At 39.2% G+C, this 71,939-nt stretch overlaps 3 protein-coding genes across 3 annotated transcripts; 2 read left to right on the top strand and 1 right to left on the bottom strand.

Annotated features, from left to right (window-relative positions):
• Positions 1 to 12,727: 12,727 nt before the first annotated feature.
• LOC134856342 (poly(A) RNA polymerase gld-2 homolog B-like) lies at positions 12,728 to 21,917 on the top strand. Its single transcript, XM_063872698.1, has 11 exons — positions 12,728 to 12,988; positions 13,634 to 13,758; positions 14,152 to 14,266; positions 14,611 to 14,754; positions 16,061 to 16,145; positions 16,439 to 16,515; positions 16,818 to 16,964; positions 17,235 to 17,332; positions 18,540 to 18,705; positions 21,143 to 21,222; positions 21,709 to 21,917. Exons 1-11 carry the CDS (start codon positions 12,922 to 12,924, stop codon positions 21,880 to 21,882), a joined length of 1,278 nt encoding a protein of 425 aa, XP_063728768.1. The 5' UTR covers positions 12,728 to 12,921; the 3' UTR covers positions 21,883 to 21,917.
• An 8,279-nt stretch (positions 21,918 to 30,196) lies between these two features.
• On the bottom strand, positions 30,197 to 43,027 carry LOC134842556 (kinesin-like protein KIF18A). Its single transcript, XM_063858954.1, has 12 exons — positions 42,886 to 43,027; positions 42,396 to 42,523; positions 42,013 to 42,158; positions 37,347 to 37,586; positions 36,907 to 37,092; positions 36,459 to 36,662; positions 34,798 to 34,988; positions 34,071 to 34,466; positions 33,005 to 33,245; positions 32,168 to 32,586; positions 31,745 to 31,963; positions 30,197 to 31,576 (listed from the first exon to the last, which is right to left on the bottom strand). Exons 1-12 carry the CDS (start codon positions 43,009 to 43,011, stop codon positions 30,470 to 30,472), a joined length of 3,603 nt encoding a protein of 1,200 aa, XP_063715024.1. The 5' UTR covers positions 43,012 to 43,027; the 3' UTR covers positions 30,197 to 30,469.
• A 770-nt stretch (positions 43,028 to 43,797) lies between these two features.
• Positions 43,798 to 49,974, top strand: LOC134856717 (uncharacterized). Its single transcript, XM_063872991.1, has 5 exons — positions 43,798 to 44,337; positions 44,424 to 44,832; positions 47,439 to 47,526; positions 47,594 to 47,691; positions 49,151 to 49,974. Exons 1-5 carry the CDS (start codon positions 43,924 to 43,926, stop codon positions 49,972 to 49,974), a joined length of 1,833 nt encoding a protein of 610 aa, XP_063729061.1. The 5' UTR covers positions 43,798 to 43,923.
• The last annotated feature ends 21,965 nt before the right edge of the window (positions 49,975 to 71,939 follow it).

The raw sequence follows: 71,939 nt of genomic DNA on the forward strand, positions 1-71,939 counted from the left end.
TACCGCTGACGGCGTCATTTCCGCCAATGACTAAACAGAATATCTCTTACTGATTTTTCGCAGGTGATTAATTTTTTCGTGGAAGATTCAACCACCAGGGATTGACAAGATGTTGGATTTGTGAAACACTAGTCTCTTCGCTTGTGAGTCAGCAATCAGCAGGTGTTTTTGTGATGACGTTTTGAAGATGTGCGTTTTCATTACACACAAGGTCTTGTATCTAAAACTCTCCCAGTGGACATACTCTAGACAAGACGGAGGCCATCTTACGTAAAATACGCCTTATAATAAGCCTAATTAATGTGATTTATAGTGCATCATATTTACATAGTATGTCAGTTCCTTCATCTAATGACCAAAAAAAATATATTTTTCCCTCGATCATAACAAATAGAAAAAAATTATATTTTTCATCAGTTTTCACTAAATAAACAAGCGGCTCAGAATGACCCGACAATATTCTCAAAATGTATATCAAAATTTTTTATATCAATAACTTGTTTTCTACGTGGTGTGATGGACAGAGTCTGACAAAAAACTGGGAAGCAAATATATTTGATAGCCATACTGAAACACGCAAAATGAAACACACTTTTTTTTTAAAAAAAATGAGAAATACGAAAAAAAAAATTAAAAACTTTTAAAGTAATTTTCTGAAGATGATTCCAAAAAGGATCATTGTTTTTAGATCAATAAATTTGTAAGTTTTTAAATCATTATTGTAAGTTTTTAGGCATTTAATTTTTTGTATTAACAAAGGTGTTCTTTTAACATTTTAAAATTCTGATCGCTCGAAACAGAACGAAAAATCAAAAATTTCCAACCGGTTTCTCGCGTCACTAAGGAAACCAGGCAAACTTTTTCCACATGTATCGAATCACGACAGAAAGAGCTTTGGCAAGACATGTTACTCATCCCAGCCCGATCATTTTTTGTGGTACCTAATTTTGCATGGAAAACTAGAGAAAAAACGAACACAGATCCGAATGCCAAGTTCCTCCCAATTTTCAATGATCGGAACAGAAAAGAGTGTATGCACATTGCCAAAGCAAAAAAAAGTGAATAAAAAAGTTCTAAAACTTTTAACAAGGATAGGAGGTTACTGCGCAAGCAGCACAGAGTGTTTCAAACGTCTTAAAAACATCAATTTTTTTTGTTCAAATTAGAGTTTTTAAGCCAATCTGAACAAAAAATAAAGAAATTGGGCAAACTTGACAGCCATAATCATATTGGCTGATTGGCAAACAGTTTTTGAAGAAAAATAAAGTTGTTGGAAAAAAGCAAGTTTTAAAAACCTAAATTTGCGCTCAATTTTCTCCACTGGTGTAGTTTTTGGTTACTGTATTCAAAGTAAACTTTGATTTACTGCATTTTAAAGTAACAGACAACAATTTTTCTTCAGTTATAAGTAAGAAGGCTACCAGTTTGGTTTGCTATCGCTGAATTTGTGAGTTAAAACTAATTTTTCGGAAAAATTTTCACCCATCTCATCGGTGCGTGGTTATTAGCCTAATTGTTGTGATAAATTTATTAAATAGCCTAATTGTTGTGATAAACTTATTAAATAGATTTCTTTGTTCAAATTTACCGCTTGTGTGTTTTCTAATCATATGCGCGCTGGGCTTTCCTCTTCTGGTTATCTTACCAAATCTCGCTGTCCCAGCCGTAGGCGAGTGAAGTTTCCCTGGCGTAACTAGACGCAAGAAGGAGTGAGCTGGTGAATCGACCTCCAAATCGACGTCAGGTTGCACCACTCCTTTCTTTTTTTTTCTCTCTTTTTTTTTCATTTTTTTTCATCGCCTTTGCCTCAGCAATTTTAAACCCTAAGTGAAAGTATTCATAAATCACCCCAAAGAGCTTCCTTTATCGCCCCAGTTGTCTGTGTTTCAGGTTGATGCCGCGATTCCAGGCAAGACGCATCCCTGAGTTCTCACAGAAACTAGTTATCGGGACTTCAAGGACCAAATATATCAAACCAGCTCTAGTAAAATCAACAATTCACTCCTACCGCGGCGCAACGCTTCATGATCTGTTTGAAACAGTTTTACAATACAGGCCAAAGCGCCTAAATACAGTAACAATAGTTGCTGGATACAATGACTACAGGTTGCATCCACAAGAATTAGAACAGCAGTGGAAAAACTTGATTAACCTCGTCACTAACAAGTTTCAGCCCAAGACACTGATCATCCCCAAAACAATTCAGATTAGTAATAATTCCGAAGTAAACCGCAAAATTTATATTCATAATCATGTGCTGTTTAATTTGATAAATAGATTTGTACACCCCCACACACTTATTGTTTCGCCTAACCTCAACCTAAATCTAACCCCTCAAATGTTCTGCCGTGATGGCATCCATTTCTCGTTCTACGGTAATGATTTCTTTACAAATTTTCTTGCAAATTTAATATTTAAATTCTCTCGCTAACTTGACACCGCCGTCCTTCCTTAAATGGCTACTCAAACACACTGCCTTATTTGTAAAAGCAGCCTGCGAGGCGGAGGTGTTTGGTGCTTCACATGCCCAGGCTACATGCATGTAAAGTGCAGCATCCTAGCCCGCAGCAGTGATCACTATGACGATTTCAGTTGTCATCGCTGCACCTCCCAATTTCATTCAGCTAACGACAAGCATGAATGCAATCCCCCAACCCTAGCTACAACCACGCTCCCCCAAATGCACCCTCACCCTTCCACTGCCCCACACTCACAAAACTCAGGAGAGTCTTCCACTATAGAACCCACAACAATACAATACCCATGGTCAAACCCCTGTCCAGAACTCATAGAAACCACCAGGAAAATATACACCGAAGTGGTCCACTGGAAACCGGTCTTTATGATCTTGTCAAAAAATAAAGTTGGTTATAACTTTATTGAAACCCTCAATAGAACTTTGAACAGCCTAATAGAAAACAACGAAAACATCTTCGCAATGCACGCAGCAATGATTTTTCCACACTTAATACTGTGCAAAACAAAGTCCGAAATTGATGGATCTTTATCCAAAACAATAGCAAGGCGACTTAAGCAATGGCAAGACGGAGACCTGGATGGACTATATAACGAAGGAAAGGCGCTGCAAATGCGCTTGTTGAAAGGAAGTAGAAAAAAAATGAAACTGAAGCACAACAGTTCAACAAACTAATGAACACTGGAAAAATATCAAGCGCAATTGCAAAACTAACAGACACATCTAAAGGCGTTCTTTTGCTAGACGAGATTGTCAAAGGTAAGACAGTTGAACAGATTCTCATAGAGAAACACCCACCATCTGAACCAATTAATGAGAACTATATTACACCAGTCTCAAACGAAACAATTCCTTTCCATCCATCGATATTTGATCAGATAAACGTTGAACATATCAAGAAGGCAGCCATGAGAACGCACGGATCGCATGGATCATCTGGCCTCGATGCGAAAGAATGGAGATATATTCTAACACACTTCGGGCAACAATCAGTTGAAAATTCAAAAACAATTGCTAAAATTGCCAAAAAATTGGCCACAGAAGAACTAAATCCAGAACTAATGGAACCATATAAAGCATGCAGATTAATACCCTTAGATAAGAATCCAAGGGTAAGACCCATCGGCATAGGAGAAGTTATGCGTAGGATAATAGGGCGAACAATAGCTAAATGCCTAAAAAACGAACTCATGTCGCTCGGTTCAAACTACCAACTCTGCCTAGGACAAAAATGTGGCATTGAATATGCAATCCACACGCTAAGAGATCAATACAGCAAAACTTCCGCCGATGCTGTTTTACTGATAGATGCCGAAAACGCTTTCAACTCGCTGAACCGAAAGCTGGCATTAAAAAATATCGAAAATACCTGCCCTTCCCTTTTAACAGCGATTAAGAACTCCTACTCCAATCCATCTAAACTTTTCGTTAACAAAAAAAAACAATCTACTCTCAAGAAGGGACAACCCAGGGGGATCCACTAGCAATGGCCATGTATGGTCTAGCCATAATACCCCTCATAGAACTTTTAACAGTTGACGATGTAACCCAGAAATGGTACGCAGACGACGGAAACGCAGTCGGTAAATTAAGCAATCTACGAACCGTCCTCGATAAAATTGTATCACTGGGTAAATTTTTCGGCTACCACGTGAAAGCATCCAAATGCCAACTCACTGTGAAAGATGAAAAACTCGGTGAAGCTCAGAAAATCTTCGCAAATATAGGAATCACTATAAAGGCAGGAGCCCGAGTGCTTGGTTCAGTAATAGGAACAGAATCTGAATGTAAAAAGTTCCTCGAATTTCATCAGAATGAGCAAATCAAAATTTTGAAAAAACTAACGAAAATTGCTAAAACCTCCCCTCAAAAGGTTTATGCTTGCTAAACTAAAGGAGTTCAAGAAAAGCTTTCATTTCTTGCCAGGACAACGCCTAACACTATGGAAAACATAGAAATATGTGAAAATATTATCAAAGAACAATTATTACCTAACCTAGTCGGTAAAGACACTTTAAACCCCCAGTTCCGTGAGATATCTTCCTTACCCCTTAAAATAGGCGGACTTAACATCAAGCTGCCATCCGATCATGAAAGCTACCTAGAATGGTCTAAGGAAACATCACTGGTACTGGAATCTCAAGATCCTATTACAGCAGTAACACAGCAAGAAAAAAGATGTACGAAAATCAAAAAATTGAAAACTGATAGAACAAATCGAAAAAAGACAAACCTCATTAACTCCTTAAATGAAACAGATAAATACGCAATCGACCTGGCCTCTGAAAAGGGAGCCTCTAACTGGCTCAATGCTCTACCACTGAGCAGATACAACTTCAACCTGAATAAATCAGAGTTCAGAGATGGTATTTACTTAAGATACGGATGGGAACCAACCAAAACCCCACTCACATGTGCATGTGGTGCTGATTTTAACTCGACACATGCGCTTCATTGTGCAAAGGGTGGTTACACACACATAAGACACAATGAAATCAGAGACACATTTGCCAACCTCATGAACGAGGTTTGCCATGACGTCGAGATTGAGCCGAAACTTCAGCCGTTGCAAGGCGAAAGCTTTGTCAACAATTCAACTACAACTGAAGATGAGGCACGACTTGACATTAAGGCAAACGGACTCTGGGGTTCACGATTCAGCCGCGCTTTCTTTGATGTGAAAATTTTCAACCCCCATGCCAAAACATCGCGAAAACGGCAGAAGGATGCATACAAATACCACGAAACGCTGAAGAACTCCAAATATCAGCAAAGAATTTTAAACGTAGAGCAGAGTAGGTTCTGCCCGCTAATTTTTGGATGCACCGGTGGCGCTGCTCCAACAGCCACGCGGACGATGCAGCGATTGGCCGAAAAATTAAGTGAAAAAAGACAAGAAAGCTATCCAGAATCTATAAACTACATAAGAACTAAAATAAGCTTCGCGCTCCTGAGGAGCTCTATACTTTGTATAAGGGGGTGCAGATCGCTACGCAAAGTTCAATTTATCGACAACTCCATAAGCGCTATTGTAGAGGAAGGACGGCTAAGATAAATTAACATTATGACGATGCATTTAATGCTGATTTATGACTTCATTGCTGATATATATGCATTTTTATACCGCTGGTATGGCCCTATCCAGCTTGTGCACTTACCGTAACTAAACGGAAGGGCCCCTTATGTAATTTAGTTTTTTTTTTATCATATTGGCTGATTGGCAAACAGTTTTTGAAGAAAAATAAAGTTGTTGGAAAAAAGCAAGTTTTAAAAACCTAAATTTGCGCTCAATTTTCTCCACTGGTGTAGTTTTTGGTTACTGTATTCAAAGTAAACTTTGATTTACTGCATTTTAAAGTAAAAGAACAATTTTTCTTCAGTTATAAGTAAGAAGGCTACCAGTTTGGCTTGCTATCGCTGAATTTGTGAGTTAAAACTAATTTTTCGGAAAAATTTTCACCCATCTCATCGGTGCGTGGTTTTTTCTCAGCCATATCTCAGTGCGAGTCCACCTCAGCGTATTGCTCTGCAAACGAATATTACTTTTTTTAAAAAAAATAAGTTAGGTCGTTCTGCGAGGAGTAAAATTAAGAGCAGTCAAGTCCCCTAGTTAGGATTTCTGTAACAAAAAAAATCTTACTAACCGAGTTTGAATAAACATAGTGGGATCGACTGATGGTTCCGCGATTACGTTTTAAGAAAGGTAATAAGATACTAAGGAAAATTAATACGGAAACTAAGAAGGGTTATCTATCATAGGATAAAGCATTAGCGTGATGATTAACATGTGGACTGATACGTGGGAATAACAGACAAAAGGAACGGTTCCTTTGAGGGAAATTCAAGGTTAATGGAAAAAAATGCAAGTGTTAAAAAAGCGGTTAATTATAATAATTTGATTTTATGATAGGTTAAAATTTTGAGATGGGGTTCTTTTAATTCAGTAGTATAACGGCAACCTAAACATTGCAATTAGCTTTATTCGCGAGAATAATAGACTTGAAGGAAAGACTCTAGGATCGGTGATCCTAATACACTTTCGACAAAATAAGAACTGAACGTAGATTGTAAAACTTTGGGACTTGCATGCAGTTTGCTAAAACTAATAGTATGCTGAGCGTAAGATTGATGAATCGTTAAGTTAAGTTGTACAAAGAAACGAGGGTTTCAGCTCAGAATAGTTCAAGTTTCGAAGATATCGTCCCTCCTATGCCAGAAAAAAAAATTTCACAAAATCGGCGAAGCATCCCAAATCAGAACTGAAAGTAGCAAATGTTATGAAATCCAGAGGAGCGGTACCAGAGATGATTTGATACGGGCATACGAAAAACGGAACCCCTCAGACCCTTGGGGGGCAAGTGATAACCTTCCCCGGAAGTGTAAATGGCCCTATCAGAACTCGGCAGCTGGCGTTAGTTTTGGGCTTAATTTTTAGTATGTTGTAGACCTAGTTAGTATGTTCTAGACCTACTTCCGGCTTTATGCCCTGAATAAAAAATCCCACCCTATTTTCCGGACACCGTTTCTCGGCCTCCAATGAACGTAGTGAGCTTAAACTTGGAGGGGATGACAGGTATTGGCAAGATACATCTTGTGATGGAGTTTGCAACTTTTTGCTGGCAACGGTCAGATCGGAAGCTATAAGCACTTGAAAAAAAATCAAATTAGACCAAAAATAAGCAATTTACGCAAAATAATAATGGTGTCAATAGGTTTTTTCCGGAAAAAGTGATAATGGACCTTTGAAAAAGTTTGGAAAATCTTGAGATATATATGAAACTTGCTAGTTAGGACTCACATGAGATTTTGTATCCAAGTATGGATTTTGGACTCCTGGGTGACCTTAAGTTGATCTTTGGGCGTTTTAACACCAAAATTCTAAGAAAAACTCCGATATTAACACCGGAAAGTGAGGTCTTCCCCAGCCCCAACCCCTGGAGAAATGAACCGGTCACCCTGCTAAACTTTGAGAGAAAACTTGAATATTGTGGCCCGAGCTAGAGGCTGATGGAGATATAGCTTTAATATTGCAACCTTGGAGTAATATAATAAATTCAAAATAGAAATGGTAAGTTTTGGATTCAGTTTAGCTCGACAAATAATCTATTTATAGCAATTCAACTAGACAAAAAAAATCCCAGAAGAAAATGATAGTTATAGGACTGTGGCATAAGAATTGAGTCTCCTAATTAGTATTAACGGACGGAGATTTTTTTGGCTCCCCTGAGGTGAGTTTTTTGTTAATTTGAACCCTATGACACAAACTACTTACCCCTGATAGCTAGAATATTGACATTGCAGAAGAGTACAGATAGAAATTTTAGATGCTTGGATTGATTTTGCCACCCATGAAAAGGGTCCTTCCCCTACCTTTGGGAGGTCGGAGCCTTAACGGGATAATTAAAATAAAGACCTTGGGATGGTCACTGAGTAAACATAGCATGGTTTGGAGGTTGAGTTGAACTCGAGGGCTGAAGTTCACGCAGGTCAAGAAGTAGTTGATTAAAATGGTATAAAATTTGTTTGCTTGTTCGAATTGTGACACCTACCGCATACCGAGTATCTAACAAGCGTGAAAACTTTGATAAAAGAAACCGAGCTTGGCACGTGGCAGTGTTGACAGGGGGAGGGATGTAGTCATAAATGTTGTGCCCACGGGTGATTTAAGCCGATGCCAGTACTGACAGGGAATGGTGCGACTTAGCTAATATTATGTAAAAAAGATAAGGAACTGAAGGATACCCGAGAACCTTCGAGATTCAGAGCAATTGATACCGAGAAAGAGTATAGTTGGTTCTCAGTTTAAGTGAGAGAGAACAGTTATTGCCACTGAATCGAATAGTTGGTTCTCGGAGTAGGAGAACAATTTTAGCAGAAACAGAAGATAGTTGTGATTCTTGAAGCTAACGAGATTTGTTAAAAAGCCTCAAAGGAAGAGTGATCCGTTGAGACACTAATAGTTTCAGCAGGTCTAACTGACAATTTGCGTAGAATTATTATGTGTTGACAAAAACGGTTTCTCTATAAAGAGAGATTGGTTTAGTCGAATTAGTGGATGTTAACTTCCAATCAATCATTTGTGCTGATAAATCGCGGACATTTTTCCGTTTGATTTGATTATTAGATTATGTTCTGGCCTTCTCTCAGAGCCTTCTGTCTGTAGTTGGACGTAAATTCATCTGAACTAAATTACAATTGAAAACTCTTGCGACTGTATCCAATAGACGAGACAGCCTGAAGAGCAGTACACAAGAAGTGGCAAGCAACATAATACAATACAGAATATCTACCACCAGCTTAACCCTCTCGGTATTGTAGATAGTACTCGGTCACCCCGCTGAAATCACTACCCATGGGACCATTTTGCGTTGTCGTTAAGAGAGAGAGAGAGAGAAGGAACCTAGAGAAGCAATCCCCTAAATCTACAGCCAAACACGCAGCAAAAACTTAGATATACATATCAGAACCACATCCTAATTTACAACTTAGTTCAGAAATTCAAAGAAATGGATATTGGCGCTTCGGGCATTTTTTCAAAGCGGTAAATGGTGACCTTAACGTCCAAGCCTTATTGAATGGCTGAACGCTTCAGCGGATTTAGGGAAGAGGCGGGGGGGGGGGGGGGGGGACACCCTTTTCAGGGATTCGACCCCCTGCCTGCCTAAAGGGTCTCCCCTTTGTACTATTTTGATATATCCATTTTTGGCTGACGGACCCTAAAATTTTCTAAAGGTGTCTTCGGCGCCGATATAAACTAAGTTTGAGCGGGGAGAATTTTTCCAAAATTTGCCTTAAAAACACTTTTTTGGACTGTTGTTTCAAAGTTTCGCCTGCGGCACAGAAAATTTCGCCAAAACAGGGTATTTTTAGAGCTTCAGGAGAGCTCGGATGATCAATTTGGTTGACGTAAAATTTGGTTGACCTGGCTGGTCGCGAATTTTTTTTGGCACGAGAAATTTTACAGGAATTAATCGGTCTGTACTTTTATGTCTGTTCTGAATAATTAAGAGCAGTTGACTTTATCATGAAAGCATATCTTTCTTCTGAAGGCATTCAAATTTTACAACATATTACTCTCTTTTTGCTACATGATTTAAAACTTAAAAACATAACAGATATATACTGCATGCGCTGCTACACAAATTATTCGTGACTGTGATGATAGTTTTTTGTTCAAAATTTTGCTCTGTCAAATATATTGCTCTTCAAATTTAACTGTCTGAAACTGACATTTGGTCAAATTGTCCAAGATCGAGGGCAAAGGCAAAAAAGATGGTAAGAAGAATTCAGATGGGAAGAAAAAAGCAGGAAAAGGTGAATTAAATGCAAGATCTTGTTTTCTCGTGTTCATTTTTACTCTCGTTACGCCCGTCATTCCCCATTTAATCGTTGCTTTTAGTTTTCAAGCTTTCGCTCAAATCCAAAGATTTTGACTTTTCTCTCGGATTTTTTAAATCTCGTCTGATGAAAAATATTAGGTCAAAAAAAGTGTATAGAGGCTGTATAGTTCTAATTGAGAAGTGTAGATGAAATGATTTTAAAAGAATTTAGGACTCTCTACTCTTATGCCCAACGATGAAGTAGGTGGGCTGCCTACCAAATTTCACACAAATTTCACTTTAGTCTAAAACTTTGTAAAACTTGATAGGGGACACAAAAAAACCATAAAATTGACATTATAGTTGATAAAAGGGAAGGTTCAAGTTCGAAGGGAGAAAAAGAAAGGCATACAAGAAGAGATTGAAGTTCTCTTGAATAAACTTCACCTTCAGCTCTCGATCAGAACAAAATTTTTACTTTTTGTTCTCCTTATTTTTTAGTAGCCCAGTAAAAATTCCCAGAGAAAAAATTAAATTGTGAAAAAATTTGGTATCTGATTTTATCTCAGAAATAATGCAGTGATGTAAACAAATAATTAAGACTTGTCAACGCGTTCTCTTTGGTACCGGCAACAGTTGGGTGATTGTAATATTTCATGTAAAAATATTGCTAAAGGGGAAAAGAAAGGCAAGAAATGTAAGGGGAAGAAGGGGAAGAAGGGGGCACGTGCTGTCAACTGGCGGGTGAAGGCTATGTACACGGATCAGTTTCTCACTTCAAACAGGTGAGAAAAAAAAACGGACTTTTTTTATACAGTAGCTAGTTTTTAATGAAAAACGAGGAGCAGAAAAGTCAAGCACCGAAAGTGTTCTGACTGCCGGGCAGTTTTGAAGCATTCACAGACAAAGTACTTGAAGCAAATCACTTAATTGACTCAGGGATTCGACCCCATGCCGACCCAAAGGGTCCCCCTTTGTACTATTTTGAGATGTCCAATTTTGGCTGACTGACTCTTATTTTTTTCTAAAGGCGCCTTTGGTGCCAATAGATACCAATCTTGAGCGAGGAGCGCGTGCCGAAAATCAGAACTCAGAAAATCAATTTGGTCGATCTAAAAAAAGGGTCGACAAAAAATTCGATTTTTTTTTTAAAAACCCGCCCCCCCCCCATCGAGAAAATCCTAGATCCGCCCGCCTCTGGGTAGAATGGCATTGGGTAAATTGGCATTGGGAAGATTGTTATGGTACCAAGCAACCAACTTATGTTTTTATGGTTCAGCCGCCTTTAAGGTTTCGAATAATTTCACAGCTCGCATACTTTTCTTCCCTTAATGAATGGTTTAAATTATATAGATCGAAAATCAGTCTTATGTTTTGTTGGATTGTGTGTTAGACGACGAAAGAGTTGATGGACCTGGTCATGACCTACAATCAGAGTAGTCCCATGACGGACATGAAACAGAGAGTGGCAGCTGCAATCAAGAGGGAGTTCAAGGATCACTTCGAAAGTAATGACTACACTCATATGTGAAGGCATCTCTCTGTGAACAGCATGACAGAGGAAACTTTTATCCTGAGCGAAGTTTCGAGTATCGTGAGAAGAATTTGAATCAAAATGTTTGACCATTCAACCCTTCAACTGATCAAAAACATTAAATTTGCACAGAAACATTGCGTAAAAATAAATTTGTGTAAATTTATGATTCAAGCACATGAGCAGAATTTGAATCAAAATGTTTGACCATTCAACCCTTCAACTGATCAAAAACATTAAATTTGCACAAAAACATTGCGTAAAAATAAATTTGTGTAAAAGTTCTAAAATTGTCATTAAATTCCCGAGAAAACCTTTCATTAATTTTCATAAAATTTTTGTTTGAAGTAGCAGAATTTTGGTTATTAGCCCACAGATTTTTGAAGTGGTAAAAGTGGCGAAACTGGTAAAAGAAAAAGGCTCGGTACTTTTTTCATACTGTTTTTTTTGTTCTTACTGTTTTGTTTTTGTTCTTCTATCTTGAGTAGAACGCATGTTCTGCCTCAAATATACACATTGTATTGATATTCAAACGATATAGAGATGATTGTTGTTTTAGTTGGCTCCTCATCCTCCCAATTGGCCTTCGACTGGACAGATGTGGACCTTACCATCCTCACACACAACCAGACATTACTGGAAGCCAAAGACCGCACTTTAGCCGCACAAGTAGTCGCTAATAAAGGTTCGAAAAACTCTGGTTGATGGGCGATTTGATCGGCGCTATATAAGCTCAATTTATGTTGTTAAGTAGCACGCTTTTAGGTGAAAGTTATCGTATATGGAAGTTTTCCTTGATTTGGCCGGCTTTTACTTCCAAATTCGGTTACTATCCTATTTCACGAACATTGCCTCAGTTTTTATGATCAATTTCCTTCAATTTTACTAGAGTGCATTCTTTGCCACCCGTATTCAGCAGTTCCAACTATATGTATATGAGGTTCTTAATATTTATGAGAGGGTCACTTTTCAAAATTGAATTTTAAAAAAGTTACTTCCGAGAAAATTTTATTTGTCAGTTATCTAGTTGCGCCTCTCTACGAAACACTCAGAGATCATTCATATAAGTTTAACATCAGATTCGGCAACGGAATTCAACACCACCAGGTCCACTTTCCTAACCTTCCATGGAGTAATTTGTCCGTATGGCGCACAGACAATTAGGTCAAAGACAATTCAGCCAATTTGAAATTCAGACAATTCAGCCAAAAATATACAGTTAATTCAGCCAAAAATATACAGATAATTCAGCCTGAGACATTTCAGCCAGTTTTACAAAACACTAGATTCGAAATAAAAAATTTACAGGTTTTAATCGATCTGTAATTTTATGGCTGTTCTGAATAATTAAGAGCAGTTGACTTTATCATGAAAGCAATTCTTTCTTCTAAAGGCATTCATTTTTTACTAAATATTACTCTCTTTTTGCTACATGATTTAAAACTTAAAAACATAACAGATATATACTGCATGCGCTGCTACACAAAATATTCGTGACTGGCATGATAGTTTTTTGTTCAAAATTTTGCTCTGTTAAATAAATTGCCCTTCAAATTTAACTGTCTGAAACTGACATTTGGTCAAATTTGTCCATGATGGGGGGCAAAGGCAAAAAAGATGGGAAGAAGAATTCAGATGGGAAGAAAAAAGCAGGAAAAGGTGAGTTAAATGCAAGATCTTGTTTTCTAGCTTTCATTTTTACTCTTTTAACGCCCGTTATCCCCCATTTAATCGTTGCTTTTAGTTTTTAATCTTCCGCTCAAATCCAACAATACTGACTTTTCTCTCGGAAATTTTAAATCTCGTCTGATGAAAAATATTAGTTAGGTCAACGAAAATGTATAGAGGCTGTATAGTTCTAATCGAGAAGTGTAGATGAAATGAATTTAAAAGAATTTGAGACTCTCTAATAGTAGACCCAACGATGAAGTTGGAGGACTACTTACCAAATTTCGCACAAGTTTGACCTTCGTCTAAAATATGGTAAAACTTGATAGAGGACACAATTGAACCATGAAACTGACATTATAGGTTCAAGTACAAAGGCAGAAAAAGAATGGCATACAAGAAGAGAGTCTGAAATTCTTGAAGTTTTTATGAATAAGTTTCATCTTCAGCTCTCGATGAGAACAAAGTTTTTACTTTTTGTACTCTTTATTTTTCAGTAGCCGACCAAAAAATTAAATTGTTGAAAAAGTTTGGTGTCTGATTTTGTTCCAGAAATAATGCAGTGATGCAGTGATTAAGACATGTGAACGTGTTCTCTTTGGCACCGGCAACAGTTGCGTGATTGTAATATTTCAGGTAAGAAGGGTGCTAAAGGGGGAAAGAAAGGCAAGAAAGGGAAGGGGAAGAAGGGGATGAAGGGGGCACTTGCTGTCAACTGGCGGGTGAAGGCTATGTACGGATCAGACAGAGACTTCGACCAGGTGAGAAAAAGACGGACTTTATATTATTATAGCTAGTTTTTAATGAAAAACGAGGAGCAGAAAAGTCAAGCACTGAAAGTGTTCCGACTCCCGGGCAGTTTTGAAGAACTGAAAGACAAATTACTTGAACTAAATCACTCACCAGACAAATCACATGGGCATACGAATGAATTTTTACAGAACATAGGGTAAATTGGCACAGGTTAGATTGGAATATAGGGTAGATTAGTAAAATTTATAATGGCATTGGATGAATTAGCATTGGGTAGATTGTCATGGAACCAAGCAAGGAACGTATGTTCTTATGGATAAGCCGCCTTTTCCTCCCTTAATGAATGGTTCAAATTATATGGATCGAAAAGCAGTCTTATGTTTTGTTGGTTTGCGTGTTAGATGACGAACGAGTTGAAAGACCTGGTCATGACCTACAGACAGAGTAGTCCCATGACGGCCATGAAACAGGGAGTGGCAGCTGCAATCAAGAGGGAGTTCACGGATCACTTCGAAAGTATGACTACACTCATATGTGAAAGCATCTCTCTGTGAACAACATAACAGAGGAAACTAATTTCATGACCGACGTTTCGAGCTGCAGAAATTGAATCAAAGTTTTTGACAATTCAACCCTTCAAGCGATCAAAAACATTAAATTTGCACAAAATTATTGCGCTGAAATGAAGTTTGGCTATGAACCCGTTTTGATTTCTATGGGTCCTAATTAAAGTGGTAAAACTGGTAAAAAAAATACTGTTTTTTCTGTTCTAACTGTTTTGCTTTTTGTTCTTCTATCTTGAGTAGAATGCATATTCTGCTACAAAATATACACATTGTATTGACATTCAAATATTGTAGAGGTAGATGTTGTACTGGTTGGCTCCTCGTCCTCCCAACTGGCCTTCGACTGGACAGATGTGGACCTCACAATCCTCACACACAACCAGACATCCCTGGAAGCCAAAGATCTCACTTTAGCCGCACAAGTACTCGCTAATCAAGGTTCGAAAGCTTCTGATTGATGGGCGATTTGATCGACGCGATATAAGCTCAACTTATGTTGTTAAGTAGCATACTTTTAGATGAACATTATCGTAGATGTGCATTCTTTTAGATGTGCATTCTTTTCCACCCGTATTCTGCAGTTCCAACTATATGTGAGGTTCTTAGTATTTAAGAGAGGGTCAACTTTCCAAAATTGACTTTTAAAAAAGTTACATTCGAGAAAACTTTCTTTGTCAATTAACACAATTGCGCCTCTCTGCAAAATTTCAGCGATCATTCATATACGTTTAACATCAGATTCGGCAATGTAATAAAACACCATCAAGTCCATTTTTCTAACACCCCCCATGGCGTAATTTGTCCGCATGCCAATTTTTTACCAATCAAAAAATGCGAACAAAAATTTGACTTAAAAGTTCGCAGGAGGGGGAGGAAATGAAAAAGAGCCCATCATTATTTTAACACACTAGTCTGTATGACAAAATTTTTCTTTTTCGGAAATCAGTATGGTTCATATAAAGCGGGCAGACTGACCAATTTTTGGTTGAAATCAGCACGTTGGAGCACTTTTATTCAAAACGGCAGGTTTAGTCATGAAAAGCAACATACTTATATTTTTTGAAATACGTTATCCTTATTACTTCTAAAGGGCAAAAGATACCCCCTAGCTATAATTGCTATTCGCAGAGGATCTTTGAAAGGCTATCCAGCCTGTCTAAGCATAGTCTGTTTCTGTTATTTCCCCACATTACAGACTGATTTTTTTTGTAGCTGAGCAAAGCTCTTTTTTGGCGACTCACGGCCATTTTTTTGCGTCTAGAACTTTCAGGCGGTACCATTATTGCAGCCGTCATCGGTTTGGCTATGGTAGACCTGAAGCTAGAGGTCAAGTGAGAGCTCGTCCTCGCACACTATCATTGTCATGGCAGGGGATCGATTATCTGACGATATCGAAGTGAACGCCTTACCGCTATGCTAAGTGCCGTTTTTGGGCACTTTTTGGAAAATTTTGTCAAAAAATGCGTTTTTTTTCGGCGCGCGCTCCCCCCTCAAAACTAGTTATATTGGCGCACAAGGCGCCTTTAGAAAAATTTTGCGGTTGGTCACTCAAAAATGGATGTCGAAAATTATACCGAAGGAGGGGGGGACTCTTTGGAAAAATTTGGCAACCAGAATTGAGAGGGAGGGAGGCAGTCGCCCCCGCCCCCTTTCCCTTGGCACGCTACTAGGGGTATCAATTGGATTTTTGAAGTAATAAGGATAAAAGTATACAATTTAAATTGAGAGTTGTGGTTTTTTACAGGTTGCATATCGCAGATAATGGCGGAAGAGACAGACATCAGCGAGGAGCATGTGACCATAGGGTTCCACTACAGGACATACCTGTGGTAAGACACACGCAAACACATACGAAGGTCGTTGAAAGACGTTTCAGATCTTTAACTGATCAATTTTCCGCCCCAAAGTAAGCAAAAGAACTGGATCTCAATCAGTGGAACAGCAGTGGCTCTCAAGGGCCAAATGACTCGTTTAAGACGGCGGTTTTTTTCTTCTTAGATAAATGCTCTTTGAAAACTGAATTGATCACAAAACTATTTGAAGCTACAGTTTGAGTCAAGCCAAACAAAACCATTTCAAAAATTGCGATTTGATAGGAGCAAAATATCCACATGTGTTACAGTGGCTTCCGGGTGCACCTGTCAATCAATGACGTGTCTTCAGTGTTCCATTCACACCTTATTCACTGCTACCACCAAAGTAAGTTTGTTGATTTTTGTTTAAATTTTAAAGAAGATACCATTTTAAGTCAACTAATCGACGTCTAGCGGGGTTGATTGTTTTAGTAAGAATCATTTTGCTTTGAAGAAAAAAACCGGCGTAAAAGTATTGGGAATATTGAGTTGGGAATATTGAAAAAATAACACCGGCGCAAGAATGTTTTTTTTTCTAACAGATGAACTCAACAGATGTTATTTTATACACTTCATGGCTGCCCAATTGGGTCTGACTAAACCAAAACTCATAAAAGACTAAAAATGAGAAGCATTCTGTGTTTGCAGTTGATAATCGACTGCTGTTCATTTTGCTGCCAATCAAGCAATGGGCATACAACGAGGGCCTTCTGGATCCCCAGGAGGGTAAACTGTCCGGGTACCTCATCACTCTCATGACTATCTTCTACCTTCAGGCCGGACACATCACACCAGGTGCACATTTTTTCTCTCTTTCTGAATCATTAGATTTGATCATATTAATTGTGAGAGAAATAGGCACCTTAAAGTACGGTCATATACAATTTGCTAGATTTGTATTGTTGCGGTTAAATGCAATTTTTGTTCAGTCAAACATTTTGGAAAACCATTTCAATTGAAAAAAAATCAAATGTCAAATCAATATTCTAAGCAATCACTGGTAGAAAAAGAACGATTTCAAGTTCTTCCTTGCTATTTTGGTAAGTCAATCAAGTTTAAACTTAGTTCTCCCGAGTCTACAAAAATCGGCGGCCAAATTGTTCCAGAAAGACTTGAAAAACATCAAGACGTGGAAAGAACTTCAGACCCATAAGCGGCTAAAGGTAAACAAAAATTTTTGAAATAAAAGGTTTTAGGTTCACCCTTTCAAACCTGCACCACTATACCCCACACACCCCTCGCCTACGCCCAAATTCGGTTAGGGGGAGAATGTTTAAATGGTTCTATACTGTGATTTTGGACCTTATTGACTTACCGAGTATTCTACACGCATCTCTAAGAAAACCAAAAAAGCTGAACTCAGACTTAACTTCATAACAGAGATCAATACTGCAAAAGTGGGGTGAAAAACTACTTATTCCAGTGGATGGGGCTTGGTTGCTACTGTGATCTGAATTTTTATTTTTATAACGACAATAGGCGATACGTTGAAGTGTTACTGTAAATTGTAAATTCGACTTTCAGGAATTTTTAATCGGAATATGCTCGTTCCCAAGGGCGGATCTAGGTTTTTCTCGAGGGGGAGGGCGGATTAAAAATTTTCGAAAATTTTGACGAACTTTTTTTAGGTCGACCAAATTGATTTTCCGAGCTCTTCTAAAGCCTTAACAAGACGCTGTTTTGGTCAAATTTTCTGCGCCACAGGCAAATTTTTGAAAAAAGGTCAAATATGCCGTTTTTGAGCACTTTTTGGAAAATTTTGAAAAAAATGCGTTTTTTTGGCGCGCGCTCCCTCTCAAAGTTATTATATATTGGTGCCGAAGGCGTCTTTAGAAAAATGTTAGGGTCGGTTGGCCAAAACTGGACTTCTTAAAAAGTACCAAAGGGTCGGCAGGGGGTCGAATCCATGAGAAAGAGGCGCCCCCCTTAAATCTGCCCCTGCTCGTACCCTATAGCGAGCTCGAAGAACGTCGTTTTTTGGTCTGTTTTTTTTTGAAAATTTCGTCGCCTCGCAGACTGCTTTCTCGAAACAGTGTTTTGCGAGAGCTGGGGAAGTCAGTTTGATCAATATAAATTGAAACCCCCGCGTCCTCTCTCTCTCTCTCTCTCTCTCTCGAAAAAAATAATAATAATCCTCAATCCGCGCCTGTTCGTATCTAAGATTTTCGAGGAGGTGTGATATTAAAAAGTGGACTTTATTATCTATCCGCCTAAAGTTTTATTTATCTTTTGCAAGCAAACTTTTTGAAGAAGTTTCTAGCGAACATAGTTCACCAAATGGGACTGAATCATGTAGTATTGTGCCTTTTTTGAAAAACTTTAACAATGATTAGTAATAAATTTTGAAAAAGATGGTTTCTATCGTACAAGGTGAAGAGTCAGAACGACAGTGGCATTGGGAAGTTGCTGGTTGGGTTCTTCGTCTACTATCAGCCGTTCGACTTCCAGGCGCTCGAGATTGACGTGGTAACGGGGCAAGTGCGTCCCAGAGTGCTCCAGGACGCCAACTACAAACACATCCGAATCGCAATCAGAGGTCAGTTTGAAAAGAGAAATAATTTTTAAGGGCAATTCTGATTCGAATTCTAAGCCAGGTTGTCTTTTCTTGTGTCCTGTTTTCCTGCGAGTTCTTTTTAACGATCCTATTTGTAACGAACTACTCTTATTCGAGAGGGAAGAGTTATTAAGTAAAGCCCGCCCCACTAAAATGAAAGAATCGTATACGGGAATCAAAATTGAAAGCTAGCAATATTCGTATTATTGCGAAGAAAAATATTATTTTAGAGTAAGAGGAGAAACTACCTAGATTTTGTGCGATTTCCGCACAGCCCTGGGTGGTTTCTGATTTCTGACAACTCATAGTGGCGATTTCCGCATCTTTCAAAATAACACAGTTTTTTCGTAGTTAGAAAACATTAATTAGAAAAAAGCCAAATCTTCATAGATTGATTAAATTTTCAACTAGTTAAGAAACCACGCGAGAACTATATGGTACGCAGAACATATGGTTAACAGAGACATGGAGGAAACAGATTCTAAAACTTTTTCACTATTTTTACAAAACATCAGATCACTGCCCCGAAACTTTGAAGAATTTGAATTGGAAGTAGAGCAGTTGGCCCAACGTCCACATATCATATGTTTAACTGAAACCTGGCTATAAAATAACTTTGACACAGATATTTTCCAAATTCAAGGATACGAACCTCTCTATAGTTGCGCTGGAATTACGAGGAGGAGGTATTGGCATTATGTTAACACTGGGTCAGACCATAGGATAATAAAACAAAAAAAAAGATAACAATATCCATATCTTGTCAGTTCTCATAAAAACCCATATAAATCAGCAAATTGTAGTAACCTTTGTTTAGATTCCACCAAATTCTCTAAACAACGATACCTTCGAAAGCCTGCAAAAATAATTGGGTGGGTTAACGCTAGGGACTGAAACTGAACACATAGTTAGCGGTAAATTCAACGTGAACTTTGTGGTGATTTCAACGTAAACTCTAATCTGTTAGTGAAATTGGAACATATGGGATTCAGAGTGCCTGCCTTAAATCTCTTGGAATCTTACCTTGACAATCGCTATCAGTACATCGAAACTAATTCTTTTAAGACCGAACTGAAACTGGTATCTTTTGGTGTACCTCACGGATCTATCCTTGGCGCACTTTTATTCATACTCTACATAAACGATCTCCAAATAGCAACAAAAAACACAGGGACACTTTTTTATGCTGATGACACTGTTCTGAAGTCCACAAACAACAAAGACTATATTGCTTTTGCACATCAATCGGCTTTGCTTGAAGTAAATGATTGGTCAGACAAGAACAAAATGACATTGAATGTCAACAAATCAAGACCATGAGATACTGTCGGAGCAAAGAAACTGAGAAAAGACCAGTCAAATATTTTTTAAATGACACGCAAATAAAAGATGTAGAATATCTTAAATATCTTGGAATTCATTTTGACTGTAAATTGAATTTTCATCAGCATTTTGATAACGTAAAAAAACAAAATTTTGCAATTCTGTGGAGTGTTTTTTCAATTCAGAAAGTTTCTAACTGAACGGCAATTAATATTTGCATTTAAAACTTATGTGCAATCAATCATCCAATATGCAGTTTTAGTTTATGCAAATACCGACAAAACCAAACTGTTAGAACTGGAAATGAATATCAGAAGGCTAATCAAAATAATTTTTATAAACACAGGATGGATTCAATCACTGAAATGATGCATGAAAAGAAAATATATACCGTAAGAGAATTTTTTGCGAAAGAAGTTCTGAAATTAACCCGAAAAATTATTCGAAAAGTATGCCAAGTTGATACCTTGAGATATTCCATTACTGCACAAGAGTTAAACATGATAGTTTCGAAGAGAAAAACAAATCGAAAATTAATTATAAATCGTAATAAACTCAACAGAGGGTCGATTACACCTAAAATTAGAAAAATGTTTAACATTGTCATATATTTTTTTTTTGGCTGAGTCAATTTTTTGAATGGGGCTTCTCGGTTTCAATGAAGTAGTTTTAATCATAATTTTTTGGAGAATTACATTCTAGGAAATACGGTTTTACTGGGCATGCTTTGAGACATTTTATTGATCCAAAAGTATAACTTGTTTCTGTTGGTTTCTAGCTCATGGTTAAAAAAGACTACCCGAGAAAACAAAAAAAATATATATTTTTTTTAATATAGAGAATGGTTTAAAGGTGCGTTTTTACGTTTAATAAATAATTAGCGGTAGAAGGACCATTGCATTGGATCGAGGAATTTAACTACTTTTTCTTATTCTCCGCTTAATGAAACACCTGAAAACGGGCCGTTTTGGCTTAATGGTGTTCTCCCAAATGATTTTAGTTCGTATTTATATTTTTTTATAAATAACTTTCTAATTAGATATCGTTTGGAAACAATTTGATATATTATTATGATTAAAATAATTTTATGTTTCAGACCCGTTTGAAGACAGAATAGCCAGTGCATTTGTGACCCAACTCTCTTTTGTGGATCACTTCAAAAACAAATTAGCACAGGTTCAGTTACATGTTTTGGTGTAATCTCGAATACAAAATTTTCTATGTTTTCTGATAAATCGAGACCAAACCTGTGTCGTGAAAAACAATAACACAACATACACGGATATATTGTTGTCTGATTTCTTTCTAACCAGCATCTTTATAAACAGAGTTGAAACTTTTAGGATCAGCAATCGGGTCGGGCCGGGCTCGGGCCTTACTTTTTAAGGAGTTCGCTCCTTTCACTCGTTAAAACATAAACGTCAGCCAAAGTCAGCCAAAAGTCAGCCAAAATGAACTGCTAGAATCGGCTGCGGCCAATGCAATTAAGAAATTTTGATTTTTTTTTCAAATTCACATTTGTATTTTAAATTACTTTTTGTTAGGAAATTCGTATTTCATTTAAAGTGGGCCGGGCCGGAGCATACCCGGCCTTGCAACTTTTGTTTCCCACGGGCCGTTATTTAAACTAATTTAATGAAGATTTATAGTTAAATTGTTCAGATGGAAGATAAATTGACAGATCCAGATCGCAAGGAAGATTTGGAAGAAGTGCTGCAGTTTGCGGGCAACACCAGAAGAGAAGAGGTCAGGGGTCAATTCCAACCTTCTGTGCCAAACACCAACGCCATGTTCTCCCCAAGAGCCAAACGAACTGTACGAGCTAAGAAAAAATGATAAAAAAAAGAATTGAACTGATTTCACTAGTTTAGCATCGCAAACTTATTTTTAATTGACAACACATATTCTCATATAATTGTCATGAGGTAGGTATTATTAGGACCCTAAGAAGGACCTTAAGAAGCAGACAGCCCAGCGAAAAAAGTGTCTCTTAATCAGGTTCTCAATTTCTCTTCAATAAATTGGTCTGAAATCAGATATATTCAGACCAGTTTTCCTAGACGGACGCTGAAACAGGTTTATGGAATTCAAATCACGATTCCAATAAAATTCAATTAGCGACAGTCGACCCAATATGGAATCTAGTTGTAGTAAAAATTACCGTAGGCCAAAACTCTACACCATGTGTGGTTTTTAATAACTCTTTTCTAAATGTCCGAATGATGTTCCATTATATCGCACTTATTTCTATCAAAGATACTCTATCTGCAAGACATTGATTGTAATTTTAAAGAAAATTTTTGCAAGAGGGAAGGACTTATCCTGGTATCGTTGGTGCAGTTATTAAGAGTAATGAATGTAGTGGGTTCTTTTCTATCCACTAGTGTACAAAATTAAGCGCAAATTCAGGAATTTTCTCTCTTAAATGCCTGATTTCAGTGTCCATATTGGACAACATTCACTTCAATTTTTAGCAATTTTTTTAGATAGACCAAGAGCAAATGATCAAACCTACCCTCTGTGAAACTATCAAAAATTGATTTTAATTTACCAATGTAATCCGGGTCTGAAATAGCCAGTTTTCCTCATCTGCGAAGTTAAGCATCGGAGCGAATTCTTTCTTGAATAAGATGAGTAAAAAATTGTTCATGCGACGTGAAACATTCTGTGCGAGAAAATTGAAATAAATCAATGTCAAAACTTTTCTAAACTCGGCTGTTTTTTACTTCACGCAAAGTGAAAAATTTCGTGCAGATGAGGAAAACTGGCTTTTTCAGACCCGGATTACATTGGTAAGTCTTTGAAAACAAATTTTGATAGTTTCATATACGGCAGGTTTGATCATTTGCTCTTGGTGTATGTAAAAATTTCGCAAAAAATTTAAGTGAATGTTATCAAAAATGGACATTGAAAAGAAGTATTTTAGAAAAAAATGAATTTGCACTTACACTTGTCCACAAGTTTAGGTCTTGGTGATTTGTTTTTGTTTATATTTCAAGAAAAAGTCGTAAAAATAGTTCACGCTCAATTGTGTTTTTCGTGTTTTGATTTGTGATTTTTTTTAAAGTTCAGTGCACTCCCATTGTTAAAACGAGGGCAAACTCTATTATCGAACAGCAAAAGGGTTAAGGTCACAATAAGCGTAATCGACTTCCAATTTCGAAAATGTAAATTACATATCAGATTTCCCAGCGAAGTAAAAGTTTATCTATTGATCCAGTTTTCTAAAATTTGGTTAATTTTAACAAAAAAGTCTCCATCATAAAATTTTTTACAAATTCTAAGCGCTTTAAGGCCGTCTATCTTTTTCTTCGACTTTCAAAAATTGAGGGTTTTCGAAAAAAAAAAAACATTTTTTTTTTCAGTTTCCTTGCGTTCTTTATTCTATTCAAGCTGTCAATAGGCTATTCCCATAGCTTTTTTTGTCAAACTATCTATTCAGACTTTCCAAAACAAAAGTCTTTAGAAAATAATTGACCTACAATATGGAAGTTCCTGTCAGTGTTTCGGTGGCTGAATTTCAGTTTTAGGTTTTAGCCATCTATATAAAATCACATTAAAGTCTTCGAAGCTTTCAGCGTACCTTTTGAAGTTTTTTGTGACACATTTTTTGTAGTTTTAACTAGCCACCGTTTTTTTTCTATTTCATTTGCACATCGCGTAAAATTCTAATTATTATAGCTCAAAAATCAATCACTAGGATGCCGTGTCTCCTTATTATAGCTCAAAAGAATTGGCAAAAAAAACACTTCACGCAATTAGCACAATTGAATAATTTCAAAAAAAAACATGGAGATGATCGTGTTAGCACAACCGGTTAGAGCCCAAAATTCATCGTATTGCGACACTGAAAATGGAGCATAATTTTTCATAATGCTTGGTTCTGGTTGAATAAAGTCAAGAAATGCGAAGGACAACTGAAACTGAATTGTAAACATAATAGCTCATTCAACGTTTGGATAATTTTTGGGCCGCATAGCAAAAAAGATCTGGCCAACCTTCTTGTTAATTTTCTCAAATATTGAAACCAGGCGAAAAAGTCAGCGATTTTAGATAAAATGTTGACGAACAATGATTTTTGAAAAAGTTCATAATTTTTCTGCAAAGTTTCTATTATGATGACAAGGGTAGCAATGATGGATTGAATGAAGCTTCAAGTTCGTAGGTAAGAATGAGTGTGAAGGAGTAAAGGGTCTTTTAGTTATTCTGCCCCAAATTCAGATTTTTGAGATTTTGTAAATTTCATTGTATAAATGCACAGAACAACACACTGATAACACCATAACACTGGTTGGTTTGTTTAATACAAATGAAATCAATTTATTGTTTTTTCCACTTCTGACCAGATCGAATTTCAAGATGAGGTGAAGGTGATCATTTTCTAGAGCCATTTTCCGTGTTTTTTTATGATTTGAGTAGAAATTTGCAGCATACTTTAAATAAATCTGAAAATTTTACGAAACATTTTTCATTGTTGATTAATTCGGCTTATTATTAAGTCGACTTTGAAATGTGAGCAAAACATTTTGAGATGATACTAAATTTTGATTGGCTAATTCTAACCAATCAGATTGAAGCAAAGCAGAATAACTATTTACTCAGAATAAAAATTAGCAAAAATTGTTCGGATCATCGTGGCTAAAAAGTTGAAAACTGACTGAATAAAAAACATGCCGAGCTCAAATATTTCGCTTTTTTCGAAAGTCGAAACGAAAAACACTTTGGGGAACTGATTTTGCAAAAAGAGCTAGAATTTCATGCTTATGTTTAATTAAGCCTAATTGGCATTTTGAATAAACTTTTTTACAGAAAACCAATTGCTGATTGTTTCATTTTAGAAAAAACGTGCAGCTGAGGATAAGATAAGGAATGAAATTACACATAACCTTTTGTTCTACAAAACTTGAGAATTATAAACTGATAAAATTTAAGTCAAAATCTTTGAGTGGTGAAATAAACTTCACAAAAAAGTTGTAGCCGATGAGAAAAGAACCATATTTTGTGGATCAGTTAAAAATGTCCGGGAAAAAATTCTAGAGTTTCTTAAATTTTTCATTAGCTGACTGTTCATCATAAATAAAAAGGTAACACCTTGCTTTCAAGAATAGTTTGTCCATCCAAACTGATGTTAAAATTTGTAATTTGACAATTTTTGTCTAAATTTCCATTTTTGTTTTTCAAGAAAGGATCATTGAACTAAACAAAGTGAAGAAAATTTCAGTAGGAAGCCGATACAAAAAAAGTTGCAATTGGGGGACCAGCATATTATTGATAATCGTCCAATTTAATCTGAAAACCCAAAATATTTAGACTTGTTTTTCTCAACTCTTAGAGACTTTTAAAAAAAATTTAATCCCACTCACGTCTATTGTGGCTTGAATGCTATATGCTGTACCACGCTTGAGCAGCTACAAGCTTCCTTTGAAATAGTCGAAATGGTTGAAAAAAAACTACCCTAATACATAATTTCTTTCCACTCGTTGAGTCTGGTTGAAACCACAAATTTTTAAAAAATAAATCTAAAGGCCAAAAGAGTTTTACTCTCAACAAAAAAATCTAAATTGATCCAACACGCTGCGAGTCAAAGACAAAATTTTATGCATACATGGGCAATCTGAGATGCCTATGGTCATTGAACTAAATAAAACTTGGTTCTAGAGAAAATTCAACAAGATATCTGACGAAAACAATTATCGTTCAACGGAAGCAACAGTCAAAAAAACTCTACAAAAAATGCAATTATGCCGTGGGAGACAACCGAAAAAACTAAGTTTGATAATACTAGAGGGTGAGTAAAAAAATTAAAATATCTATCGAAAATCTTTCTGAAAAACTTAACTGATCAGACCAATTTCGCTTGACACTTTTTCTTGAGTGATTTCATTTTTACAAGCGGAGCCAAGACTGAAAGGGCTTTGACTTGATACGACGTTTGTTTTGTTTTGTTTTCAGCTTTCTTAGAGGTAGCCATGTGGCTGTAACAGATTGGCAATACATGCTTGTAAAATTTTTCGTTTTTTGAAATTCAGGCAATTTTGGATTTTCAACGTTAATTTATGTTTCAATCACTGAAGCCGTTATTCAACATCTGAATTTCCGTATCAAGAATCCAATGTGCTGTCGAGAAACGGATAAAGTATTTACACCTTGCAAATGAGAAAACTGTCCTCTAAAATTCTGATAATGGCCCTGAATACACTACCAAAACTTAGTAAATATGGTCAAGGCAGTTGGAAGCGTGAATAAACTCCAGAAAAACAAAAAACAAACACAACGTTTAAGGCCACTTTTTTGTTTAAATTAACCCACACTGAGAAAACTGGATCAATGCCTAAATTAGTCATTCCACTGGGAAATCTGTTCATTAAAATCCTTTTTCGAAACTAGAAGTTTATCACGGTTTTCGTGAGCATAACATTTGCTGTTCAATAGTTTCCTTTGTTGTTAGTTTGGAAAAACGAAACTGGCGAAAAACAATACCTATCACATTATACAAAAATACTCAGTAAGCTGCAGAAAGCCTTTCCTAATCAGTATAATAACTCTTATAAAAGCAGAACAAAAATAACCCTTGTCCATTTGTCTGCAAAGGTTAACATTAAAACGTTTATTGTTCAACAATTTGTAAGCGTTTTTCATAAATGCTTATAAACTGACTTCAAAGAAAGCAGTCAGAAATTGGGGCGAAAGCAGCTAAATTAAAAAATTTTGAGACGAAAGCAGCTAAATCAAAAAATTTTGAAAACGTCGAGAAAAGCTTGAATAAACTGTTTTATGTTTATGCTTGAATAAACTTGAACGCCTCTTCTAGCGGCAGTGATTGTTTTTCTTGTTACATTTTCCTCAAACTGAAGATCATTCGAGAAAAAATATGGAAATTTTATAAATGTATTTCTTCGCGAATTTTTAAAAATATTTTCTCTGAATAAGTCTGTCTTGCTTCTGTCCTATTTTCTTTCTGCTTCTTTAGAAAGTCAAAAATTTTATTTTTGAAAAATCGGAAAAAAAATTATTTACAAAAACGTCCATATATTTGCTCGAATGATCTTATGCTCGGAAAGTATGCCATGGAAACAAATCACTGCCATTATAACAGCCTTCCAATTTACTCACCGAGCGGTAAATAAATCAACAATACTTGGGTAGAAGCCAGTTGAGCCGAAAACAAATGATGTCACGGAAATTTTGAGCTGTGTTACTATAATCTTGAATTTCGTCATTTTCCGCTCTGTTCTGTGAAACACAAGAAAGCAGAACACTATTTTTAACATTTTAACTGACGTAAAATGAAATAACCAAGTCATTTTACGAAAAGTGGAACCATTTCAGCACTGAAAATGCAGATAATAAGCACATCATTACAAAAACTCAAAATTAGTTAACTTCCAGACTACAGAAGACTTTTAAAAAAATTTAAATTGCAGGTCACTAAGCCGATAAAACCTAAGCCGAGCCATTTGATGCCTATTACACTTTTTAGGTATCAGATTTACTAAATTACAGAAGCAAATAATAAACTGGTAACAGCGCAAGACATTTCGCAACTAAGCCGACAAAAAAAAGCAGACAAAATCGATAGTTTTTTGGAAGTTGAATCTTTACTTTTTGAAAAAACACGTCTTTGATCCTGTGAAATTTTGTTGGGTTTCTTACCTTTCTATGGAGTCTTAGTTTGTAAAAAAGTAGTCTGTTTAAAATAAACCATTTTGAAAATTGTTGTTTGTTTTTCTGAAATCATTTCTTTTTTCTCTTTGTTTGTTGATTCGGCTTTTCTTTTGCTTCAGCAATTTTTTTTAGGAACAAATTCGTTTTTTTAGCTCTTGCATTTTTCAGTTGATATGCAACTTTTTTCTAGGTTACTCAGAACTCGGTAGCATTGCTGGGAGGTTGTTTTGTACTTGTTGCTACAAAAAACTAAACTTTTTTGCTACCAGTTAGAGAAAGTTCCAATTCCATTTCCAACAACTGGCTATACAAATATCTATTTAAACAATAAGAGGCCAAACTATTCACTTGATAGGTGCACAATTTCGTGTCTGTATGTTTCTGGATTCCAGAGACAAGTCTTTAAACCTGTAAAAATTTAGTCGGAGCGGTCAAAGAGAAAGGAAGAACAAAAGGAGCAACAAAGGGAGCGTCCTTGTTGCGGAAGCCGATTGCAGTTCACAAAATACAGTTTGGCCTCGTAATGAAGCTTTTTCGAAAGTTTTTCAAATTTCTATGTTTACTTCTTTACAATTAATTACTTTTGCAGTTGTCCCTCAAACCAAAGAATTTTCAATTTCATCCCAATAAAACTCAGCAATTGCTTTTTGTGATGTATCGAATGTTTGCGAAGACGAAGATCCAATGTTTAATTTTGTGTGACTCTTGCGAATTCATTTGACTCGGTTATCACGGAATTTCAAAGAACTTCGATAAACTTCTGACTCTCTTGTGACATATTTGATAAAATTATATATTTGTTTAAATCATGACGAGCAACTTGTCTTTCTTCAGTATCAATTATTAATTGAAACTGTCAAAAAATCATTTTTCGGACTGGACGATTAGTTAACCGCAGTAAGAGTTATGTTTTGATTATTACATGTTATCTAGACAGTCGAAACTCTTTCGAAGCCGTAAATTTCAGTGTTGAGGAAATTTATTTCTCTTCAAAGAATTTCTTCACCTCAAAATTTACGTTTAGCTTTTTTTACATAGCTTTCTACATTCTAGTTGGATTATGTTTTCTATTTTTTTTCAGAGCGGCTGATAATGTCATAAATGGGGTTTTGATAGCTTAAAAATGCTGCATGTCTCGTCCATGAAAGGGAAACTCCCTAAAATATCATTAGACTTTCATACAAAACATTGCCAACAGACAGTTGGAAAAGAGTCAATAAACGCAAGAAAACAAAAAATCACTTGTTTGTTGAAAACTCTCGAACTTCATAGAAAAACTCAGATGGCCGTAAAGCTGTTTGAATTTCTAGAGCAATTTAATAAAGCCACTTTTTTGTTTAAATTAACCCACACTGAGAAAACTGGATCAATGCCTAAATTAGTCATTCCACTGGGATATCTGTTCATTAAAATCCTTTTTCGAAACTAGAAGTTTATCACGGTTTTCGTGAACATAACATTTGCTATTCAATGATTTCCTTTGTTGGTAGTTTGGAAAAACGAAACTGGCGAAAAACAATACCTATCACATTATACAAAAATACTCAGTAAGCTGCAGAAAGCCTTTCCAAATCAGTATAATAACTCTTATAAAAGCAGAACAAAAATAACCCTTGTCCATTTGTCTGCAAAGATTAACAACGAAACGCTTATTGTTCAACAATTAATAAGCGTTTCTCATAAATGCTTATAAACTGACTTCGAAAAAGCAGTCAGACATTGAAGCGAAAGCAACTAAATCAAAAAGTTTTGAGACGAAAGCAGCTAAATCAAAAATTTTGAAAACGTCGAGAAAAGCTAGACCTATCAAAGTTTTCATCTCTTTGTTTTGAATATAACTCAATAATAAACATGAAAATAAGACAATTGAAAGTTACACTTGCATCGAAGCAAAGCGGTAACAATGCCGAAAGTTTGTGAGCACACAACCAATGAGCCAAAAAAACTTTCAAAAATTATAAATTAAACCCTAAAAAGACTCACACGCATAAGAAACTTGTTTCGCTCATTGAGCGATGCAATATCATGCCACTAAACCGGTTAAGTATGAGCCGGAAAAAATTAAGCCGAGTAAACGAAAAAAATCAAAAAAAAACGAATTAAACCCGAACCGGAGTTGGTGAACTTGAAACCAACTAAAAAGAGAATTATTGAACAGAACGGTTAAATGAAATGAAAACATGCTCAACATATGGAAAAAAAATGCTCACTCAAATTATCCGTACATTTTCATGCATAAGCCAACACAGCTGAAGGCTGTTTTAATTTAGACTCCTACAATTGTTTAAAAACTTATTCGTTTTCAATATTTAAACTTTTCTAATATATCTAAAAACGATACAATAAAATTAATGAACTGCAAACCATACCAAAACCGAAAACCGCATTGCTAATACGTTTCAAATCCAGTTTCAGCGGGAAAATGTCATTTAATCGGTATAAATTGTAAAATTGCTGCTTGATTAACATAGGTACCTTTGAAAAGTTCCTAAAAAGATTGAATTCATTGCCTTTACACAAATGTTATTTTTATGAGAAAACTAAGAAGATCTAATGATGACGATTACAGTAGAACCTCACAAAGCCTTTATCAAACTAAAGACTGAATTAATTAGCACAAAAAACAATGTAGTCAAATTTAAATCAACAAAAACACTCGGTCAAAACTTAGACAATCATAAAAAGTCATTGGACAAACCTATAAACAATTTTTTAAGCGTCACTTTGAAATGTTTTACTTCAATTCAGTTTTTTACTTTTACTTGTTCTGTTCTTGATTATTTTGCATGAGAGTAGTTCTCCTATATCTGCTAATAGCATTCAAAACTGTTTCCTCCATGTTGTAGGAGCTGTAACTATTCACCGTGTTTCTTCTGAAACTGTCATGCGATTCATTACTTTGTTCTAAATTCTGCACAAATTTTGAGCCACTGTCGAAAACAGACTCATCGTGAATATTATCGTCTCGTAATCTGACAAAAGTGTCGTTTTTACCATCTGGAGTATTAAATGAAAAAGATGATTCCTCGTCTTCCTGTTTTTTCTTTTTTGACAATCTTTGAAACGTGTCTTCGATGTCCAAAAACTTCGAGTTTCGAACTTCATTGACTGTATTATCTGCTTCATTTTCAAAATTCAAGGAGGAGTTGCTTTGGTGACTGACACTACTTGCAAAACTAAACGGGTCTGTGTTTTCGTCCACTAATTTGTTGAACGTCTTCGTACCAAAAATAGTCAATTCTGGATTTGATATTACAGAGTTCCCACTTGCATTGCCCATACTTGATAACGAAAACTCATCGCCTTTGCCTATCAAATTAGAGATTGACTTCTTAGGAGGAATCGGTCTGAATGCTTCCTTCGTAGTGAGTCTTGACATCCGACTAGAATTTGAGGACCTGGTTGTCATCATAGAGCCTGAAGCTGCTACTGTACAACGTCGGTTAATTTCATTTTCGGCCTTTGACAGAGCCCTTTGCTCCTCGAAAATTTTCCCCAAATCTGGCTTCACAAACGTCTCACGTCTCACTATGGGTTTAAAATTAGTCGAGACTCTCCTTGATACCGGCGAGGGTGTCTTGGATCTCCGTCTGCTCCAGGAGCGAGACGTTTTACTCGTGTTAGCTACGGCCTCTTTAGACAGACTTGAGACTCTGCTAGGCATTATGGAACTGGAGATGCTTTTCTTGAACTGTTTGGGTCCCGAATTAACGGACAATGAGGAGCTTGAGTTGCTAGTTCGACTGCTGCTGCCTGATGCTGATCTCTGCTGAGTGTCTGTGGACAGCATTTTGGACACAGCAGAGACACCGTCAATGGTCTGCTTTCTTTTTCGGCCATTCAAATCAGTGATTGCAAATGTCGTCTGAAACAGTTTTCAGTCTAATTGTCAAAATTATTCATGATATAAACCAGCTACTTTAACTCAACATAACTTTTCTAATTGACACTTTTTGTTCCATCATACGGGTAATGGTAAGAATTAAACCCACTCTACACCTTGTTTATCAAGCCATTTCAATTGTATTTTGACCTTAACTGTAGCTGGAGTTGCGGAAGAGGAGACACTTTGCTTATTTTTAGCTCTTGAAAAGAACCCGCCACTGGATTTGCTCCCCGAATCGCTGCTTGGCCCCACTCCTGTCGTCTTCTTTTTACCGCTACTTGCCCCTCCACTCTGTAGGGTGCTGACGAGGAACTTGGGTTGTTTGGCTGCCACAGTCCTTGAGTTCTGAGACTTACTCCAGATCAACTTAACAAGAATAACCACAAGTTAAGTTATGAAAATAGAATTTCTGATAAGCTTTTTAGACACAATTTACCAGTTCTATTTTTCTATTTAAGTTCCAACACACCAAAGTTAACAGAGGATATAAAATGAAAGAAGAAGAAACAGAAAATACCAACGTCAATTCAAAAACCAATGTGTTGCCAATTAAAAAGAAAGTTATTTTACTTGTTTGACTTTGCTGCTTCTTGGCGTGACTGACTTCCTCTTTTTGGTCAAAGTCGCCGGCGGCGGCGCAGTCAATGTCTTGTCACCCTTGCTAGCCGGTATGGGAACCACTTTCGGTTTGGGCCTGTTATTCTGTTGCCATACAATCTTCTCCCCCGTGAATGGTGTCTTGCCGCCCATATTCTTTGTAATGCCAGGTGTCTTTGGACTGATGGGTTTCATAATGGTGAAGTCAAGCAGCTGTTCAAAGTTGTCTCCGTTTATCTCATTTGCTGAGTTCGCTACGACTTCTGCCTTGGTGTTGAAGCAAGATGCCATTAGTGGTGTAACTTCTACATTGTCCATCACTGACCTCTGTAGGTTGGTGAAATTATGTAGCCATTGCTGAGTAGAAGGCAGAGAATCAGCTGCCTCAACTTCTGAAAAAAAAATTAAAAACTCAATTTCAGAGTGCGCGAAAGAACGGAAAGACTCATCCTATCCCTTTACCCATTACCAGATGACGCGGTAATACTATAACGAGACCAACTTGAATTAATTTGAAATACTTCAAAATTTTTAGTCAACCGAAATCCACTGCTAAACAAGGATAGCTGGTTGCTGCACAAGTAGCACTAAGTGTTCCCATCGGTTAGTATGCAAAAACAAAAAAAAATAAAGAAAAAAACATCGATCGAATATTTTCTTTAAAAAAAGTTTTTCACGTTTTATGAGCTTATTATAATTCAAAACGTATTACTGCCTTAAAATCAAAAACAAAGCATTCCTAAATATCCAGGTTTCTAATATTGAGGGCTAAAACATGTATGAATAAAAGCCTTTGTGCCATCAACTAACCAAAAAGAATGCTTCTTAGAAACTGAGCAATGGGTAAAAGTTTGTGGCTCTGCTGTGAGATGTGGTCCTGCTGTTTCTCTGAGAGACTTTTGAGGTGTTGGTTCTGGTGCAGGAGGTCGTTGATCTTGATCATCTGTTCCAGCACAAGTAACTCCTTCCGCAGATACTCCGCCTCTTCACTCAGTTCCCAAGTGGCCACCTCTCCCCACACACAACTGTACTCTTCTTCCACTTTTGCCATCTAAAAGAGCGATTAGTTGATCAAAAAACCATCGCAAGAAAGAGCAAATATCAAATTCGACTAACAAGCATGTTTGGAAAACTCTTAATTTGATTCTGCACTCTCTTGGTAGTATTCAGAGTGAACAAAAAAGTTTTAGCTACGCACTATTAGAGGTTTTGATGGTAGTTGGCAAAAAATAAACAAGAAGCAATTTCGAAAAAAGATTCACAAAAACACTCAATCGTTGTTAAGCTGAAGGATGCTCCACACTACGCCTTGAAAAAAATGTCTTCGGCTATGGTGAAATAAACACAGAGTGGAAACTGCACTTCGTATACACAAGCTTTCATCTCAGATTTGCCAGGGTAGATTTAGAGAAAAGTCATGAAGTTAACAAAAAACGAGCAAGTTTTCCCAAATTGTGAGTGAAGTTGTGCAGAAAAATTCACATAATCTATTCTTTCGATTAAACTTTTAAACCTCAGATGGCAGAGTAGTTTTTGAGTAAAGGAGAAAGTTTCCAAACAACAGTCAACATTTGGATATTTTCTCGGACAAAAAACTTTTTCTACCAAAATAAGGGCGTACCAGTTTATACAATGGAGATCCTCTTTTGATTGAAACCCTCATCTATGGGTCTAATAAGCGTCTCAAAAAATGATCAAACATTTTTATAATACCTGTTTTTATCAAACAGGAAACAGCCACCAATTTAGGAATAAAATGCTATGAAGAAAAAGTTAACCAGACAAACACTTATTCTGTTATCAAACACTTATTCTGTACATTTTTTCGATAGCTATAGCAATTTGAGACGCTTTAAAACAGTCAGAAGGCCAGTACCTTCTGTGTGAGATTGCTTTTCTTCGCAGTCAACAGTAGCATCTTCTCTTTGATCACTTCGTCTTCATTCTGTAGACTGATCAGTCGTCTCTCTTGTTCGTCGTCCTCTGACGAGAACACAGACACCAATTTCTTCATCTGGTCCACAAAATGAAGAGACATTTTGTGCTGCTTCTCTTCACTTTCTATCTGCAACATACTTTTCCTCAGCTGTGCTCTCTGCGTGTGGGTAGATTTGATCTTGCTCAGGATCTCCTTGACTGACAGTCTGGCTTCTATGTTTGTTATGCTTCTGGATCCCCGTCTGCTACTCACCGCACCACCACTCACTGTAGACAGCCTCTTTTTGGGTTCCCCACTTGAATCATTTTGTTCACTCGCATCCAGTACACTGGCCTAAAAAGTGGGAAAGACCTTGTTCGTAATAAATACTCTTAACACACATCATGCTTGACAAGAAAACTGGAAAAACATCACAAAAAAGTTTTTTTTTCATATCTAGACAAAACTTTTCGAACAACCTTTATACGAAACTCCGTATTTTTTGTCTGACCCTTAAAATAATTCGACTACCTTTCAAGCTTCGAGCGCTAAAATCAAGCAGATTTTCTTGACTGGCTTACAAGGCTTGGTCGTGTTTAAACCTATATGAAATTGCGTGACTCTAAGCTAAAATCGCCGTTAAGGTTCAAAACCGCGGGGTGAAGAGCTAAAATACGCAACATACCTTCTCCTCTGCACTCTTCAGTTCCTCTCTGAGGGTGTTAATCTGTGAGTTGAGTCTCTCGTTCTCCTTCTTTAATGTCTCGATGATATTCTGGTACTTGCCCACGTGTTCTGTGATGTTCACCGTCTCCTTCTTCAACTGCGACTTAATACTCTTTGCCCGCAATGCATACTTTAGGGTATTGAACGTATCTAGAATACATTGATGCAACTTAAAATATCTCGACAAGATTAAACTATCCAGGCCACCCCCAGATGTTTTTTTTCCGACTTATTCAATTTATTCAGTTTTTTGTGCGTGTCATGGGGAGAGGAACAAAAATGGCTTCAAAGAACTTGCACAAAGAACAAAATGCAAAGAAAAAATGCACAACAAAAATGCAAAATGCACAACTAATTTGAGACTTTTCTCGGAGCTTGAAACACTGAGCCTAATGTACTCGTTCTTTTGACTCGCTCTTAAGCAAAAGTTTCAAAACCGTTTTTTTTCACTGAGAAAAAGTTTTGCAATTTTTCAAACCTCGATCTAATCTCAATTGAAAGGTTTTTAAAGTATATCACTCAAATCATTGCTATGAATATTTGAGGCATCTGGCTTTCCGTGAAATTGTAAGAAGAAAATTAAAATCACATGACGACGAAGTTCCTTACCAAGAGCAAAAGTCAAAATTCTTAGTTAAATATTTTGAACTCGTTCGTAGGACTAAATTTTTCTGGAATATGTGCATGATAATGACAACTATTAGATTCGTTGGGACATCGAAGTTGCATCTCTTAGCTTTCAAGCAAGAAAATGAACGAAAATGTTTTCATGTTTGTTCTATTTTTTTACCACTATTTAAGATTCACGCTTGAAGTTTTGACATATGATGGATGAAACTCTTTTTCTGGACAATAGCCGGATAAAAACCGAAAGAAAATGTTTCGAAGGCACCGTTTGGCCACTTAACTTGAGGGCGACAGAGAATTCTTCTTAGTGCCGAAAATTCCCCGTAAACAGCAAGTGGTCTGAAATTTTGGACCTGAAAATATTCGTTGGAAAGCTAAGGATCTCGACTAGGCCCTCTTGCAGGTTATGTTTCACATAAAAAGAGTTTTAAATTTTGAATTTTGCTAGTCGGCAATGCACTAAATCGGAGTTACTTTTTGTTTCGTAGCTGAGTAGTTTTTTGTATTCCTTTTCAAGTCAGGAAAAACGAATATGAGGGCCTAGCTGTGATCCTTAGATTTACAACGAATACTTTAAGGTCCAAAATTTCAAACAGCTTGTGCTGTTTACGGATAGTTTTTGGTACTAAGAACATTTCTCAGTCGCCCTCTAATAAGGGGCCAAACGGCGCCTTCAAAACATTTTCTTACAGCTTTTATCCGGCTATTCTCCAGAAAAAGAGTTTCATCCATCATATGTCAAATTTTCAACCGTGAATCTTTGTTAGCGGCACAGAAAACGGTACAAACGTGAAAAAATTTTCATTCATTCTTTCTCTTGAAAACTAAACGTAGCAATTTCTAACCCCTGACTGTAGAAGTATTGCTTAAAATGTGTTTAGCGCCGAATGCGTTTGTTAATATCAACAAAAATGGATCATATAAAAACAATAAGCAATGATTTTTTTATTGTTGCTATGATTGTTTTTGAAACTGTAGAGTTCTGGCTCTAACCTTCGAAGGTGAGTCTAGAGGGAGATACAGCTGCTATCATGCACGTCTTGCAATTGGTGCCCAGACAGTCTTTGAGGATACGGGTGAGCTGACTGTTCCTCCAGGGGATGTGCATATTCTTCTTGTTCTCCGCCAAAGCGTTGATGCAGTTGCCCAGTGCCAGCAAACTCCGGTTTATATTTGCTCCCTCACGCATGCGGTTTGCTTAAACAGATACCTCTATTTCAAATCAATACCCTTAAATTATCAGTGAGTCCCAGACCCTCACACGATGATTTTAATAAATGAATGCATCACTTTTGTCACTTGTGTTTATCGTATATATGTTTTATGTCTTCAATTGAATGTATCTTTAGACGACTAGAACTAATCCAGCGTGCTTGAATTTCCATCGCTTATTCAGCAAACCCCGACAACTAAATTGATACTTTGAGTTTTCTCTGCCTACCTCTGTTGGTGGTCGCAGCTGCCCTTTCCGAACCCGCCAGATCAATCAGGGACAGTTTGGAGAGGGAGAAGCGCGTGGTGGTACCAGAGTTGACTGGTCTCTGTCGCAGGTACACCTGGAAAATTGCGTGACTTCTCGAGGACTGTGCATTCGCATCTGTGGGGTGCTGTGTCCTGTTCTGGTTGCCTAGGATATAAAAAAAATAAAATCACTTTCATGCCGCAAACATCAAAAGATTTATCTAATTTTTAAATATAGTCAAAAGTTCCAAGCCACTTTTGTGACTTTTTCGTTTAAGGACTTTGTGACTTCGTGCTAACTTGCCTTTACTTCAAACTTTATTATCTTTCATTCAAATACTGAGCTTGACCAAAGAGTTGAAAGGAAAAAATTTATTCCGCTAATCTTAATCTAGCGTGAGACTGATGGAATGCACTTACCTGTCAATAGCATGTCATACAGTTCCCTGACAGACTTGGGCGAGTGGTAGGTGAGTCCTGCTATGGTGACTGAGCCCTGCTCGTCTTCTCTGAGAGGCAGGGGTCTACCAGTGGCCGAGGCGAACAAGTCTCTGATGGTTTCATTGTATATCTCCATGTAGGACACTCCCAGCTCAAACACGGTTTCCTCTCTCTCCTCCATCAGACGGAATAGCTCAACCATCGTCTGGTATATTACACCTAGTAAAAGAGCGCAGTTTGTTCAAAGTTAACGGGAAACGACACGAGAACATGACTAATTATTCACAGAGAAAAAATTCCTGTTTGATTTATTAAACAGGTATTATGAAAACGTTTTTTTTTTCCAGATGAGATCTGGTTTTTTTTTTTGAGACGCTTTTTCGAAAAATTCGCTTTCCCAAAAAACTACCCGTCAGATTCTCATAAAAGTGGTACCAATGGATTCAGTAGCGTTTCACCTACCTGCCTGCATGAAATTTAGGGCAATTTTTACCCTACCCCACCCCCTACGGTCTTAGAAAAGCTTCACAACTCGGTACTTTTTTCACTTTTTGCCTATTTTTTCGGAAATTATCGATTTCCTCAAAAACTACCCATCCAGATTTGGAATTAAGGGTTTAATCGATAGACCAGGTTGTAGGAAACTCCCCCGCACAAGCGGCTGGTCCTTAACTTGCCTAGGGGAAGAGCTATAGACTTAGGAAAAGTCACTTTTTTGACTTTTTTTCAAATCTTTCCGATTTCCTCAAAAACTACCCGTCCAGATTTGGGATTAAGGGTTTAATCGATAGACCAGGTTGTAGGAACCCCCCCCTACACAAACGGCTCGTCCCTAATTTGTCTAGGGGAAGAGCTATACACTTAGGAATAGTCAATTTTTCGGTTTTTAGGCCATTTTTTCAAACTGTTTCGATTTCTTCAAAAACTACCCATCCAGATTTGGGATTAAGGGTTTAATCGATAGACCAGGTTGTAGGAAACTCCCCTGCCCAAGCGGCTGGTCCTTAATTTGTCTCGGGGAAGAGCTGTACACTCCGGAAAAGTTTTTTTTTTAAGTTTTTTGGCATTGGAACAAAGATTCAATATACTTATTGTGTGTATTTTTTAGACAATGGAATCCGCTATGCTTACGTTTTCTCGCTTTTGCTTGGTGCTATTGGCTTTGTGTTGAGTTTTTTTGTATGGTTCGAAGAAGTCCAACGAGAAGTTGCACGAGTTACGCTAGTTCTCTTTAATCAGGTCGGTTTGTTCCAGAACGTTTTTGTGATGTCAGTTATAGTCAACATATTATAGTCATATTTGCAATGCTTGGACAACATTTAATTAATTCGAAAATTAAAGAGTCGTTAGAAAAATGAAAAATACTTTATTTCATTAATGTTAGCTGGTTTGTGAAACACACATTTCACTTAATTCTAGTGAATAATTATTCACATTGTTGAAGCATTGTGCAAATTTTTTTTTTAAATATATTTAGCATGTAACCATGATTGATACGGTTTGCCTTGTCGCACTGTGAAAGGCCCGTTTAATTCACATTACGGTTGCCTTGTCCACTGTGAAAGGCTCGTTTAATTTCAGTACGGTTTGCCTTGTCGCTCTGTGAAAGGCCCGTTTAATTCATATTACGGTTGTCTTGTCGCAATGTGATAGGCTCGGTTTATTTGCATTACATAGTGGGTTTACAGCAAATCTAAATAGTCTTATTCCATATCTTGTCACACTTTCAGAAAAATGGCTCAGAAAGAAATTGACAACACTCAAAAAGTTGTTGACAATGTATTCTCGTCTATCCAGAGCAGGTTAGAAGAAGCTCTGTGTGAAGAAGACGACACAAACGTCAGGATTCGTGTGCAAGCTGTGCTGGAGTCGATCCCTGAAAAATGGATACTGTAAATGGACACTTTAGATGTACGAAAAGTGCCTTCAACGCCGTTACAAAACGGTTAAGATCAGTATCCCGACCACGACCAGCAGTATTGCCACCAGCAGGAGAAGCAACCCCAAGCAAAGTTTTGAGATCATCAACTCTTGGGCGTCAATTTAGTTTTGATTCTACTCCTAACAAAAAAAAGTTGATGCAAATTAAAGCAGAAGTAAGTGTTATGTGCTGTTATGAACAATTGCCATGGAGTGATAAATTTGGATTGAAAATGAATCAGTTAAATGTTATTCACGGCGTTTGTACCTAAAGTTTTTTTAGTCTGAAGAAGCTCATTCACTAGCACAGTTGTTCGAAGACGATCTTCTTGACAACGTGGTAGTAGAAAGTTGCGCTGCTGAGACGTTGCAAGAAAGTGTCGACAATTTATTTGCAGATCATACGGATAGCGAAGATTCCTAATATTGATCAAAAAATTATTTTGTATTTATTATTTTCTTTTGTTGTTGTATATATATGCATAATAAAGCTTTGTATAGCTGTGGAAGTTTTTCACTGTTGTATTGTTTGCGATTTCAGATTTATTCGATGCCAAAAACAAAGAATGCAAAGAAGTGTGTAGAGAAAGGTTGCAACTTGTTTGTTACAAAGGACTCACGATTTTGCAAGAATCACTCAGTGAGCTCCAATGCCTTATCTACCGCCCCTGACGCTCCGCCGTCTTTGTATTCAATTCCCCCCAGAAAGACATTGTTTCATCCTTTAACTGCGTGTTTTTGCAAAGAAGTCTGTGATGTGCTGGGAATACCATTTTGCAAATACCTTTACGAGCAGTCTCCTCGAAACGTACTCTTGAGTTTACCTGATGAACTGTTTCGTGTGCCACCTGACAGAAATTGCTTATTTTCATCATTGTGTGCGGCTGTTTCTGGAAGTTGTAGTAGTGCTCCCCAATTGAGATCGTTTTTGTGTGACGTTATGCCGTCTGTTCCTGGAATTGAAGATCATTTGATTTTACCTTCGGGACGAAACTTCAATTCTGTGCAAGAGTATTTACAGTTCACAAAAATGAGGCAATTGGGAGTGTTCGGTACATGCTTGGAAATAATGGTATTCTCTTTCATTTCCGCTGTTGCTGTTAATGTGTATTCATACGTCACGTCTTCATGGTTGCTGTTTTCACCTCCTCTTAATCAAACAAGAGTGGCCAACATCTATATCATTCATAAACATGATCATTATGAGCCGATCATCACAGTCACAAATAACAGTAATTCTTCAGGACCTTCTTTTGTTACACTAGGTTCAGTTTGTGATTCTGATGATGATTTACCTCTTGCCAAGTTACGGAAATTTCCGGAGGGAGAACTTCACAATCTCGTTAGTGAAGATGATGACCTCCCTTTGTCATCAATTATAGAACAGAAAACAACGGATTGCAATCTTTCAACATCAAATAGGGAAAAATGTTGCAGACGTGTTTTTGAGTTCGATTTCGCATCTACCATTTTTCGAGCTTCGAAATCGAAAGTGGAAACTGTGTTTCATGAAATGCAACCATTTTGTCCCATTACAACACCTTCATTATCACAACATGAAGTTAGAAAAGAAAGACGCAAGCAACGAAATCAGAGATATCGAGCGAAAAGTCACAACCAACTTAGAAATCTTCAGCAGACTAAAACTCGGTTGTTACTTTCTAAAAGCAACAGATTGCGAAATCTTTGTAATGTCACTACACGATTGCAAGATCCCATTATTCGAAGAAACAATCTATTGAGATCCAAAAATCGTGTTTTAGACCCAGCGAAGCGATTAGCAAATTTGCAAAGAACCAAGAAACGACTGCTGGAACCGAGAGCTCGTGCAACGAATTTGAATCGAGCAAGACAGCGACTCTTGGATCCAGAAAATTGTTAATAAGTACGGATAGATGTAAACAACGACTTTTGAATCCAGTAAGAAGAGCTTCAAATTTGCAGCGAGCAAAACAGCGAGTCTTGGAGCCAGCTGCGCGATCTGCAAATTTGCAACGAGCGAAACAGCGAGTCTTGGAGCCAGCTGCACGATCTGCAAATTTGCAACGCGCGAAACAGCGAGTCCTGGATCCAGCTGCACGATCTGCAAATTTGCAACGAGCGAAACAGCGAGTCCTGGATCCAGCTGCACGATCTGCAAATTTGCAACGAGCGAAACAGCGTCTCCTGGATCCAGCTGCACGATCTACAAATTTGCAACGAGCGAAACAGCGAGTCCTGGATCCAGCTGAATGCATAAGCTTCTCTTTCACTTTTTTTGCGTAGGAAGGGCGCTATCGACTTGAGAAACCTGAAATTTTAAAATAATCAAAATTAAAATAATCAAACAGGTCTCTCCAGCTTTCAGCTGGGCCCCTAGTAAAGTTACACTTTTCGCAAAATTCATTTCATTACATTTGAATTTTTTGAAGCAAGTTATATGTTGAAAAAATTCAGTTTTGCGCAAATTAATATCTCAATGCCTCCTCCCAAGCCATATTTTCTTATCTAAGTATCAATTTCGCAGCCGGTGATAGAACTATTCAAGGTTAACTATCAGGAAAGGGGCGTGCTTAGGGGAGAAGGGTAGGTCGGACCTCTTCACGCGCCTATTCCAAGAAAGTCAAGCAACGCCTTCTAAGTCTGTATGAAAATCCATTTTAGTCCACATGTTTTTTTTAAATTTCAGATCTTACCACTTAATTGGCTACAACTTTTTTTCGCCCAGTAAATGCCATCTACTGACCTGGTTGATCCACTGATCCGAGCATGGTGTGTGTCTTGCCTGCGCCTGTGGCACCATAAGCGAACACTGACCCATTGTACCCTTCTACAACTGACTTCACTACATCCAAGGAGCTAGCCTCGAACAGCTCTTGCTGGGTGCTGAACCTAAAAACAGCAGCCTCTATGTCAAACCTCTTTCTAAGCTTACCAGGCAGATTTTGTTTTGGTATGGGAAAAAGTTATTAGAAAATCTTTGAGATCTGAAAAAATAGGTGTGACATAATTTCGATTGGCCACGTTAAAATAGCTATCGCTACTTGGGTCACCGTGAGAGTGCTTTATCGCTATCAAAATTCCAGACAGAATGTAGGTTGAAAATATCTATTTTACAGGAACACTCACTGGTTGAGAACTGAGTCGAACACACACTTGAAGTCTTTGGCCTTCTTCTTGGTCATGTCTCTGAATTTGACTTTCTGTCCGTGAAAGAAGGTTGGTGCATTCTCCACCTTCGGGTCAAACACCAGTACCTAACAACGTACATCATGTATTAAAATCCTTATCTTCCAAATTTCGGTCAAAAACCACGTTTTGATCAATGTTTAGTTATTAATGACTTCCATTCATCAAAAGAACTTACATTTGTATCAAAAACAACTTAAGTCATAGATATTTTCCCGTCAAAAGTTATGAGGTGCCAAGTGCTTCCATTTGACGTAATTTTCTGCCTTACAAATGCAGGGAACACATAAACACAGCTCATTATTGTCTGATTTATGGAAAAGGTATCAAAACACAGAAAAAAAACTTATTTCAGAACTGTTCTTCAAAGTAGTTTAAGGTTATGAAGGCGATAAATTAAAGCATAATGAGGTTCGAGGCTGTGTCTGACCTGTTCGTCCAACACACTGATGAGCGGGACGTCATTTGAGTCGGCGGATGTCTTGCACTCTCGCGAGTTCTCCGGGCGCACACGCACTATCACGCGCATGCTCTCACTCTTTCCTCCCCCCGGCATAGTGCTACCTCACAATTACTCTGAAAATGATCGAATGAAACGTAAAGAACCTCAACACTAAAAACGAATTTATGATACTGATGGAAACATGTACATACATCATGGCGAAAAAAAAAATTCAATATAGCCTTTATGGATCTTGGTTTCTTCAAATTGTAATTAGAAATAAATATTTAGCCCTACAACTTGCACAGATCTAACATTTTTGCAAAAGGGTTTTTCAAAAACATTTTGTCGAACAAATTCATTTTCCGAGGTGCCTCAAAACGTACTCAGTAAATGCTTCTACAAATTTCTTAACCTTTTCGCATTTTTCCGCTGCAGGCAATTTATTGAATAACTAGGCTGAAACGGTTCATCCCAGGCGCATTTAAAATATTTTAAGGGTTGATCGGGCAAAGAGGATGACATAAAAAAGTAACAAAGGGCGGACCTTTGGAGCGCTGACAGGTTCGATCGTTCTAACCAGTTCTGGAGGAACCATGGGGAGGAAGGGGTGCTCAACTGTTTGTGATTGGCTATGACTGCCCGCAACGAACATAACCAATAGTTGATCATATAGGATCATTGTAGGTTGTAGCGAAACTTGTTTTTCAAGCACTACTGCGCTGTGTCAGCAAACAAATTTAAGAAAGTCGTGAAAGTGCTATCAAGAAAGTAAACATGTTATTTGAGCTATTCATCATTAATCAAAACTAATTTTGGTCTGATGTGACCATATGTCAATTGACAAAAACTAAAACAGGTCACGAATATGCGCATTTCATAATCCGTAGCGCGATCTTAGTTGACAGAGCAAACGTCTTCAAAACAAAATGGACAAATAACACCGAGTAAAGCACTACTACTGTCACAGTAGCTCACTTGTTTATTTTCTTAATTCGGTTAGATCGGTAGAGATCTGATCGCAAAATGAGTGAAGATACCACAGAAATGGGAAGTAATTTTGAGCATATGGAGGATGAGCCAGTTAACTTTCCGCAAACTAGTTCAGATTTTCTGAGAAGTCTAGCCGATGAAACTTCCAACGTGGATCCATGTGCGATTATCATTGGATCTCAGATTAACTCAAACTCCGGGTTGCCTTCGCCTTCTCAGTTTAATATGTACCTTATTAACTCCATCCTTGGACCAGACAACGAACTTTTATCTGTTTCTGACAGAGACGAGTTTGTAAAAAATGTATCGTCGGCTCAGTCTAAGCTGCTCAATAGTGCGTGGAAATTGTTAGGCGATGAAGTTCTGGATTCATTGGATGTTTACCTAAAGGGTCACTGCAACAATATTCACAATTTTCTAGCAAAGGCGGTACAAAATGGTCACACGGTAAGCTTTACTTTATTTTGTTTTAAACATATAACGTTCTTGGTGCTATAATTATAAATATATATTATTATTATATATTTCTTCAGGTTATTTCAACTCAATTCGACAACCTGATTGAACGAGCGCACAAGAGCCTTTTCGGAAAGAAACCTCTAGTTCTACACAAAATTGAACAGTTTAGAGCCCACGCACAATCTGAAACATCGCCTACATTGCCCCAAGGTTGCATCATTAGACTTCATGGATGCATAGACGAGGAAACTCTATTCCCCCACGCCAGATATGACAGCATCAAAAGGTACTTGTCTAGCATCGAAACTGGTATTCATTCTCAGAAGAAATCACTAATGCAGCACATTTTACAAAACGAGGACTTGGTTGTGATTGGCTATGACGGGTCCCAAGATGAGTTTACGTTGGGTCCCCTATTACAGCACACCAAGACAGAAAAATTAGTGCATTGGATGTTCCACGAGGTTGATTGTCTCAATTCAGGTAAGAGCCTGGCTCATTTTCGCTTCGAAGAAAGCAGCTAACGGTTACCCTCGTGTTAAGAGAGAAGTGGGTTAGGCACATCTCTCTTAACACGAGGGTCATGCGTTCGAATCCCGCTTCGGTCACGGCTGGAGGGGTCCCAGTGTCATCCGCCTCCTCAAGGTGGGACCGGCTGCGGCAAAATGGATGACATCTCCCCCTCCCCCACGGTTGGTCCTGCACTGAGCAGGCCGGGGGCAAATGAAAAAAAAAAAAAAAAAAAACGGCGCGAAGCAGAGATTCTCACTACCTGTTATGCATGAAAAATGAAACAAAAACAAATACAAGCAATAGGATTTGAGCTCCACAAGAAAATGCAAAAAAAAACCAACGACAGCCGGTTGCTTTGCTAGTAGCACAGAGTGTTCCGACCATATTCATTAAAAAAACTAGAAAAAAGTTTTTTCATTTTTTCTTCGAATTCGTAACGTTTTTAGAGCACGGCGTGATTCCAAACCTATACAAACGCACAGAAAGTTAGTGAGTTAGGCAAGATCGACAACATTTTTCTTCAAAAAATGAATACCAAACAAAATGGAAAAAATAAAAAACAATTAATGCAAATAAGCGCTGAATGAAACATCCAAAACTAGCTATTTTTAAAGTAAAATCAAGTTTTGTGAGCCTAGAAGTCTAAGAAGTAGAAAACAAACGTTACTCGATTGCGTTACTCGCTCAAAAATATAAATCTCAAAAATTTCAAACCAAATTTTCTCGACACGGAGACAATTTTTTTTGCAAGGCTTCAAAATTATATATCACTCGAGACTCGGCCCATTCCGATAATTTTTGTGGTACCTCCGTGGAAAACAAAAAACTACGATACACCTGAATACGAAGTTCCTCCCCATTTTCAATGGTCGGAACCAAAAAACGACAACTTTGTTGAAAATGTTTAAATCAGATAATTGATCTAGCGTGCAGCCCTATATACAGAGAATTGACATATACGGTAAAAATCGGCTTCAAAAAATGGAAAAAAAGTCGACAAAAATTAACTCAAAAGCGAAAACCTTTCAAAAAAGTTAAGGCATCCCATTAAGGGATCCATGGTGCTAAAAATGGATCGTTGAGCAAGAAACACCAGGAGGCAAGTGCACTACACGCAATCATGATTTTGCATGCTGAAATCTTAAGACGTCAGTGAAATCTGAGTGAATTGTCTGTGAACAGTCGAAAGAGGCGAAACTGAGCTTCGCACCTGTTGCTATACAAAAATGAATGATCATGATTAAAATCAAAAGACAAGTCAAAACTTAAAAAAAACTTCAAAAAATCGTTTTATATAAATTGCAAAAACCGAAAAGATCCTGAAAAATACCGGCACAATAAAAAACTGCTAGAAAAAAGCCAGCCTTCAAAAACAAAAAATTCCTTTTTGCCTAAAAAAGTCGACAAAAATAAGTAGACAGACCATATTCTAAAATAGCCGAAAATTTCAAGTTTACATAAAACAGGTCCAACAGGCATCGAACTCCAGGGCTTTGACGTCTGAAGTATGACTTTTACCACTGCGTCGAATGCATTTGAATTTGTATTACAGAGGCATAATTAAAACATAAAACGAAATAGTTGATGCCAAATAAACTTTAACTGAAAAAAAAAAACACATCAGATTTTGTGAATTTACAGGATTAAATCAAAAACACTGTCAATTACAATGAAAACCACAAAACATAAGCAGAAAAAAAATAGAATGACAAATTTTTCTTGCACGGACTTTTTCCATTAAAAAACAGGACCTGGCCAGATTCAAACCTAGGACGTTGCAAGAGAAAATAGAACTAAATTGCTATAACTTTGAAGAGCTGCCACCGAAAAACTTAAGAAATCAATAGCCAACTAAGAAAATGAGCTGGCTAAATTAACATTACGTACACAAAGCATTAGAAATAGAATCAGCGCCGACTTCAATCGACCATTTGTGACAAATAAAAAAACAATAACAAAGCTGATGAAAACAAAGCTCGCAAACATTTTTTCAAATTACTTTTTGAAAGTTTTCTGGGTTCGCTGAAGTTCTTGTGCTAAAAGAGCAAACCCAATTTCCACTAAAAATGAATTTTAACACCATTTTTACGTACAACTGGAGCTCTGCATTTGGAAAAAAAATTAACGACAAAACTTTAAAACATGCGACACAAATACGTGCCCAGTCGCTAAGTTCAGTAGGGTTTAACTCAAAACGCAAAACAATTCTTTCATCTGCCCCAATTTAAAACATACCTAAATTCCATACGACTATATTATTATAGTCGGACTCAAATTAGCGTTTTGCCTAGAAAAATATACAACATATTTGCCTCAATATAATTTTGAATTTGAATTTAGATACAGTTTAGAGAACATTAATGAACTAATAAACTGCATCAGGGTTACTGTTTGGGCAGTACAGCCCAACTGGCAGTAACCCGAGGGAACCCTAGGTAAATAAGTGAAGGCAAAAACAGAGTTATTAGAGTTGCACCATAAAACATAACAACGCTAAGATAAACATGCTCATTTTCAGCTGAGAAGTTTCCATAAGAACTGTAACTCTGATTTAAAAAAAATAAATTTGCTTTCAGAAAACACAGATCGGAGGTTTCTTGAGCACAGGCAGAGGCTTCTGTTTGAGTCTGTGCGAAAAGGAATCAAGATAACTGAAGTTAACAGGTAAGATTATTACATTTTTTTTAAAGACAGTTTTCTTTGAAAAATCAATTATTCCAATAAATTTCAGAGGAAGAGAAACATTCTTCATGCAAAATTTCCTTTTGGCCCAAGAAAATTCAATTCAGTGGAAATCCGATTTACATCAAATGATTGCCCAATTTGAAAGTGAGTTCCATAAATGACCTCAAAATATTTTGGTCTGATTCCTACATTTTAACAAGCTATTTTTTGTTGCTCAGACCACTGAAGTAATGAGGGCCCTTCGTCTTCGGGTGTTTCAGTTTTTTTGAAAACCAGGTACCACAAATGAATGTCAGATGGTAACAGGTGGTGGCTCATACTGAATTCCTTTCAATTTTGATTGGATCGTAATGTTGAGAAAATGTTAAAGCAAACAACATTTAATTAATTTAAACACAGGTACAAAGCTGAGCTTCGCACCAATTGCGATACAAAAAGGAATGACTATGACTCAAATCGAACAAAAAATGAAAAAACTTGAATAGTTTTTGTCAATGAAATTATAAAACTGCAACAAAAACCCAAAATATCCCGAGCAAAGTTGCCTGCACCAACTTTACACGGAGATTTCGGAAAACTGGAAAAAATGGATTTTCAAACAAGTCTTTTGTGCGGAACTAAGCCGACAAAAATACACAGACAGACAATAATCTAAATTAGCAGAAAATTTTCAGTTTGCAAAAAAACAGGTCTCGACTGGAATCAAACTCCTGTGCTTTGCAGTGTCAAATATGGTTTTTACAGAAACATCAACTTGGAAGAACGCTAAACTTTTTAAAAAAACGTCTGGCTACGGGAGCTAAGCCGACAAAAAAAGACGAACGATAGTCCGAAAAAAAAACAATACAAAAAATTTTGCAAAAAAAGGTTCCGGCCCGATTTGACCCATAAGCATTTGCCTTCTCGAGCACTTGTATTACCACTACACTAGATGCGTCGGCTGGTTGATCAAATTTGCCCTTATAATTACCAAGCGGTAACAAAGCCGAAAATACCTGAGCAGAATCCCTTCGTGCCGATAAAAAAATTCTATGCCAAAAAATTTAGGTCCTTTTCCCTCGAAACACACACACACAAAATTTTTCGGTCCTCAAACGACGCATTAGGAGCACACTAAGTCGATATCAGCTAAGCCGAGACCTATTAAGCCGGAAAATTACCAAATCGCGTTGGTAAAACTACAACCAAGCAAAACAGCGATTTTGATTAAGCCAGATATTTAAAATGCTAACACGCTCAAAACATTTCTGTTGCAATAGAACAGCCTAGTAGATGAATGAGCCAAGGAGATGAGTCCTATGAACAAAGTTATTTACGAGAAAAAAAACAGTCTTTCTCGCAAGGGTAAAACTTATCGCAAGGGTAAAAAACTCATAACTGTAAAAAAAAAAACGCAAAATTTTTACCGAAAAAACTAGCCTATGATTTTGCTAAGATAAATGTAGTCAACTGAAACCTAATTTTTCTAAGCTTAGTTTTTGTCTTTCTCCGCACAAGAGCAAAATAAAAAAATTGAGAAATTTTTTTTTTGAAAAATGACTGTGGTCTTCACCTTCTGTGCTACCAGCACAGGAGCCTGCATTATTGGTTGCACTTATTCCAGACCAGACAAACTATATCAAGTATTTCTACCATGCTGGCCAGACAGTATCGCGTAGTGTTCCTGAATGGAAGAAAATCTTATTCGCATTCCATGTCAGCCTGCTTGCTGAAAATATTCCAAGATGCAAAGAGATTATATCAGAAACAATACATTTTGAAAATCACGAAATAAGTGAATGTAAAGCTCGTGCCTTTCTACACCTGGGCAAACTCTGCATAAAAGATGGCCCAAATTCCTCGACAGAGCTTCTAGAAACTGCTAAGGACAGTTTCGAGAAATCAAGATCATTGTTCATTTCACTTAATATTGTCTGCGGCAAAAACGAATGCGCCGTTGAAATCATCAAAGTAAAAATATGTCAAAGAAATTTCAAAACAGCGCTCGACGATCTGGACGAGCTCGAAAAGTTGCTCGAAAAATCGGACAATTACGATGGCATCAAGCGCCATTTGATTCAAGTGTTTATCGAGAAAGGTCTAATCTACAGCATGACAAGTGACCCAAAACTTCTAAAGAAGAACAAATCACAATCGCTGTTGAAAAGTGCGTTATATTATTCCAGACGACTGGAAGACCAACTGATGATTTCATTCAGTTTACAGGCAACCGCTGCATCAATTCTCGCTTCATGCAAAACTATGGATTCATTAAATCAGAGCAAAACGTTACTGGAAGAAGCGATTGCTAACTCGCAGTTCGGTGGCAGCGCAACCATGCGGATGAATCAGTACAAATTATTGGCACATACGCTTTCAGAACTAGCAATGTTAACAGAGGATCAGGCTATGATGGTAATTATAATTACACTCCTTACATCGATATAGGACTAATTTGTCTCGAAAAATACATATTTAAGGGCAAACAAAATTAAATGACAAGCTTTTTTGCGGTGTCAAAATATAATAATTTCTCTCGCTAAACTTTAATCTTAACACTTACCATGGAAAAAATAATAGGTTTAGATCGAAATTTCTGACCCGCCCCGTGAAACTCAATCATCTTTTGCTAGATAACCCCTTGTATACGGGAGCAAATTTAATCTTCATTTTTTATAACTGGTACTTTTTTTATAATTAAGAATAACCTGTACGATGACGCAAACCGAATGTACGACGAGACAGAGAAAATAATTTTGTTGAACCCCAACTCCAGTCATCAATATGTTATCGCTGACATGAGGCTCGGTTTAATTCGCATACAACTCAAAAGCGGGAGACTTCAAGATGCCCAGCAAACATTACACTATTTACTAAATACCGAACGATTTCAAAATTCAGAGCAAATACAACTTATTCAGCTGAAAGCTCTTAATTTATTTCTCAGCCAGTTTGAGGAAGACGACACTGCTATCAACACATATTTGATCGAAATTCTACGAGTTGCAAATTCATTCAATATAGCACATTTTAATGCACGGAATATTCACAAATGTATGATTATTGAAGTGGAAAAATCAATTCAATCCAATTGCTCGGGAAGCTGCAAAAACATTCAAAAAATATTAACTGAATTAGTCGAAAAAATTAAATCTTGTAAATAATCATAATCAAAGCTTGTTTTTACAATTTCAATATCTCTAGTTAAGCACCAATAGCGTAATTGAGGGTACTACTAGGTGACGAGAAAAAAAAACAACTATCAACGCTTGAACGTTTTCGTCAAGTAAGACATCATCAGAACAACTGAAAGAAAAAACAAACATCGTTAACAATTAAAAACCACATAAAATCAGAGAATAAAAAAGCACCATTTGAGTTAACATAAAACGTTAAAACAACAAATAGATAAGAAGCGCAGCGTTAGCTATAAAAAGGACTACTGGGTGAAGTCCCATTTGTACCAAAAAGAAAAATTAGTCCCAGTTGTACTAAAATTATTCTATTCCAGTCCTGATGATTGGTCAAACTGAGCCAAAAAAATATAGAACTAATTTTCGACAGTTCAAACTGTGCCAATCGAGCAGGATGGTTGGTGTTTGGGTTTGATTAGTATGAGCGATACGTCCGAAATGACAATCGACGAAACAAAACGTGAAGGTTAAAAGACTCGCGATAAAAAAACACGCTGAGACACATTTTATCGCGGCAACTAAAAAGTGCGAACTGAACACTTTCTCGTTGCTCCTCGAAAAGACAGGCAGAAACGAGACATGAAAAAGCTACAATAGTGCTACACTTATTTTCAACGCATAATTAGTAGCCTATCCGGTAGTATTTTAATACTATTAAAAGCTTTTATGCTTGAACCTTGTTGCCTCTTGAACCTGGTCGCGCTCTTCAAAAGTGACTGCTGTCTCTTCAATCGTTACTATTCCGGGTATTATTTTCACTACTAACCGACATTTGTTGAATAAGTCTGTTCAACGAGTTTATCAGATTTTCTGTCTCATCCCTCTGTAATAGCTGCTATTCGCGGAGCTTGTTCTTCTCCAATTCAAATGATCGCTTCCAGTTGAAATGCCCGCTCTAAGACATACGCAATGTTCATGTCTTTAACCCCAATTAGCTTGCGGAGCTCACGTCTAACTTGACTGTAGTGGATTCTTCCGATGAAACCTCGCAGCACAAAGATCCCGTGAGTCTTCAGCGCCACCTGCTGCAAACTCCCCAGAAAATCTCAACTTTTCGCTTGCTTGCTGCACGCGACTTGCTAGACGTCCCGGAAGACTATTGGTTTTTTATTATAACGCATTCGAAAAAATTAAACAATCTCGACAACTATTTCTAGTAGCCTCTGTAAGAGTAAGGAGAATTTTGATCGCAGATTTCTGCAATCTTAACGCGAAATTATGCGGCTGAACTCCAGTTTCTTTTCCATAGTAACTTTCCAATATTTTAGGTCGGCCAATAGCTCAAAGTGGGTTATAAAGCTTTGGAAGTCGTTCGAACAGGTAAATGCCTTCGGTAAACACATCTCGAAGACTGAACTTGCCGCTGCCACACTTAACGCCCACCCTAAATAACTATCATAAATATCATTCCTCTAGTTTGAAATTTTCTAATTCCTATTTACTGATTTCAGCTTGAAATAACGTTTTCAGTCCCTCCAACTACACTTTGTCTTATGTTAGTTCAATCAGATTTCGGCTTTTCAGATAGTTTTTTTAACTTTCCGTTGATATCGGTCCAATAAATTCTTGTTTTTTAAAGTAACTTGGAACTTTGCAACCCAAAACAGAAAAATTCCCAAACCGTTCAATTTGATGTCAAATTTCCTGTTTTTTTTTCACTGAACTGTGATTTAAACGTATTTTCACGTTTAATTTGGTGTTTTAAAATGATTTTTGCGGATGCTCGACAATTTCTGTCCAATAAGATTTTTTTAAATTTGAAACTCAATTGTCTTTTTTTTACTCTTGCTGTTTTCTCTGTCGTCACTAAGATCTGCCCAGCACGATTGAGATGAGTTTTCAACTTTTATTTTCTTACTTCGTTAACCAGTTCCTATCTTTGACCTCAGTATTTATTGGTTTTTGCAGAGTACGAATATTTGCATCTGTTATATTAAAGCGAAACTTTTCCCGCCTGTCATGGCCTTTGCATAATTTTCAAATATTTTTCTCAGGTTGTTAATTCTCAGACATCATAAAATATTTATGACATTTGCCAAACTAATTTAAGTTTCGACAATATCCGAACAAGGAAACTTTCGTTTCCTTACACTCTCAAAAAAGCTTAAAGTTTCAACTAAGGTTCTTATGAAACTACAATGGTCAAATCTTCAAAACTACTGGATTGGTTTCAGATCTTCATATTTTCAACTCAGAAATAACACCCTAAAACTGCCGTTAGCATACAACTGGACTGTCCAGATTTAACATAAATGAGATTCTGGTTTAACTTAGTTCTTTCTTTTCATTAGCCCGAACGTATATCATTTGACGCCATCAATACATCTATGCAGCGACATTTTTCTTAGTTTAATGAAAAAATTTGGGAATATCGAAGAAAAACTTTAATTTTGAAAATTTAAACTATTTGAGCAATAATATTAGGATGGACGCCAGATCTACAACCGCTGGCAGTAACTTGAGTTCACCCAGCGTGCCTCGACAACTTCAAACTTCGCAAAGGTATTTTTTCTATGGCATCTAACACTTTTGAAAAATCATAAAAACGTCCTTTGAAGGAGAGTGAAAAGCGTTGATCAGTCATATTTTGAGTCTATATAAAATTTTGCTGCGAACACATTGACAGCACACTTCCATAATGTTGAGAATTTCAAACTTTGTTAAGTTTTTTAAATTAAATTTTGAACTTTTTTCATGTCGAAAAACGTTGTCTCGGAAACTAACTATTTTGAGCAGCCAAATTTGGAGGCAAAAAATCGAAAGCGCTGAGAGTAGCCCGACAACTCCTAACTACAAGGTTGGGAATTTCAATTTCGGTGAAATTTAATAAATCCTAGTTTTCTGAACAATTTTAAAGTCATTCAAAAGAAGTCAGTTCCGGACTACTGAAATAACCTCGACAGTTCCTCAGTATAGATAAGAATTTTAAAATGTGTGACGTTTTTTATATCTTCAAATTTTTTTAAGAAGTCATAAGAAACCTCATATCTCGAAAACTACAAGGATTCGTAAGGTCAAAATTAGAGGCAAAATTTGCAACCCCTGAGAGTACCCAACTTCAGGGCTAGGAATTTGACATTATAACATTTTTCCTGAATTTGAGTTGGCTGTAAACTTTTAACACCATCAAAAAATTAAGCTTCGTATCTCGTAAACTTCGTACCACCTGAGGAAAACCTGACAGCATCCAACTATTGGTTTGCTAATTTCAAATTTGGTGGAATAAACACTGAAATCAAACTGGAAAATTGAAAAGAAATCTCTTAACTATTGCAATATACGATATAGCTTATATCTAAAACAAAATCGTTAGTTAAATATGCAAAATTAGTACGTTGAAAAAAGTTAAACATGGCGAGATAGTGAAACTCGCATTCAAATATATAATAGATTCAATTTTTTGTCCAAAAATGAAAATTGTTACACCAGCATCAACATCAAGCGCAAGAACGATTGTTTTTTCAAACTTAACCGCCTTTGTCCCGTTATGCAAGCTTCTGAAAACGTTGATGGAATCGATGAAACAACTTTTTCGTTCTGTAAAATTAGCTTTATTGATGGATATCTTGCATGAATCGTTTTTAAAACAATGCTTCGCAAAAACAGCGACTTTCCCTCAACAAAAAGAAAAAAAAGGTTTAGTTTGTCTTTGCTCTTAGTTGATCTTTGATTCTTCGCTGATGTTACATTATTTTGCCTCGAAAGAACGAGAGAGAGAGAGAGATAAATAACTACTTTTTGGGGTAATTACCTCTTATGGGGTAAATCAAAAACAAAATTGAATTTTTGTACGAGTTGTGTAACATTCGTCTACTGCAGTCACACATGAGGCTTAAGAAAAATAGGCCCTATAACCATTGGCTCAAGAGTCAGGGACACTATCTCTTGTGTTTTTCTACCTCAAATCGATCGGAGCCAATTCGGTTCGTTTGTGACATGAGACTACGACCCGTTACAGCTTAAAGGCTACTACTAAAATATCCCCCCACTCTAGAATTAGGAACGTCCCCATACTTAGGTCTCTAGATACCCAAAATACATGAACGCCGTTAAAAACCGGGTTGGAACAATCCGCTTAGTTACTTTTTATTGGACAGTGGAACTTTGATCCATTTCAGATGGATCAACCTAAAACTCGCCTTATCTCAACATAACTATCATAAAATACACTCGAGAAATTTAAATTGAGAACTCACATGTCGATGCGCTTGAGTATGAGGAGTAATTAAAAGATGAGCAGCTCGAGAATCAAATAATATAACTAAATAAGTTTGATGCTAATTAGTTTTAACAACAGAAGTGAGTTCTGTCTCAAGAATCAAAGTTTCTGCATGAACCATCGGGACACTTGAGTTGTCCTCTCTTCCATTGAATGTTCACTCTGTTCCGTTCGAATAATCGTCCTTTCTCAAGTCTGTGTTCTATTCTCCTGTTTTCGGTATAAGACAGCTCTACTCTCTTATTATTTCGTATCGAGAAATTGCGAATAGCAATTTCCTGCCTTTTTCTTGAGTACTTTCCCGCAATTGTTAATTCGGTCGTTCTGATTTTTCACTTTTTGTTTTCAGTTGGTTCGAATAAACTGAGCATGACAGGCTCCATTCGAAATTTTTAAAATTAAAACTTCACTACAAAATTACGTGTTTCTCAAGGTCAAACCTCCAGACATGACCGACTGGCACATACTCCCCGGACTCGAGATCGATGTCCTCATCGCGTGTTGTCATCTGCCAGTGAGTCCCAGAGAACCGAGTGTTGCTCAAGATACAGTGCCAGTGGTCATTTACAGAAGTTTGCATCGGACTTAAGTTTATCTACCTTCCAAAATTCACAACCATAAAAAATTTTCACACTATCGCTAAACAGCAATCAAAATCTGCACACACCTGCACCCGTGAATCCCCGCTTTTTAAGCTGGTAATTTTAAAATTTCTTTTTTCCTATTCAGTCGGGAAATTGTCATGCATCATTTTGATTTATATAATAGATCTATCATATTAATAACAATATCTTATTCGTCTAAAATTTCTTTTTCGTGAACCCGGATTTCATCCGAGCTCACCCTCGAGCCTCCTCCCTCTCAGGACTCAAGACTCTAGAATTTTCCCTTCGAGCCACCGGCTCACCTCGTGTCCTTCGCCCTCGAGGTACCCGACACCGGTGTTCGTGGCACTGTAATTTGTTCCAACAGTGCCTCTTCGTCATCGGAGCTGATCACAATCTCCTCCCAGGCCTTCAGCTGTTCATAGGATCGCATCCACTCCCTCTGCTCTTGCAACCTCTTCGATTGATTTGGTAAGCTCTTTACCTTCGACTCCCGGTTCAAACAGAAGGAATTGTGAAGACTCATGCTTATATTCTTCGCCAGGTCCTCCTCTAGTATCGATTCCCTCGCTCTAGAATTGTCTCTGGATACTTTGCCCACTCTTTTCCACCCCGTCGTGATCGCATTTCGATGGGTTAGCAGAGGTCTCTTGAAGGCATCTGGTCCTATCTCGGCTTGGAATTGTCGATATTCCTTTTGATGTTTCCTCATGTGGTCCTTTGTCACCAGATATAACCAGGATGTTAACGTCGCACGAAACCAAGGAAAGAATCTCAGGCGGCTCCATATATGTCTGATCTCCACTGGTATGGCGAATACCTTGCATGCGGTCTCGAACAACTCAAGTCTCCTGCTGTAATCTATCGCATGAATCGACTCAGCTGTTGGCGTTCTCGATTCTCTATACTTCGCTATGTTTTCTTCCATCCATCGTAGAGCCAGCATCGTGCTCACCACCAAGATGGTCACCTTTTGTCGATGCTCCGGTAGTCCCAACGACTTAATTTCTTCTATGTCCCAGATCAGACAGATATTGGCGCGGTCTGGGTACCACACTGTCTGCGCCAGACAGTGGCATGGACAATCCCCATGCGTGAGGTCGATGCTTCTAAGATTGCGTTCTCCCGAGGCTTCTAGGAGAGGCTCAAGTTCCATCATTTTCTCGTGTATCACGTCGACTTCTTCCGAGCTTGGAGCACCTACTGCGGGTTTCCCCACCACGTTTTGCCTTCCGTGATCACTTGTGTTTTCGCTCTCCAAGCCTAGGAGTTCTTCACCCCAGATTTCACTCAAGTCGTCTCTTGGTTCCTTCGGTACTGCTCCTCGGATCTTCCTCAACAGCTTGTGTGAATGATGCGACATCCGAGCTAGTCTCACGCACTTGGGCACTGAGGAGGCTTTGTCTATCAATACCCTCTGGCTGGACACCTCCACCATCGCCATGTGTAGTGGATAGTGGCTTCCACATAGGTTAGCCAACACTGACCCCACTAAGGATTTCGCATTTAGAGGCAATCCATAGGCTTCGCTCATGGGAAATTTCATCTCCGCCTCGAGTCCAATCTTCCAACTCTTGATGTGCTTCTGGTTCACTTGTAACACTCCGGGCCATGATTCCACGCTCAACGCGGTCACCAGGTGGTGTTCTGACTCTAGCCTCTCCAGTGACTGGAGACTACACATTCTTGAGAAAAATCCCAAGGCTGTCGCTAGGTTCACGGTGCTACTCGCGTAACATTCAGCCACTATCTGTATCTCGCTCTTCTCCCTTTCGGTGATATCCTCAAACCAGGTGATGAGGTCCTCTTTCTGGAAAGACTGTATCCTGACGCATGATCGTCCATCACAAGTATGCTCGCCGTTGCCACATGTCGAATCAAGACAACTACCCGGCTCCATCCTCTTCACCGACCCTGTTCCACTCGTCACCTCACTCGACTCTTTCATCTGAGGCAGGATCAGTCTATGTACTATACTCAAGGTCGCCAAGTCCTCATCCTCTGTCGGTGCCAATCTCACTCGCTCAGTGACCTCCTCAATCAGGCTCGCATGGGGATGTGGACACCAGGAGGGTCTGAGTAATTTCCATACCACTCCCAGATTCGTGGTCAACACGCCATTCCCGTTACCCATTTTTAGTTCCACTCTTTTACTTGAGCGTGGCACACTTATCACTTCCGGCGTTCTCTCGAGAATCAGACCCAGGCTAGGTCTCTCTCTCTCCACAGTGTCTATCTCCATTATCTTCTCTGTCCAGAACTTCAGCAGCTCCGCCACCTCATAGTTTCTGTGGGCACCTCCGGCTTCCAAGTCCAAGAAGGGGTTGTACGCCATTCCCATCACTCCAGAAACATACTGGTACTCTCCCTTCCGTATTCTTCTTGTAGCTCGAGATCACCACACTCCTGACAGGTTGCTCCCCCCACGTCTAGGGTAAGTCCGCTCTTGCCGGACTCTCGCGACTCCTCAGCTGTAGCCGCTCGTGCAACTCTTTCAATCGTGACGAGCTGCCACTCACCTGACTACTACCCGGGGTCGAACTCGGTGTATATCCAGGCAACGCGACGTCCATCAATGGTCGTATTACTTGAGTCTCCAAACCACGCAGGGAGGACGCTGATTCGGGCGGTATCCATACCTCCAGCCCCTCGTGCATATGTTCCTGAGCCGCACGATCGAGGTTGAATCGTCCCTTCGACCTCGGAGCTTCATCTACTTCCATGCGTGACTCTGGCCTTGAGCCAGTCACTACCCGTTCTTTGGGCCTAACCCCTTTCTGCATATCGAGCTCGCGTTGTTGTCGCTGGATCCTCTCAAGTTTTGCCTGATCTCTCTCGAGAGCCTGCTTCAGCTGCTCACAATTCGCGGCATTCTCCCGCACCCTTTCTGCCTGTAGCTGTTCAGCTCTCATCATGTCCAGTTCTCTCCGCGCTTGATCCCTCTCAAGCACCGCTTGATCCCGGTCGAGGTTCGCCTTGTTCCTTTCCCGCTGGGTCCTCTCGAGTTCTCTCTTCATGGCACTGACGTCCGGATAAACTTCCCCCGTCTGCTGTGCCCGTGGCATCGATAGTACTTTACTCGTACTCTGGCTCGTGGACCTGACTGATGGTCTGACCGGCAGTGGGAATTCCCCCGCGCCATACTCCGTATTGTTGTTCAGGCCAGGGTTCCTCGCCAAATCGAACCCCCTTATCGCCCCATCCACGTTCCAGGACAGCCATCTGATTTGTTCTTGATTGGACACTCCATCAGTGGTGTAGCCTACCATCAAAACCGCTTCCGTCGCAGACTCCCGACACTCGCCCTGTTCCTCCAATTGGAGGATGGCATTCAGCATCACTGCCATTCTCTCGTCCATTTGAGTATAATCCAGGTCCCTCAGCCGCCTGTACAATCCGTCTATTGTGGGCTTTTTCAGAGCCGATGGCATGGACTTCCAGAATCGATCTGTCATTTCTGTGATCACAATTGAGTCCTTGAGTATTAGCAACTTGAGTTTTACCTGAGCAACTTGAGTTTTACCTGAGCAACTTGAGTTATCTTTTTGAGATATCGTTTTCTTCCTTCAATTGAATATAGATGAGTAGTCAATGTGAGTTCAACAAATCAATCTGAAAATAACACCCGATTTTTTAGACCGACAAGCTGTGTTCCTAACCAGAAAACCCCATTACTTTTATGATTAAAAACCCTCTCCTTTTCGCCCTACTAAAATAGTTCAATTGAAATTTTCTAAAAACATGCAGATACATTTTATGGATTAGCACCATCAATAATTTAAAATAATAATTGTCATGCCAATCACCCCTAAGATCCCTTACCTGTTTTGTACCCCAGTACCTAGCTCAAGACTCCTCCCTCACACCCGACTCGACACCCCCGTGTACCCGACTCAGGCGATGCTCAAGTAGTACTTCTTATGAAGATACACCACTATCTCAGTTTCTGCAAAGACTACATGTAGGATAGCGTACAATTCCCTTGGGCTCAGTTTGCCCCTGTTTGGGTCATACACCGGCATTGAGACCTCTGTTATCCCTCTTTCAATCATAAAGTCTCGTAGTCGTGTTAGTGCCAACATAACGTGTTCGGGATCAATTGTGTTCCTGTCATTGACCCTCGTCACTAGGAAGCACAGGTATTTCCTCGGGACTTGTGCTACTGATGGTGGGAGCGCTGCCATCCCTCCCAGTCCTGGTCTCTGTCTGAACAGAAACTCTACGTTCTGGTATTCTCTCTTGAAGTCAGCTTCCAGTCTTGATTTGAAACTCATGTCTGCCGTGATGCAGATCGCGCTCGTTCTGTTTGACAGGATGAAGTCACTATCTGTTATCATGATGTTTTCCGAGTATTGATTGGGTATTTCAAATTTCGTTTTGAAATTCCGGCCTATGTTAGGCTCTGGCTCTTGTTCTTCCAGCTCCAATTCGCTTGTTTCTCTCACTTCCTTGAGCTTCTTTATCATCAAATTTTCGGTGTGGGTAAGTCCTACCCCCACTCCCCGGACAAAAATATTTATCGACGTCCCCGTCGATGTTGTCGGGTCTGAATTGTCCGGTGGGATGTCCAGCGGCCTGTCTGTCGCCGTCCAGCCGAAGAGAGGGTCTTCGGACTTCTTGTGTTTTTCCGCTGACACGTCGACTTGCTGGATACTCTGTCCTCCATGGCCTTCGTCTTTGACGTCGCGTATCCACTCTAGTATCCTCAAGTTCGTGTTCTCCCTCCTCTTTATCTCGCTCTGTTCGAGGTCCGTCTCCATTTCTGGTGTCGAGTAATCTTCCTGCGGATAGTGTCCACCATCATCAATGACCTGCCATTCCTCTTCGGCTTCCAGTTCGCCTGCACTCAGTAATTCCTCGCCCAATTTGTCTGGCTGTATCTTGTCAATCAAGAAGTCATCCCCGTATCTGTTGTATCTCATACCCGTCCGTTTACGATTGCCAGTTCTGGTTCGCGGTGATATTGGTCGATCTGGCTCCATCCACTTCGGCACCTCATCTTGCTCCGGGTCGTTCCAGTCTTCTGCAAACGATCCTGCTTCAGACTCTACCTCTATCTCTTCATTGTCGTCCAAGCTCTAGTTTTCATTGCCATCTTTTTTCTCTCTGGTGCCCTTTTCATTCACTTCACACGCTGGCTCTACCACCAGGTACTCGAAACCCTCCATGTCTTTCGGTAGGCACCAGTCTTCCGGGGACGGGACGTGAGGCTTCAGATTTTCGTAATGTGCTGCTCGCCCAGTACTCAAGCGGTAGAACCGTCCTTGTTGATGTACTTCCGTTATCATGAATGGTCCCCTCCACTTCTTGAGTAGTTTCTTTGTTCCCTTGGGCGGTATGACATTTTGGAAGACCCACACGTACTGGCCCACTTCATATGGTTTTGCTTGTAATATTTTTTCGTCATATTTCTTGCGTTGTCTCATTTGCGCTTGCGCCGTGTTCCTCCTGCATAGCTCGTTTAGCTCTTGTTGTCTTTTGATCGCTTCCTTCACATATGCCTGAGGCGACGTCCTCTTCCCCTCGTATTCTGGGTAGAAGAATGTTAGAGGCATCGCCCTCTCCCTGCCCGTCAACATCATGAAAGGACTGATGCCCGTCGTTGAGTGCTGTGTACTGTTGTAGGCTCCTACTACCTGTGGCAGGTATTTGTCCCAGTCCGTCATGTATCTTGAGCAGTACACCCTTAACATGTTGACCAGTGTCCTGTTCTGTCTCTCTACCAACCCATTGGTCTGTGGATGATAGGTCGTCGAGTGTGCTTGAGCAATGTGCGATCTCTTCATCACTTCTTTTGTCAAGTCCCCCACAAAAGCTTTGCCGTTGTCCGACTGGAAAGTCATTGGACAACCATACCGCGATATCCAATGCGTTATCAAATGATCACATGTCTCCTCGGCCGAGGCTGTTTGGCACGGGACCGCTTCCGCCAACTTTGTGAAGTGATCTATTATAACCAGTATCTGGTTATATCCCGACTCCGTCATGCAGATTTTTTGATGGTCTATCTGCACCACTTCATTGAACTCTGAGCTCTCAACGGACTTGAGGGGAAACTTCATCTTCCTTGGGTCTTTTACCTGGAGACATGCCAGGCAGGCATTCACCCATCTCTCGCAAGCTTTTCTCATTCCTGGCCAATCAAACCTGTGAAGTATCCTTTGTTGTACTTTGTCTATCCCCTGGTGGCCCATCTGGTCGTGTGATCTGAAAAGCACCTCCGTTTGGAACAATTGTGGTAGTATGATGAGGTTGTGTTTGTGTAATATCTTTTCCTCATCTCTCCTCTTGCACGCTACCACCCCATCCGCTGTGTGATAAAGTAAGTCTTTCTTTTCTTTATAGAACTGGCTCAAGATCTTGTAGCTGTCTTCCTCAAGTTCCCCCTTCTCCTTGACCCCCGACTGGATCCATTTGGAGAGGTTACTTGTCATTTTGTCATTCTTCTGGGCTCTTATTAGGTCTGACAGCCTATATCTCGCTTTGACATGCTCCTTTAGCGCCATGATCTGTCCATTCATCTCACCAGGGCTGTGGATGTCATCACTCAGTTTCACGCATATCATCCTTTTCACGATTTTCATGTCGTCTTCTGGTACCAGATTCGTTCTGACGTTTGAGTTGCACAATAGTTCCCTGAATGGCTTTCTTGAAACCGCTATCCTCTCAAGTTCTTCACCACCTCTTATCTCTTGTACGTCCAGATTGTACGTTCCTGAAGATGGGTCAGTTTGTAACTCCCTGTCGTGGTGCCTTGTCTTCTCTTCCGCTAATATCATGCACAGACTGTCTTGGCCTTCGCTGCTCTCATCCGAGTCTTCATCCCATTCTTCACGCTCCCCGGACAATTTTCCTTTTCCGGGTTCCTCTTCTTCTGTGAACCTGGACCACTCCCCGGACTCTTGATCTAGTCCCAGGTGTTCAGTTCCTTCTTTGAATGTCACTTTCTTTTTCCTGACTTTTGTCTGCTCCAGAATATTTTCGGGGATTTTGTCAACTAGTGATCGCACGACATCTTTGCTATCAGTGACGCTTCCTTTTGAGGAGTCAGTATTGTTCGCTGTTTCTTTTCTCCGAAGTATAGTTAGTCCCGGTCCCTCCTGACCCTTCTCTTGGATCACGGGCTTATCATCTGATAGTTTCTCGAGCAACCTCATTAAGTCATCATCTATCTGTGCAGCTCCCGCTTCTACCTGGTTAAGATCATAGCCTTTTGCCTTAAGTGTTTCCCTCACGATCTTCGACTTGAGTATTACCTCTATCGGGATCCTTCTGTTCTTCTTCAAGATGGTTTTTTCAAGAGGCTCTTTTGGTAATTCGGGATGATCTTCACTCGGTTTGCCTGATTTGTCCAGCCATCTTGTGAGTGGAAGACTGTCGTACGTTTCCTTGTCCATGAAGGAGAAGCCCTCTTTGATTTCAGGTCTGTCTGCCTCTCTTTGTTCTTGTCTCTCGTAGAACTCCGTCTTCTTACTCAAGCTGTCAGCGTTTTGATGTTTATCCCGTGTTCTGTGCTCAATTATCATGTTGTATCCGTCCAAGCGAACTATCCACCTCCCAATGTAACTTTGGTCCATTGAGTACGTTTTCAGCCAGCTTAGTGCTCGGTTGTCGACTCGCAGCTTGAAGGGCTCACTGCCTAGGTATGCCCTGTATTTCTCGACAAGGTGACCACTGCGAACATCTCTGCTTTCGGTGCTCCGTACTTCATTTCTGTGTCACTTAGGACTTTGCTCCCGTACGCTATTGGTCTCAAGACTGTCTTCCCATTCCATTCTTGTTCCTGATGGAGAATTCCTGAAATCGCAACTACCGATGCATCCGTGTCCAGCACGTACATCCCCTTCTCAGTCGGCATACCTAGTACTGGTGCCTCGCATAGCTCTTTCTTTATCCTCTTGAATGACTCTTCTGCTGCGTTTTTCCATGTGAATTTTTTGCCCTTGTGCCTCATCAATTGTTGCATCGGGTACACCTTGTCCGCGTAGCCTTTGATGAACTCTCTGTAGTAGTTAGCGAAGCCCAGGAAGCTCATCAACTGGTGTTCCGTCTTCGGTGACTTCCAGGTTAGGACTGCTTCCACGGCGTCTGGATCAGGTCTGATGCCGTGCTTGTCTACCATCCTGCCCAAGTATTTTATTGAGTCCTTGAGTATCTCGCACTTTGATGGTTTACACTTTAGCCCCGATCTTTTCATGCACGCGAAAACCTCGTCAAGTCTCTCAAGGTGGTCTTCTAGTGTTGGCGTTGCTATTACCACGTCATCCACGTAGCACATTACCAGATTGCCATACTTCTTTGTCACGCCTATCAGCGCGTGTGCCATCAATCGCTGAAACGTGGCTGTGGCATTGCAAAGTCCAAACGGTATCCGTTTCCACTGAAACAGATCCAACTCGCAGGCAAACCCTGTCTTGTCCCTGTCCTGCTTCCGTAGTGGTACCTGCCAAAAGGCCGAGCCTAAATCAAGAGTCGTAAAAAATTTTGCATCACCTAACTTCGAGAGGCTCTCATCAATCCTAGGTATGGGATAGGCATCCTTCACCGTGACGGAGTTCAGGTATCGAAAGTCACAACAAAACCTCAACTGGTCGCCTTTCTTTTTGGCCATCACTACTCCACACGCCCACGGTAACTTGGATGGTTCTATCATGCCATACTCTAGTAACGTTTCGATCTCTTTTCTACACGCCTCCGATTTGTGCGACGTCATGCGCCTCGCCCCCTCCCTGTGCGGTACCGCGTTCTCCTCAAGTTCTATTTCATGCTCAGCGAAATTACAACACCCGATATCCGCTTTGTGCTTCGAAAAAACTTCTTCGTTCCGCTCTAGTACGTCCTTGATGGCTTCGAGCTGTTCGTCCGTCAGTTTGCCCCTCAAGTGTTCAATCTCCGGGAGAACCGGTTTATCAATTTGCATTTCATCTAGTGTGGGCCGCTCTGGAAAGTTCGAACAGCTCGACAGTCCATCGTCCGTTTCTGACTTAAGTGATTTAACAAGACCTGATGAATATTTTATTTCTTGTAATCGTCTCAAGATACAAATTTTGTCCCTATGATCGGGACAATCAACGACTTCATTCTGTTTTGAGTTTTCAGTCCTCTCATATCGGGTTTTCACCGGTAAAGCATATCCCAGTTTCCTCCCTCTCTGTATCGTGATCGGTATATCAAGGGTATTCAACAAGACACTGACGCAGAGGCCGCTCTTCGTAATCGAGAAGGATCTTCCTAAAACAGCAGCACTTTGACTATTAGGATTCGGAACTATACACACTTGCTTATTGTCACTTAATTCATTGTAATTTTTCATCCGCAAGCCTACAATTGCCGCTTCATTCGCCTTTAGCCTCACCCTCCTACTCAAGAACACCGGTGCTTTGTTTTCATTTGCCATTATTAAATTTACCGGTTTGATTGCGTACCTCCTATCCGGGTTCCGTATCCTGAACATTGCGTTGTTTAGATCAATCGCTACATCAAAGTTCCTGATGAAGTCTCTGCCTAGAATAAGTTGGTCAGACTCATCTAGGTTTTCTACTACAAGAAAACTCATCCACAGGTTACGTTCCCCCAGATTGAGCGCTATTATCGGCGTTCTGCCCAACACGCGCAGGGTCCCTTTGTTCGCAGCCGATAACCGTATTCTCGAATCTATCAAGTCATCTTTGTTGAAGCCCATTCGTTCCCAAGTTTCGATTGGTATGACACTCAAGACCGCTCCCGTATCAAGTAACCCACGTAACTGAGTCTTCTTGCCACTTATGTCTAGCACGTGCCCTGTCACATCTGCCTCTGTTCCGATGTGCATCGCATCTTCTTCAAGCATGGCGCAGTGTCCAATCGATCTCACCTTTAACTCTTCCTTCCCTACGTAGATTTGCCCAATTAGGTCTTCATCACATGTTATCATTGTTTTGGTATAGATGTTGATTTCATCTATATTTAACATCACCTCATGTGGACCATAAGCTTCTGTGTATCTGTTATCAACACGTACCGACTTGCTACCCCCTCGCGTGAGTAGTGCTCTCAATGCTCTAGAAGTCGATTGTGGGCTTATTAAACTCAAGTAATCTGCGTACACATCAATGTGCATTATTGTCTGGTCGCTCGGTTCGCTCAAGTTTCTGGTTACCTCGTGGCCGCCCACTGTGATTATCGACATTATTCTAGCCCCAATTTTTGATATGCCGAATGGTTTTCCTGTCACCATCTTTACAGTGTTACAATTTCCAGTCTTTTTCGAGCCCGATACAGCCTCTGGTGCTGGCTTCGATCCAGTTAATGCTTCGTTGAAATTCTGCTTTTCGATCTCCTGCTTTAGTCGTTGTTCTATTTCTTTCGCTGCCAGATCCTGCTTCACTTTGTTGATGGCCTCCGCTGCCGCCTTCTCGTAATCTATTTCTGGGGCTTTCTTCGCCGTGGCATCTGCTGCACTACCACATTGTGTTACAGTTTTCATTGATTTCGTTGGTAGCTCTACATTTGGTCCCTCAAGTTTCTTCGTCTCAAATTCACCTTGTCTGTTTCTCTGGTTCTGCACCGCTGCTAGCGCCAACTTGTGTTTCGGATGACTCTGATTCTTGACCGCTTCCCAAAACAACGGACAGTCCATCCTGAAGTGCCCTTCTTGGTTGCAGAAGAAGCATCTTGCTCCTATTTTGGTGATCAAGCCGCTATAGAACTCGTGTTCTTCCATCTGACTCATATCTTCCTCATCAGGTGCATATCCCAAACTCTTCATGCCCTGTTTGTATGTCGTGCAATCCGCCACATGATGATCAACTGACCCGCAGTTAGCACACGACCTGCGTTTGTCCAGGTCATCTCTGGGCTTGTACCATGGCGACCTCTGTGGCTGACTCCCCCCTTGGGTGTTACTGTTGTCTGAGTACGAGTATTTCTTCAGCATGTATTCTCTTGACTTCTGCCTCATCTCTTCTGGAGTTGGCGCATTATCTTTCGACAATGTGTAATACGTTGCTAACATCGTTCTCAAGTCATCACTCTTTACCCCATCAATGAACTTTGAGGCTATGCTGAAGTTTCTTCTATTGGTAGATTCTTCTGGGTCACTCCTTCTTCTCAAGCTCTCGAGATCATCTAGGAACCTGTCTATCGATTCGTCATCTCTCTGTCTCCTTTTTTCAAATCGCATCATCGCTTGATGACCCTTCATGCCTGAGCCGAATCTATTCAACAGTATTTCAAAGATTTTGTCCGCGGTATCGCGTTCTTCTTCTTTCTTCGCAACCACGCATTTTAATGCCGTGCCTTCTAAATTGCTGAGTATGGCTGTGCATGCTTGTCTTTCATCGTTCAAGTTGTCCTGTTCTAGGTGTAATCTCATCACTTCCACCCAAGTATCAATGCATCCATCAGAATCATCTTTGAATTCTTTTGGCTTTTTGAATGTTTTTCTGGATTTTCCCTCTCTTCTATCATTCGAGTCAGTGTTCCTCGTGGCGAAGGCCTCTAGAGTTCTATTCATCATCTCCCAAGTGCTTGCCCATGTCATAGCATCCGGACCTGCGTTGCTGTTAGCTGCTGAGTCCCCCGGACCAGTCGTTGTACTTGACGTTCCATTCTTCATGATTGTTTTAGCAGCTGTTGGTGCTATGCTCACCGTATCCCGGGTTAAGGGCAACGGTGTCGATTGCCGTTTGTTCCTTTGTGGTTCCACAAAGTCAACTCTGGTGCCTTGCGTGCGATCCGCTGCCGGTCTTTCTTGTGAGGTAGAATTTCTCAAGATTTCATCCAATTTCGCCTGTATTGCACACGAACTTTCGGCCTGACTTTTGCTCATTGTGTCCATTCTCTTTTCCAGGCTACCTAATTGGCTGTTGACATCATCATATCGGTTTTTCAACTGTTGCATATCTTTTTTGATGTTCCTATCTCGTTCTTCATTGGTGGCTTCTACCTTATCTGTCATCTCCTTGAGTCTCTCGTCTGTTGCCTTAGCCAGGTTGAAATAACTATCCAGATACTCGTGTTTGTTGTATCTTAATTCTTTTCTTATCACTTCTCTGTCCTCTTCGCTGTGCTTCAGTTTTTTGTCGATCTGATTCAGTTTTGCCATCAAGTCACCTAGCTCAAGAGTAGCCTCTTCATGGTCAGCCGTCGGTCTGTCTTTGGCCGTAGCTTCTGCTTTAGTTTGTTCCTCTCTTGGATTTGCTTCTGTCGTCTTCGTGCTCACTGTCCCAAATGTTCGTGCTCTTTCAGCTTTTGGTTCTTCAGTCATGTTTTCTTTCGTTTTTATTCCGACCATCATCGCCAACTTTTCTGTAAAAAATGTCTTTTTTACTTGAGAGTCTTCTTTCACCGTTTCTTCGGTGTTGCCTATTGCATCTTCCACATTGTCTATTGGTGAGAACTCTATGGGTTTCGGGTTTGGTTCTTCTGCATTGGGCATTGGAGTTGACTCCGTCGCCATTTTCCTTGTTTCATCCACACTTTGATCAGGTGTCTCTAGATCAATCTCGATGGTGGGTTCTACTCGTTCCCCTTCCGTGCCCTCTTTTGCTCTGTTCTCCGTTGTACTCCTTGTGCTGACCATATTAACTGAAAAGCTCTTCTTTGTTATCTTCGGACCCATCGATGTTGTTTTGCGTAGCGACGAATTATACTTTGTATTTGCTTCGGTAGATCTTTTTTCAGCTACCGGTACCCTGCTCCGCCTCATTATTTACAATTGTTATTATTTACAGTATTATTATCTACAAAATTTCTACTCTAAGGTTAAAACTCTAAGTAAAAAGAAATTGACAATTCGCTAAAAACAATCTTTCTTAAACTCTTGAAAACTTTTATGTGTTAGGTTAGGATAGGGAATGTGTTGTTATAATTGGTTACTTCAACCTAACTTAGTACTCTTGTAGTACCCCCTTCCTAATACTGTTGCAAGACTTTCTCTCTACCGTCCCAAGACTATTCAGTGTTGTCCCAGTACTTCTTATTGGTATCCTCAGACCAATGTCCCAAGACCAACGTCCCTAGACCAACGTCCCAAGACCAACGTCCCAAGACCAACGTTCCAAGACCAATGTCCCAAGACTAACGTCCCAAGACCAACGTCCCAAGACCAACGTCCCAAGACCAATGGCCCAAGACCAACGTCCCAAGACTAACGTCCCAAGACCAATGGCCCAAGACTAATGTCCCAAGACTAACGTCCCAAGACCAATGGCCCAAGACTAACGTCCCAAGACCAACGTCCCAAGACCAACGTCCCAAGACCAATAGCCCAAGACCAACGTCCCAAGACCAACGTCTCAAGACCAATGGCCCAAGACCAACGTCCCAAGACTAACGTCCCAAGACCAATGGCCCAAGACTAATGGCCCAAGACCAATGGCCCAAGACCAACGTCCCAAGACTAAAATCCCCAAGACCAATGGCCCAAGACTAACGTCCCAAGACCAACGTCCCAAGACTAACGTACCAAGACCAATGGCCCAAGACTAACGTCCCAAGACTAACGTCCTAAGACCATTGGCCCAAGACTGTTTCGTACCAAGACTGCTCTGGTCCAAGATTGTATCGTACCAAGACTGCTCTGGTCCAAGACTGCCAAGGCTGCACTGTCCCAAGACTGTGTTGCCCTAAGACTGTCCCCAGACTGCAATGTCCCAAGACTTCTTCGGTACTGTCCCAAGACTCGTCACTGAGTGTCTGGATATCGGATCTCTTTCTTCTTCGTTGTAGGGACTTCTTGGTTCACTGTACCTTGTACCACCACTCAAGCTCTAGTGAAAATTTTTCCAAAAACCCTCTCTTGATGGCCAAATGCTGACCCCCTTTTTTTTTTTTTTAGTTACCTCTTTTTCAATGTTCCCAGCAATTGAAAGCCAAAACTTGTGCGCAGGTATCTTGTGATCACCTGTTTGTATAAAAACCAATCGCAAATCTTCACCAAAATGCAACAATATATAAAAAAAGTTTTAAACCAGAAAAAATAATAAAACAGAGAAATCAGCCCACCTAAAATTCAAAGGAGACAAATTTCGACCTTCTATCGAAAAAAAAATGTCTGGTATCTAATTGCCACGCGTTTTCCTCCCCCCACTAGCGATCTTATGGGGTATCACAAAAACTGTCTATGTCCGTTCCCCCCTACCAATCCGACCAGGGTACCTTCCTTAACTCGAGTTCAAATTTCGATATCCACTTATTATTACCAACGCGTGTTAATGACTAATGTAACTAAATCAACGATGTCGATTAATTAGTTACTCTAATTTCCCCCCTTTTTACAATTTACAACCGCCAACCTCTAACCTAACCAGCCCCCCTACTAACCTCCCCCCTCTTTAGCCCCCCTCTTAAGCCGAAAAATCCCTTAAGCGCTGGGTGCTAAACCTCTCGACAGAAAACCGTAGACCTGTTTCCAGGCCTGCTTGAGTAAAAACTGCCTCAAAACAATGGGACTCCGCTTATCCAATTTTACACTTATTTCCTGTAATGTAATGTGGATTCTAACGATACCCGTTGCTCGACTTGAGAACACCCCTGTGCGTCCTCTGGTAGTGGTCCTGTGCTGGTTGTCTCTGTTCTGCACTTGACAGCAGAACCACTTTCCCACTCGACTGGTCACCTCTTCCAATCAAGTCTCCTAGTGGTCCGTTTCGATCCTTGTGAACCACTTTCCCACTCGACTGGTCACCCTTTCCAGTCAAGTCTCCTAGTGGTCCGGTTCGATCCTTGTGAACCACTTTCCCACTCGACTGGTCACCCTTTCCAGTCAAGTCTCCTAGTGGTCCGGTTGGGTCGCAATCTATCTGAAAACCCTTAACAACGCCCCCCACTCGGGCACCTTGCGGAAGTCACTGGTTTAAATTGCTAGATTGATCAAAACGATCGGTCTTATAAAACAGTATACTATTTAATTAATACAAAGGTTTGATCCAACTAATTTCGTATCAAAGTCACTGTCTTTTTTCGTTTTATGGTTTTTGTTCCTTTTTGTATTCTTTTTTGCTCGTGTTTTTGTCCCCCTAGTTGCCCCCTTCACTCGGTTAGCTAAGCCTCGTTCGGAGAGCGTACCAGGAAGTTTTCTTGAGTTTTCTTAAAAAGCTATCACGGTACAACCGGAAGGTTTACACGTTCCCGCTGAACCGTACCACCGGTACTCTAGAATGGGCATGTAGCCCGGAGCTGTGCAAGTGGGTTCGACTCCGTAGTCATGATGTCGTAAAAACACCTAGGAGCGCCATAAAAACACTATGTAACATTCGTCTACTGCAGTCACACATGAGGCTTAAGAAAAATAGGCCCTATAACCATTGGCTCAAGAGTCAGGGACACTATCTCTTGTGTTTTTCTACCTCAAATCGGTCGGAGCCAATTCGGTTCGTTTGTGACATGAGACTACGACCCGTTACAGCTTAAAGGCTACTACTAAAATATCCCCCCACTCTAGAATTAGGAACGTCCCCATACTTAGGTCTCTAGATACCCAAAATACATGAACGCCGTTAAAAACCGGGCTGGAACAATCCGCTTAGTTACTTTTTATTGGACAGTGGAACTTTGATCCATTTCAGATGGATCAACCTAAAACTCGCCTTATCTCAACATAACTATCATAAAATACACTCGAGAAATTTAAATTGAGAACTCACATGTCGATGCGCTTGAGTATGAGGAGTAATTAAAAGATGAGCAGCTCGAGAATCAAATAAAATTACTAAATAAGTTTGATGCTAATTAGTTTTAACAACAGAAGTAAGTTCTGTCTCAAGAATCAAAGTTTCTGCATGAACCATCGGGACACTTGAGTTGTCCTCTCTTCCATTGAATGTTCACTCTGTTCCGTTCGAATAATCGTCCTTTCTCAAGTCTGTGTTCTATTCTCCTGTTTTCGGGATAAGACAGCTCTACTCTCTTATTATTTCGTATCGAGAAATTGCGAATAGCAATTTCCTGCCTTTTTCTTGAGTAGTTTCCCGCAATTGTTAATTCGGTCGTTCTGATTTTTCACTTTTTGTTTTCAGTTGGTTCGAGAAAACTGAGCATGACAGGCTCCATTCGAAATTTTTAAAATTAAAACTTCACTCCAAAATTACTTGTTTCTCAAGGTCAAACCTCCAGACATGACCGACTGGCACATTGTCAGAAAAGTTAAGATTGAAAATTACTTAAGGTCTACATGTGTTGCATCTGCATTTGACGAATAAGGTTCAGGAAGAGTCGGGGGAAAGCTTTGATTGAAGATCAACTTCCAAACGGTCATTTTTATCTTCTTTTAATTTCCAAAGGGTCAATTTTATTTTCTTTATCTAGTGCTTTTAGACAAAAATCTCAAGCTTGTTGCCTACTGCGATTGGTCTGAAAGCTCTGTTTTTTTTAGTGAAGGCAATCATTTTATCTCCAAATTAATTTTTACTTTTG

Source organism: Symsagittifera roscoffensis, chromosome 1 (assembly GCF_963678635.1).
Source record: "Symsagittifera roscoffensis chromosome 1, txSymRosc1.1, whole genome shotgun sequence".
Lineage (NCBI taxonomy): Eukaryota > Metazoa > Xenacoelomorpha > Acoela > Convolutidae > Symsagittifera > Symsagittifera roscoffensis.

Bases quoted from the DNA above. Each gene is read 5' to 3' on its own strand.
- LOC134842556 (XM_063858954.1), bottom strand. From the start codon at position 43,011: ATGCCGGGGGGAGGAAAGAGTGAGAGCATGCGCGTGATAGTGCGTGTG. The intron at 42,524-42,885 runs GTCAGACACAGC...GTACGTTGTTAG, and splicing joins TCAGTGTGTTGGACGAACAG to GTACTGGTGTTTGACCCGAA. The intron at 36,663-36,906 runs GTAGGCAGAGAA...TATCTGTTTAAG, and splicing joins AGCTGCGACCACCAACAGAG to CAAACCGCATGCGTGAGGGA.
- LOC134856717 (XM_063872991.1), top strand. From the start codon at position 43,924: ATGAGTGAAGATACCACAGAAATGGGAAGTAATTTTGAGCATATGGAG. The intron at 44,338-44,423 runs GTAAGCTTTACT...ATATTTCTTCAG, and splicing joins CGGTACAAAATGGTCACACG to GTTATTTCAACTCAATTCGA. The intron at 44,833-47,438 runs GTAAGAGCCTGG...ATTTGCTTTCAG, and splicing joins GGTTGATTGTCTCAATTCAG to AAAACACAGATCGGAGGTTT.
- LOC134856342 (XM_063872698.1), top strand. From the start codon at position 12,922: ATGATGGGGGGCAAAGGCAAAAAAGATGGGAAGAAGAATTCAGATGGG. The intron at 14,755-16,060 runs GTTCGAAAGCTT...GGTTTTTTACAG, and splicing joins ACAAGTACTCGCTAATCAAG to GTTGCATATCGCAGATAATG. The intron at 16,516-16,817 runs GTAAGTTTGTTG...CTGTGTTTGCAG, and splicing joins TATTCACTGCTACCACCAAA to TTGATAATCGACTGCTGTTC.